This window comes from Lycium barbarum, chromosome 1, assembly GCF_019175385.1.
Source record: "Lycium barbarum isolate Lr01 chromosome 1, ASM1917538v2, whole genome shotgun sequence".
Lineage (NCBI taxonomy): Eukaryota > Viridiplantae > Streptophyta > Magnoliopsida > Solanales > Solanaceae > Lycium > Lycium barbarum.
Window position 1 is genome coordinate 37,330,495 of NC_083337.1, and position 72,089 is coordinate 37,402,583.

At 38.4% G+C, this 72,089-nt stretch overlaps 1 protein-coding gene across 1 annotated transcript; it reads right to left on the reverse strand.

Moving 5' to 3' along the window:
- Positions 1 to 16,313: 16,313 nt before the first annotated feature.
- On the reverse strand, positions 16,314 to 17,118 carry LOC132636154 (uncharacterized). Its single transcript, XM_060352896.1, has 2 exons — positions 17,005 to 17,118; positions 16,314 to 16,852 (listed from the first exon to the last, which is right to left on the reverse strand). Exons 1-2 carry the CDS (start codon positions 17,069 to 17,071, stop codon positions 16,602 to 16,604), a joined length of 318 nt encoding a protein of 105 aa, XP_060208879.1. The 5' UTR covers positions 17,072 to 17,118; the 3' UTR covers positions 16,314 to 16,601.
- Positions 17,119 to 72,089: the final 54,971 nt, after the last annotated feature.

Here is a 72,089-nt window from a genome sequence, read left to right on the forward strand (position 1 = left end):
GGATATACTCTAGAGCACTCATGCTACCTTGCCTCAAAATTAAGAATTTATCGGCTCTAGCTCGCCGAACTTCTGGAGGCATATAGTGTCAGAGGAAAGCATCAACGAACTCTTGCCATACCGGTGGAGGTGCATTGGCTCCCTGTGAAGCCATCCAAACCGTATACCATTGGATCGAGACATCTCTCAATCTATACGACGCTAACTCCACCGATTCGGTGTCCGAAGCATATATCAAACGAAGCGTCCTCAACATACCATCAATAAAATCCTGAGGGTCCTCCTCCGGCTTCGATCCGAAGAATTTCGGAGGGTTCAAATTAATGAAGTCACGGGCCCTTGCACTAACAGCCCTATCACCTTGCCCTGCACTTTGCCGCTGAGTCTGAGTATCAACCAACTGAGTAAGCAAATGTATGGCCTCTTTCACATCTTGGCCTGAAGCATCCGGTGGAGGAGCTGGAGGTGCTGGAGCTGGGGCTGAGGATCGCTCACGCTCCTCTAATATAGGTACTGAATGGGAGGACTGAGATTAAGCCGCACTCTGGGACTCACTTTCCTCTACTACCGGTGGCGGTGCTCTTTCAGCCCTTTTTTCTGCCACCGACTTGCCCTTTTGGGCTGCTATAGCCTTTCTCTTCACAGGAATTTCTGAAATACACAACACACGATTAAGGAACTAGAATTTCTTACATCATAGCTCTATCACACGATTCTTATGAAGAAAGATGGTCATTTATTCCTAAAATGTTTGCAGCTTCTCGTTTATTAGTGTGGCGCGCAACACACCCATAACCAAGACTCTACTAGACACGGCTCGTAGACACACCCTAGGACTGAACTGCTCTAATACCATTTTTGTCACGACCCATCTAGGGGGCCACGACGAGCGCCCGGTGCTAGCCCACCCGGGCACCCCTTGACTTACACTTACACTTATATCTAGGTGAGCCACATACGAGGAACTTAGTACAATCGTAACATATCGAGAATCATAACTTAGTAGCTTTGAAGAGAGAGGCATTTGGAGAATATCATAAGCTCGTAGAAGATTTATATGATTGGCCAAAGAACCATGCCTTATGAAAGAAGGGTTAGCCTTACATACCTTTCCGTTAAACTATTCTACACTTGCACGTTCTCCTTCGATGATCACGTTTCTACCTTCATTAAAGTCATACTATCATTAGAATCGATAGTTAGCATATATGACTAAAGCTAGAGAAAATCAGACAGCATCTCCTCTATTTATACAACATTCCTTCATAACGTACATCAACTCCCAAACGTCAACAATACATTCACAATACCATAACAATAGTCATTATTCATCCACATTATCCGCATTTCTCAATTTGCTTTAGATTACTCATATCCATGGCTATAACACACGACTATGTCCATTCACGTACATTGCTCATCTCATGTTCTCAACATCATTTATAATATATTTACATCACAATACATCAAGAATCATAACTCAATTCAAACTATTTCTCAAAATGGCACTATTCCACATTCATGACCTATTTTGCCATACTTAACACTCAGGGGTTGGCCTGGTGGTAATTGGCTTGAGCCTTGGGGTTTGCTCCTTTTCAAGGTCTCAAGTTCGAAACCCACTGGGTGCAAAAAATTTCTGAGGGCCATCGGATGGGGGTAAAATCCTGAATTACTCGTGGTGCACTTGCGGGAAACTCCTTGCCGAGGGCCTGTGCACCCCCGGGATTAGTCGGGGCTCAAAGAGACCCGGACACCCGGTGCTTAATAAAAAAAAAAGACCTATTTTTCCATACATTTCAACAATCCAAGTATTTCAACTCTTAAATACCTCAAACAATAGATAAATACCATAAATCTTACTTTAGATGTTGTAGGAACAAGCCTTTGTTGATAATACTCCGCTTGAGTAAAAACCCTAGTTTATCTCCAATGCGATTTCTTGACTTGAATGATCTTTGATGAGTTTTCTTACATTTGATTCACTTGGTTTATGTTGTTGATCACTAAATAACCTTGAATTCTTGTGGAATAAATGTAGAGAGATGTTTTAGAGAGAAGGGGTGAAATGTGGAAATGAAATAATAAACTTGGTCCCCTTTTTAATAACCCAAAATCTGATCTGAAATGAACAGTCGTTGAAAGTGCACAGTGGTCGTAAACCCAGTTTACGGGCTGTATTCCAGTTTACGGTCCGTATTTCGTGGGCGTATTAAAGCATAACAGAAACAGAAAGTCAGGCTGAGACATGGTGATTTACGACTCAGTTTACGGGCCGTATTTCAGTTTACGGTCCGTATTTCAAGTCGTCTTGAACCATTCAAGCATTTGACAGAAAGTTGAAGGTTTGGAAGTTTAAATACGACATGGCAGTTTACGGGCCGTATACCACTTTACGGTCCGTATTTCATTTTACGATCAACTGGCCAAAGTGCAAATCTGCAATTTTCCACATTTTCAGAACCTATAGTTAGTCATTATGGGGCTTAACCTATCTCTTATTGCAATTGTCTTTGGAATCTTGCTTAAGGCCATCAAATGTTATTTCTTACTCATGGAAATATCGGATACTTGTACTCCTCGCTAGTCCATTCACTTGTGCAGAAATGGAGGATTTTACGAGGTGTAACAGAATAGCACCCCTCTCTGGACCAAATCTACGGCCAGACATATGGTCAGTATAATTTATACGGACCGTATGTTGGTCTGTAGAAACTGGTCAGGACAGATTTGTATTATTAATAAGGGATCAAGTCTCATTTTATTTCATTTTCCTTTCACACCCCTTCTCTCTAAAACATCTCTCTACACTTCTCCCACAAGAATTCAAGAGATATTAGAGATCAACAACATCAAACTAAGTGAATCAAGTGTAAGAAACCCATTAAAGTTCATCCAAGGCAAGGAATCCAAGTGAAGGTGAAACTAGGGTTTTGGTCAAGTGAGGAGTTTCCACCCAAGGTTCATCCCTACATCCTCTAAGGTAAGATTTATGGTATTTCCATGTTGTTTAAGGTATTTGAAAGTTGAAACACTTGGATTGTAGAAGGATATAGAAAAATGGGTCATGAATATGGGAATAGTGTCATTTTGAGTAATAGCTTGAATTAGGTCATGATTCTTAATGTGTTGTGATATGGTTATGTTATAAATTATGTTAAGAACATGGGATAGGCATTGTATATGAATGAACGTAATCGTGTGTTATGACCATGGATATGGATGATTGGAAGTGAATTGAGAAATATCGATAATGTGGATGAATAAAGACTATTGTTATGATATTGTGAATGTATTATTGACGTTTGGGAGTTGATATATGATATGGAGGAAGTCGTATAAATAAAGGAGATGCTGTCCAATTTTCTCTAGTTTTAGTCATGTATGCTAGCTATCGATTTTCTAATGATAGTATGACTCTAATGAAGGTAGAAACGCGAGCATTGAAGGAGAACGTGCAAGTGATAGAATAGTTGAACGGAAAGGTATGTAAGGCTAACCCTTCTTTCATAAGGCATGGTTCTTTGGCCAAATATCTAAATCTTCTATAAGTCTATGATGTCTTCCAAATGAATCTATCTTCAAAAGCTACTAAGCTCATGATTCTCGATATGTTACGATTGTACTAAGTTCCTCATATGACGAATAATCCTATAAGGATAGATGTAATGATGACGACGATAATAGTGATAACGATAATGATGGCGACGATAATGGTGATGATGACGATGATAATAGTAATGATGCTAGAGATGCTTATGAGCTTTTATGTATATGTATGTCTATGTATGACTATTATGGAACCCCGAGCTTATATGGTCGGGTAGAATATATATTTATGTAACGCGCGCGCACCTCTGCAGTTGGGTACGGATAACCCTGAAGCCTTGATAGGGCCAGGTATGTGTAACCCTGAGCCTTGGTTGGCCAGGTATGTATGATAACCGAGCCTAGCCATGGTCGGGTACGTGAAACACTGAACCTTCGTGGTCGGGTATGCTATGTAAATGCTATGTATATGATATGGATATGTATATGATATAGATATGAGTAGAATACGAATAGGATACGAATACGAATAAGAATATGTATATGAATACGATTATGGACGAAATGTAAATGAGTACAGATACGGATATGGATGTATGTACACAAATACGCGTTAGAAATGGAAAGTCCCCATGAGAAGCAAGTAAGTGCTTATGACGATGATACAACTATCTCTCATCCTATGCTATTTCTTTGTTGTATATTATGCTTTCATAATGATATTGATCATGCTTTACATACTCAGTACATTCTTCGTATTGACGTCCTTTTGTTTGTGGACGCTGCGTCATGCCCGTAGGTGGCCAGGGAGACAGGCTTGATCCATAGCTATATTTCTCAGGGACTACATAGCGGAGCTCCATTTCATTCGGAGCTATAGCTTTTGGGTATTGATTCTTTTGTGTACATATTTATGGGCATAGCGGGATTTTGTCCCGCCTATATGATATGACGTATTCTCCTTAGAGGCTCGTAGACATGTGTATATAGTTAGATGTGTTTGGCCTTGCCGGCCTATATTTTGGATATCATTTTGTTAGCCTCGTCGGCTTATGTATATTGATATGGGCATAGTTGCAAATGATGATATAAATGTATTGATTGTCCAATGGAATTAGTATGATTGATGAATAGAAAGTATGATTTGATATGTGGCTCACCTAGATGTAAATGATAAGGTTTGTTAAGAGGTGCCCGGGTGGGCTAGCACCGGGTGCCCGTCGCGGCCCTCCGATTGGATCGTGAAAAGAGTGGTATCAGAGCAGTTCTGTCCTAGGGTGTGTCTACGAGCCATGTCCAGTAGTGTCTTGGTTATGGGTGTGTTGAGCGCCACACTTATAAACAATAGGCTGCGGGCATTTGTTTTTGGAATGAATGACCTTCTTTCTTCATAAGATCGTCCGATAGAGCTATGATATAAGAACTTCTTTTTCCTTAACGGTGTGTTATGTATTTCAGAGATGCCTGTAAAGAGAAAGGCTGCGGCAGCACAAAAGGGCAAGACAGCGGCCGAAAAGCGGGCTAAAAGAGCACCGCCAGCAGTTGGAGAGGAAAGTGAGTCCCAGAATGCGGCTCAATCTCAGTCCTCCCAGTCCGTGCATGTTTCTGAGGAGTGTGAGGGAGCCTCAGCCCCAGCTCCAGCACCTCCGACTCCTCCACCGGATGCTTCAGGCCAAGATGTAAAAGGGGCCATTCATTTGCTTACTCAATTGGTTGCTGCCCAGACTCAGCGGCAAAGTACAGGGCAAGGTGATAGGGCTGTTAGTGCAAGGGCCCGTGATTTCATTAGCTTGAACCCTCCGAAATTCTTTGGATCAAAGTCGGATGAGGACCCTTAGAATTTTATTGATGGAATGTTGAGGAAGCTTCGCTTGATACATGTTTCGGACACTGAATCGGTGGAGTTAGCGTCCTATAGATTGAGGGATGTTGCGGTTCATTGGTACACGATTTGGATGGTTTCACGGGGAGCCCATGCGCCTCCCCCGGTATGGCAAGAATTTGTAGATGCTTTTCTCCGACATTATTTTCCTCCAGAGGTTCGGCGAGCTAGAGCCGATAAGTTCTTGAATTTGAGGCAAGGAAGCATGAGTGCCTTAGAGTATAGTCTCCGCTTCAATTCTTTGGCTAGGTATGCTTTGGCCATGGTAGTAGATATGGGTGACTGAGTGCACCAATTTGTGAAAGGCCTAGGGCCAGATTTGATGGATAGGTGCTTGACTGCGTCCCTTCAGGACAATATGAATATTTCACGCATTCAGGCCCATGCTCAAAATTTAGAAGAAAGCCTACAACAACAAAGAAGTGAGCGTGAGCATGATAGGGGACATAGCAAAAGGGCCAAAGATTTGATAGATCCACTCATTCCGGGCCGTGTCAGAGCTTTTCGGGATCTCAGTTCAGAGGTGATTCGGTTCAGGCGAGGCCACCCATGCCATGATGTTCCCAGTGTGGGAAGTAACATTAGGGTCCATGCCGATTAGGTTCAGAGGTTTGCTATTCATGTGATCGACCAGACCATATTATGCGTGATTGCCCCTCAGTTCGTGGTAGAGGTAAGACCCAGGCTTCAGGGTTGGTAGCCAGATCTTCATCATCTGTACGCCCTATGGGGCTAGGTTCACATGCGCCAGTCGGCCATGGCAGAGGCAGAGGGAGAGTCCCCAGTTCTAGTGGTCCTCAACACCGTATTTATGCTTTGGCTGGACGCCAAGATCTTGAGTCTTCTCCTGATGTGGTCACAGGTATATTATCAGTATTTTCTCATGATGTATATGCTTTGATAGATATGGGATCCACATTGTCATATGTTACTCCGTATATTGCGGGTCGATTTAGAGTCGAACCGGAGTCTATCAAACCTTTTGAGGTGTCTACACCCGTTGATGAATCGGTAATAGCTAGTCGAGTATATAGAAACTGCATAGTTGTGATTTGTGACCGTCGTACTATGATTGACTTGCATGAGTTAAAAATGGTAGATTTTGATGTTATTATGGGCATGGATTGGCTGGCTTCTTGCTATGCCAATGTTGATTGTAGAATAAAAATGATTCGTTTCCAATTTCCGGGAGAACCAGTTTTAGAATGGAAAGGGAATACTGTGTCACCAAAAGGTAGGTTTATTTCCTATCTAAAGGCAAGGAAAATGATCACAAAAGGGTGCATTTATCATCTAGTGCGTGTTCAAGATGTAGAAGTCGAATCACTAACTCTTCAGTCAGTTCCCGTAGTAAATGAATTTCCGGATGTATTCCCGGAAGAGCTTCCAGGCCTTCCTCCCGAGCGGGAGATTGATTTTGCTATTGATGTGTTGCCAGACACCAAGCCTATATCTATTCTTCCTTATAGAATGGCTCCCGCAGAAATGAAAGAGTTGAAGGAGCAACTGAAAGACTTGCTTGAGAAAGACTTTATTTGGCGTAGTTCATCCCCGTGGGGAGCACCCGTATTGTTTGTCCGAAAGAAAGTTAACTCCTTGAGAATGTGCATTGACTATCGGCAATTGAATAAGGTGACGATTAAGAACAAATATCCTCTTCCGAGGATTGATGACTTATTTGACCAATTACAAGGTGTCAAATGGTTTTCAAAGATAGATTTGAGGTCCGGGTATCATCAAGTGAGAGTTAGGGAGAAAGATATCCCTAAGACAGCCTTCAGAACAAGATATGGCCATTTTGAGTTCCGAGTAATGTCATTTGGGCTAACTAATGCACCGACAGTATTTATGGATTTGATGAACAATGTGTTCAAGACCTTCCTAGATCTATTTGTGATTGTATTCATCGATGACATCTTGGTGTATTCCAGATCCGAGGCAGAACACGCGGATCATTTGCGTACTGTCCTTAGAGTTCTTTAGACTCGAGAGTTGTTTGCCAAATTTTCTAAGTGTGAGTTTTGGTTGAACTCAGTGACATTTTTGGAGCACATTGTTGCAGCCGATGGTATTCGGGTAGATAGCCAAAAGATTGAGGTCGTGAAGACTTGGCCAAGGCCTACAACTCCTACGGAGGTTCGTAGCTTTCTGGGTTTAGCAGGTTATTACAGGAGATTTGTTGAAGGTTTTTCTTCTATTTCTGCACCACTCACAAAGCTGACCCAGAAATCAGCAAAGTTTCAATGGACAGATGCTTGTGAACGTAATTTCCAAGAGCTGAAAGATAGGTTGACTTATGCCCCCGTCCTGACACTTCTAGAGGGATTGGAAGGTTATGTTATTTATTGCGATGCTTCAGGCATTGGGCTAGGCTGTCTGTTGATGCAACATGGTAAGGTGATTGCGTATGCTTCAAGGCAATTACGAAAACATGAGAAAAATTATCCAACCCATGATTTAGAATTGGCTGCAGTGATTCATGCATTAAAAATGTGGAGACATTATTTATATGGTGTCCATGTGGATATTTATACAGATCATAAGAGCCTTCAGTATATCTTTAAGCAAAAAGAGTTGAATTTGCGGCAACGATGATGGTTGGAATCGCTAAAAGATTATGATATTGATATCCTATATCACCCTGGAAAGGCAAATGTTGTGGTTGACGCTCTTAGCCGTAGATCTATGGGAAGTTTTTATGATGGACGACCAGAGAAAAGAGAAATGGCTCGTGAACTCCAGCAGTTAGCTAGCCTAGGAGTTCGAGTAGTGGACTCAGGTAGCAGGGGAACTACCATTCAGAATTCAGCAGTCTCGTTGTTAGTAGCGGAAGTGAAAGAGCGACAATACGAAGATTCCATGCTAATGCATTGCAGAGATACACTCCCTCAGAAGGAGGAGTCATCATTTGAGATTGCAGGAGACGGAGTTCTCCGATGCCGAGGCAGATTATGTGTTCCTGATGTGGCAGGTTTACGCCACCAAATATTGAGGGAAGCTCATTGTTCCCGTTATTCTGTCCACCCCGGAGCAACAAAAATGTACCATGATATTAAGTCTATATATTGGTGGAATGGGATGAAGAAAGATATAGCGGAATTCATAGCTCAATGTCCCAACTGTCAACAAGTGAAAATTGAGCACCAAAAGTCGGGCGGATTGTTGCAAGCTATAGAAATTCCGACTTGGAAGTGGGAAGTAATTAACATGGACTTCATTACAGGCTTATCCCATTCTCGATGTAGATATGATTCTATATGGGTGATTGTGGATAGACTCACGAAGTCAGCTCATTTCTTACCAGTCAGAACGACACATGTGGCGGAAGATTATGCAAAGCTTTATGTTAAAGAGATAGTACGACTCCATGGTGTCCCAACATCTATTATCTCTGATAGAGGAACTTAGTTTACAGCTAATTTTTGGAAGTCCTTCCAAGAGGGTTTGGGAACTCAAGTGAGCCTTAGCACGACATTTCACCCGCAGACTGATGGACAAGCTGAACGTACCATTCAGACTCTTGAAGATATGTTACGGGCATGTATGATAGATTTTAGAGGTAATTGGGATGATCACTTACCACTTATCGAATTTGCTTATAATAATAGTTATCATTCTAGCATTTAAATGGCATCGTATGAGGCTTTATATGGGCAAAAGTGTAGATCCCCAATTGGGTGGTTCGAGGTAGGAGAGACTAAATTGATAGGGCCAGACTTGGTCTAGCAAGCCATAGAGAAAGTCAAGCTCATTCAAGATCGGTTATTAGCAGCTCAAAGTCGTCAAAAGTACTATGCGGATAATCATCGAAGGGACTTAGAGTTCCAAGTGAAAGATTAGGTATTCTTAAAAGTGTCACCAATGAAGGGTGTAATGAGATTTGGCAAAAAGGGGAAGCTTAGTCCCCGGTACATTGGGACTTATGAGATTGTGCGCAAAGCAGACAAAGTGGCCTACGAATTAGATCTACCTTCTGATTTGGAGTCAGTTCACCCAGTTTTCCATGTCTCGATGCTTCGTAAGTGTGTTGGAGATCCTGCCAGGATCGTGCCCATAAACAATGTACAAGTGACAGAAAAGTTGACTTATGAGGAGGAACCCATTGCCATACTAGACAGGCAAGTACAGAGGCTTAGAAACAAAGAAGTGGCCTCAGTTAAGGTTTTATGGAGAAACAATAAACGAGAAGAAATGACATGGGAAGCGGAAGAAATTATGAGATCCAAGTACCCACACTTATTTCAGCCCCTAGAAGAAATCCAAGATTAGACATCAAGATCATAAGGTATGTGTGTTTTCGTTTTATGCATTTGGGTAGTGTGTGGCCAAATTCTATTGCTATTATGTTGTGGCCCTGTGAGGCATTGTTATTATGGGCTGTTGTGACAGGATGGTAGTGCCATATTACAGGGGAAACTCTGGCGAAATTTTTATAGAATCCCCGAGGACTTAACATTCGAGGATGAATGTTCTTAAGGGGGTAAGAATGTTACACCTCAGAAAATTTTCCGTTGATGCACAACGAATAGACTAAAGAAGAGCACGAGTATACGGTATTTCAATAAGTAAGGAATGACGTTTGATGACCCTAATTAAGATTTCAAAGACGCTCGAGATAGGGGAAGAAAGTTTGCCAAGAGAAGGCAAGACATACGATAGGTATCGAAAAGGAATTACGAGTAACAAGTTAACGAGGATTTAATAATGCTTTGGAGAAGAGTTATAACATCCCTTAGATTGTTAATGAGGTGATAAACAAGTGTTATGAAGGTTCCATAAGGATTGGAGATCAAACGAGTCGACGAGAATGAACTTCGAAAAACTGGGCATTATACGGCCAAACATACTGGCCGTATAAAACATACGGGCCGTATGTTCCACCGTATAATCAGCCCAGAATATCACCCCTCTCTGGACCAAATCTACGGCCAGACATACGGTCAGTATAATTTATACGGATCGTATGTTGGTCCGTAGAAACTGGTCAGGACATATTTGTATTATTAATAAGGGATCAAGTCTCATTTTATTTCATTTCCCTTTCACACCCCTTCTCTCTAAAACATATCTCTACACTTCTCCTACAAGAATTCAAGAGATATTAGAGATCAACAACATCAAACTAAGTGAATCAAGTGTAAGAAACCCATTAAAGTTCATCCAAGGCAAGGAATCCAAGTGAAGGTGAAACTAGGGTTTTGGTCAAGTGAGGAGTTTCCACCCAAGGTTCATCCCTACATCCTCTAAGGTAAGATTTATGGTATTTCCATGTTGTTTAAGGTATTTGAAAGTTGAAACACTTGGATTGTAGAAGGATATAGAAAAATGGGTCATGAATATGGGAATAGTGTCATTTTGAGTAATAGCTTGAATTAAGTCATGATTCTTAATGTGTTGTGATATGGTTATGTTATAAATTATGTTAAGAACATGGGATAGGCATTGTATATGAATGAACGTAATCGTGTGTTATGACCATGGATATGGATGATTGGAAGTGAATTGAGAAATATCGATAATGTGGATGAATAAAGACTATTGTTATGATTGTGAATGTATTATTGACGTTTGGGAGTTGATATATGATATGGAGGAAGTCGTATAAATAAAGGAGATGCTGTCCAATTTTCTCTAGTTTTAGTCATGTATGCTAGCTATCGATTTTCTAATGATAGTATGACTCTAATGAAGGTAGAAACGCGAGCATTGAAGGAGAACGTGCAAGTGATAGAATAGTTGAACGGAAAGGTATGTAAGGCTAACCCTTCTTTCATAAGGCAAGGTTCGTTGGCCAAATATCTAAATCTTCTATAAGTCTATGATGTCTTCCAAATGAATCTATCTTCAAAAGATACTAAGCTCATGATTCTCGATATGTTACGATTGTACTAAGTTCCTCATATGACGAATAATCCTATAAGGATAGATGTAATGATGACGACGATAATAGTGATAACGATAATGATGGCGACGATAATGGTGATGATGACAATGATGACAATGATGACGATGATAATAGTAATGATGCTAGAGACTCTTATGAGCTTTTATGTATATGTATGTCTATGTATGACTATTATGGAACCCCGAGCTTATATGGCCGGGTAGAATATATATTTATGTAACGCGCGCGCACCTCTGCAGTTGGGTACGGATAACCCTGAAGCCTTGGTAGGGCTAGGTATGTGTAACCCTGAGCCTTGGTTGGCCAGGTATGTATGATAACCGAGCCTAGCCATGGTTGGGTACGTGAAACACTGAACCTTCGTGGTTAGGTATGCTATGTATATGATATGGATATGTATATGATGTAGATATGAGTATGAATACGAATATGATACGAATACGAATAAGAATATGTATATGAATATGATTATGGACGAAATGTAAATGAGTACGGATACGGATATGGATGTATGTACAAAAATACGCGTTAGAAATGGAAAGTCCCCATGAGAAGCAAGTAAGTGCTTATGACGATGATACAACTATCTCTCATCCTATGCTATTGCTTTGTTGTATATTATGCTTTCATAATGATATTGATCATGCTTTACATACTCAGTACATTCTTCGTATTGACGTCCTTTTGTTTGTGGACGCTGCGTCATGCCCGCAGGTGTCCAGGGAGACAGACTTGATCCATAGCTATATTTCTCAGGGACTACATAGCGGAGCTCCATTTCATTCGGAGCTATAACTTTTGGGTATTGATTCTTTTGTGTACATATTTATGGGCATAACGGGGTCCTGTCCCGCCTATATGATATGACGTATTCTCCTTAGAGGCTCGTAGACATGTGTATATAGTTAGATGTGTTTGGCCTTGTCGGCCTATATTTTGGATATCATTTTGTTAGCCTCGTCGGCTTATGTACATTGATGTGGGCATAGTTGCAAATGATGATATAAATGTATTGATTGTCCAATGGGATTAGTACGATTGATGAATAGAAAGTATGATTTGATATGTGGCTCACCTAGATGTAAATGAAAAGGTATGTTAAGAGGTGCCCGAGTGGGCTAGCACCGGGTGCCCGTCGCGGCCCTCCGGTTAGGTCGTGACACTATCAATTGTAGTCGTTTAATAAATGACTCAGTAAGTCCATTTTGGGTATGAACATGAGCTACAGAATGTTCAACTTTTATCCGAACTGACAAACAATAATCATCAAAAGATTGAGACGTAAATTCTCCGGCATTATCGAGGCGTATAGCCTTAATGGGATAATCCGAAAACTGTGCTCTTTAGCGTATTATTTGTGCCAATAATTTCGCAAATGCCAGGTTGCGAGATGATAGGAGGCACACATGAGACCATCTTTAAGATGTGTCTATTACGGCCATAAAATATCTGAATGACCCACAGGGTGGATGAATAGGTCCACATATATCCCCATGTATACGCTCTAGAAAGGCAGGAGATTCAACGTCAACTTTCATTGGTGGTGGCTTAGCTATCAATTTACCTTGACAACAAGCAGCACATGAAAATTCACCACTTTTAAGAATCTTCAAGTTCTTAAGTGGATGCCCATTTGAATTTTCAATAATTCGTCTCATCATTATTGATTCAGGGTGACCTATTCGGTCATGCCAAAGCACAAAAGTACTTGAATCATTAAACTTCTGGTGTACGATCGAGTGTGCTTCAGTTGTACTAATTTCTGCATAATACAGTCCAGAAGACAAAGTTGGTAATTTCTCCAAAACATGTTTCTGGCCGGAGACATTCTTTGTAATGGTAAGATATTCATCATTTATTTCGTTTAATGTCTCAACGTGATACCCATTACGACGGATATCTTTGAAACTTAACAAGTTTATTGGGGATCTAGAAGAGAATAATGCATCTTCTATAACAAGTTTTGTCCCCTTAGGCAGAAATACAGTAGCTCTTCCGGAGCCTTCTATCAATTTCGAATTGCCAGAAATTGTATTAATATTTCCCCTTTTCCTACGCAAGTGAGAAAAGTATTTCTCATCTTTGAATATGGCATGCGTTGTTCCACTATCAATCACACAAATATCTTCATGTTTGGCCATTGATCCAAATAAAATTTAAGGAATTTCCATACATTCTTCAAAATGAAAGGATAGACAAAGTGAACATGAAAGTAGATATTATTATTAAACAAAACATTACACAAACTTTATTTACATAACTATGGAAACATAACTATTATAAATAATAGTGACAACATGGGTGAAAATATCTAAACTATTATAGTTCCATCACCGACCAGATGATCTATTTTTCCTTCAGGGAGTTCATAGAAATCTGCCACATCTAGATGCATGGGCTCAACATTATCTTCAGAAATAAAATTTGCTTCGGAATTCTTTTCTGCCTTTTTGAGAGAGGCTTGATATAGCTCAACTAGGTGCTTTGGCGTACGACAAGTACGTGACCAGTGCCCCTTTCCTCCATATCGGAAGCATTTATTTTCTGAAATTTTCTTTTGCACAGCTTCATGCTTTTCATCCTTCTTTTTACACTACTGGTGGTGAAGGGTATTACTTAGTGCAAGACGAGAATCATGATTAAAATTCCTTCCTCGACCACGGTCATGATCACGATTGGGGCCACGACCTCTTCCACGCCTAGAATGGCGAAAATTTGCCTCATTCACTTTAAGGAATGGGGCAGTACCAGTAGGTCGGCTTTCATGACTTTTCATTAATAATTCATTATGTTGTTCGGCCACTAGAAGATGTGAGATTAATTCAGAATATTTCTTGAACTTCATATCTCGGTATTGCTGCTGCAGGAGCATACTCGAAGCAGGAAAAGTGGAGAATGTTTTCTCCAGCATATCATGATCGGTGATATTTTCACCACATAATTTTAACTGAGAAATAATTTTAAACATGGCAGAATTATACGCCCAAATAGATTTAAAATCTTGTAGCCTCAGATGGGTCCAATCAAAATGTGCTTGTGGAAGCACAACCATCTTCAGGTGGTCATATCTATCTTTTAAATTATTCCACAACGTAAGAGGATCTTTTATAGTGAGATATTCCATTTTCAAGCTCTCATCAAGGTGATGGCGAAGGAATATCATTGCCTTGGCACGGTCTTGATTCGATGCCTGATTTTCATCTTTGATGGTGTCTGCCAGACCCATCGCATCAAGATGAATTTCGGCATCAAGAACCCAAGACAAGTAGCTTATTCCAGATATATCTAAGGCAACAAATTCACGTTTAGAAAGATTTGCCATTAATTAAGAAAAAGAAATTCATTACCTTTGGGGCTTTCAAAGTATTTGCTCGAGATGGCAGAGTCTCGTGCTGATAACGTGTTATAAAATAAAGACTATAAAATAAATACATTTGAGAAATATATAGAGAGAGATAAGATTGTGTATTACTTATGTTCTATGTTACAAAACACATGACCTCATATTTATAGAAGTAAAAATCCTAGATGGCCAAGTAATTAGAGGACACGTAGTGGCCAAGATTTTTGGTGACTAAACATCCTTGATGGAAAAGTATAGGAGGAAACCTAGTGGCTAAAATTTTTGATGACTAAGAAATAATCTTTCTCTCCAAAATAGTCTTGATATCCAAGCATTAATCTATAAACTTGGTGGCCACTTTTACATGGTGACATCTAATATATAAACTTGGTAGCCACTTTCACTTGGTGAACATCCACCAATAATATATTTACAACAAAAGGACTATAAATAAGTGATTGCTAAAAAATGGGTCCCCCAAACTTGGGGGCTTCAAGCATTTGCTTTAGTTGCTTCACATTGAAGCCGGCCCTGAGGTTCACCCATAACACTAGGATTAGTCTTTGACACATACACGACCGAACCATATTATCTAACATCCCCCATCAAGTTGGAGGTGGGGTTTTCCACCACTCCCAGCTTGGATTTAAAGAAGCGAAATTGAGACTTCGTCAGCGGCTTTGTATCTGCATGGAGAGAAGTCGGGAGATACACCTAATATTCGTCTTCACCCCCTAAATTGCAGGCATTTCACAATGCTGAATATTTTTTTGTTTGTAATTTGAGCTCCTTCTGAGTTGGTTTTCAACATCAAAATGACCAAGGACTGGGGGAATTCGTATGACGACTAGAGGATTGAATTGTCCATTTCAAGTGGTAAGAGAGTGAATGCTCTGTGTCATGTGTTTCTTCGATTTTTTCAAACAAAATTAGCTATAGTACCCTGATTTTGCTCTTTATTTTTGTGAATTTATTAAATCAACATTCCTTTTAATTTGTTATTTGAAGCTTTCATTTGAAGTTACTTTCTGCTGCGAGCCTTATGTTTGGCAGAATAGCAGTGGTTGTGTTTTTGTTTAATGTAGAACATCTTGCATTGAAACACGAGTCAAGGGTTTACCGGAAACAACTTCTCTATCCCCCACAAAGGTAGGAGTCAGGTGTACACCCCACCATCTCCAGACCCCGCTTGTGGAAAATGCTGTATATGTTGTTGTAGTATCTTGTGTTGAAACATGAAAAATATCCAAATTTCCCTTTGGGCAGTTACAATCCATTTAGCATAGTTGAGTCCAGTTAGAAATTGGACCAAACCACCCAAATTGTTTAATTGAAGGTTAAATACGCTACATCTGTTAATACAGACTAAAAGAGGAATTATGCAATAATACAGGGCTAAAAATGCTATTTTCCTTTCAAGAAATCGGGAATATTTTCTGAAACAACACTAAGCTTCAAAATGTAAATGAATCTAGTTATTACATGCAATATACTCTGTATTTCAAAGATCTTATCCATTATTTGTATCCACGCACTGTGAGCAACATATTTAACTTTTTCGTTTTGAATTGATTTATTAGAGATTACTCTTGAAAAATAACGTTGAAACAACTTTTGATTTAACACATCTTATCTCCAATCACTATTTAATTTTGATTCTGAAATAATTTGACTTAATAAATATAGGTACTTAATAAATATAGGTGTACAAGGAATCAAAGGAAACTTAACTGCATGATTGATCACAAACAATGGCAATCACAAAGCCAAATTGCTCAAATTTATTGTAAGCAACCATAATAGTTTTCCTAAGGGATATATGGTTGCTTATAATTATTTATTACACAAAGAGGAAACAAAAGTAACCATTGACGAACACAACGTTTTACCAGGGAACTTAACAAACATAGAGCAGTGAAATTTTACTCTGCAGCAACCGACTGAGCTTGACGGAGCATTGATGAGAAATAACCTTGTCCAGAAGAAGTAAACTTGTCGCAATGCTTTCCACCTTGATCAAATGCATCATTTGCGCAATCTGAACAAAGCCAACCATCTTTGCAATCACTCTGGACGTAGCATGTTTTTAAGCAAGTTATTATATCACCAACTGGAACTAAATTCTGTTCAATCGCTACAATATCCAGAGACATATCCCGAGAAGCCATAGCAACTGCATATTACGAATATAACCAATATTAGCATAGCGAGATACATGGAATATTTAATACATGAATAATATACATTTAAAACATAGACATAGGCACACATTAATATATTTATATAAATTTCAAGTCGTGTAAGATGGAAGGTAAGGTGATGAACCAGTAGTTGTAGCTAAGACAACAATCAAGTAAAATGCAAAGTTATAGAGAGGACGTTCTCCAGCCATTGTGTGATGCTACTTTGGTATGAAGATGGACAATAGAAGAATGAGTGAATGACAATGTTGCTTATTGTCGAGTGTTGTATTTATAGCTCATTTTAGCACATGAATCAGGCTCCTCTCTATTTTATTTTTTTCATTTTTAATAAAGATAATTTGAAAAGCACTATTAACTAGAAGCACACTCTTTCACATATATTCTCCTCTCACACGTCTGGGTGGATTTATCTTGGGATTAAAAAAAAAAAATACAGTCCAACACAAAATATTGCATCCACGTAGTCATTATTTTAGTTTACCCTGCACAGCTAAAAAAAAAAAATCACAATAGTATCTATACACCTGATATACAACTTTATACAATAATATACATTTTCTATAAACAATATATCAATCTTATATAAAAGTGTATAAGATGGGAGTACTATTTATACACACTTATTATTATGTCACAAAGTATCTATTAGGTTTATATATAAAAACTTATAAGCTTTCTAAAGAGGTATGTCAATTTCTAAACAACTCAATTGTTTGAACTTGATGAAAGTTTGAATCTGAATGATTCAGACCTTAGGTCACTAGGTTCATCTAATTACGTAAGAGCTAAGCACTTATTTGATTTGAATAGCCAATAGGTCTTAATCATTAAGATCTTGAACAAAATCTTGATATCATTAAGAGGTATTTTTGTATAAATAATTTTTACCATCAACTTCACCCCCACCCCAACCACCAACCCTACCCGCCCTACCACCACTAACCAGCTCTGCCATCACAACTACCACCATTACCCTCCCAACTGCCACCCCATCCACCTACCTACCTACCCCTACCCACTCTCCACCCCCCACGCCCACCCCCATCCGCTACCAATAACCACCTCTGCCATCGTCAAAACCACCACCATCACTGTCAACCACCACCATCGTCTCCAACCTCCAGCCGCCACCACTAACCACTCTGCCATGACATCACTGGCAACTATCACTGTTGACAACCATTACTGTCTGTTGCTACCACACCTACCACCTCCATCATTATAATTATATCAACAGTCATTGTCGCGGTCGCCACCACCAACGTCGTCATCATCACCGCCACAACAACTATCAGCCACTACCACCACTGTGGCTAATCCTACCACCAATCACCTCTACTATCATAACTAGCACTGCCGCTGTCTACCACCGACACCATCATCAACCACCACACATTCTTCATCCACCAACACCGCCAAGTACTAAAATCAACCAACTCCACCATCACAACCACCACTACCAACCGCCACCATCATTCCAGTCACTACAACACCAATCACCTCAACCATCACAACTATCGACACCACCACTATTACAAAGCATCTCCACTATCACTAGCGAACATAAATCTTTCATTTTTTTGTCAAATAATAATTTTATTTTATTAGATTTATATTTATTTTCTAATACTTAGTTACTTTTTATCTGAATTGTATATTTATTATGTTGAAATAAATACATTATGCACATTCAAATATTGAAAAACAAATAGTCTTAATCATTCAATGTTCAGATCTAGAGACAACATCTTAATAATTCAGATATGCATTCAGATTCAAACGTCTTAATCTTAATGAAAACAAATGAGGCGTAAGACATGGATCCTATCAACTAATTATTATGTCATAAAGTGCATATTGTCATTATCCAATTTATTAGGCATATTAATCCATAAGGAACCTCAGCCTTTAATAAATCAAAGACAAAAGACAATATACACTATTCATAATAATTATATTAATATTAAGAGTACATTTAATGCTTAGTGAATTTATTTTATATAGTTAATATAAATACACATATTCTACTTTATCATGCTCAAGTATATTCGTAATGTACTAACACAAAATAAATAAATAAATAAATAAATAAATAGAATTAGACCATTTCCATAAAACTAAATTACATTTAACCTTGTACTACAATCATATCCAAGTTAATGTAGACCCTAGTTAGCATATTCTTAATTTTGCTTTCTCTGAATACGGTGACCGGCCATTAGTTTTGGGAAGCCAAAGACAAAGTTTGGTCTTTCTCCTAAATATAACAAACTAAAAAGTCGTAAAACTTCGTCTATGCAATTAAGAGAGCCACTTCACTATCCATCTCCACGATGCACTTAATAAGACCTCTTGACTCTACAGCCAGGCCCATCCGTCTTCCCATAATTACACTCACAGCAACACATGTAGACCCATTCTTATTTAAATACACACGTAGAGCCATCCCTCTTCGACCAACTACATTTTGAATTACAAACACTACAAACTAAAATACTCTCTCTGTCCCAATATATATGATACACTTTTCTTTTTAGTTTGTTAAAAAAATAATACATTTATATATTTAGAAATAATTTAACTTAAAAACTTTTCCTTTTACCCTTAATGAAATGATTTATAGCCATACAAATATATGATATTTTGCATGACCAAATATCTATCCTAAGTGATACCCGATTTTTGCCTATAGAATAGACCAGGTTACTCTACCTGTTCCAAGCTAGCGTTTGCGGAATAATAAAGAACAGGAAAGTAAGGACACAATATTTTTACGTGGAAACCACCCAGCTCACAAAGGATGAAAAAATCACGACCTACACCTGTGCAGGATTTATTCCAAAATTCCAATACAACTGTGAGCCTTTGCAAATTCAGATTACAACCTCTGTAACCTAGACTAACTCTAATTCCTATCTCAATAATCTCCCTAGACTAATGAGCCCACTTCAAGTTGCCCCAACTTGAAACTAAATTTGACAAGTGTTTATACCTATGACAATTGCTTCTATGAAATCTAGAAAGGTACAACTCGATAAAAAATCCTAATACACGATTTTAGATTTGAAGACTGTAAATATTACATTATGAAACAGGTTCTTCACTCTTGTTCTTTGTATCAGGCCACACTTCAGGAATCAGAACCCACAATTATTGCTATGATTGTGTTCACTCAAATTCTAATTTTTTCTCTATGTGAGTGCGTGAAATTCTTCAAGAGAGTACTTGAATATATATAGCTTTTCGGTGCGTAGCAAGTCGGCTGAACACAAACCCTATGTGATAAGGCCCAATATGAGAATTAGGGTTTGAGTTGACTTAGTTTTTTTGCGTGTCATGCGACTTCAATATTCCTTTAGGAGTCTGAAGCGTATCCTGGATAATTATGGCAAGAAATCTTGTAAATAGTCCGCCAAGTCCTTATCTTATTTCAAGAGTTCTACTTGCAGCAGGACTCTGAGCTGGAACATGTTCATGGACCTAGTTCAGGAACCTGGTTCATTCAATTTATCTCACATCTATTACTGAGATGGAACATGCCCATTGACATGGTTCATTCACTTTGTCAATCATCAAAACATTTACGTACTAGTGCTGACTAATTTCCCCTTTTTGATGATGACAAACCCGTGTCCCTGATGCTTTGTGAAACCTGTTCCAAACATCTCAAAGCCTGGAAAATGAACACTACTAAGATTGAACCAGGTTAGCATAGTTGGGTCACAAACATTACACGGTACATCTCCCCCTCTTTTGGCATCATTAAAAAGTTGCTTCAGTTCAGTTAAAGATCAATTAAATCTGTGCTAATATAGAACTCATAGCGACTGGGGCTATCACATATACAGACATAATAGAAACATTAGCTTAATTTATGCTTTCTTGAATATTTTAGTCACACTAAATAGGCACAGAAATATAAGAGAAGCAAACAGTTTCCATTATCACAAAAAAGTGACACCAACTCATAGTCATTTAAACAAACATACATAACAGATTAAACAAGGGCTAAGATTCAAAACAAAAGCCATGAACTAACCAAGGAAGATGGGCTAAAGGAAACTAGAAGGAGGGCTTGGAGGTCGAAGAGGGATCTTTGGTGAGAGCTGTGACCAAGTCCTGAATAGTCTTGGTGTTTTCTGCTTTCTCCTTGTCTAGTGCAGTCTACAAACTTAGAATCTGAGCCTTAAGAAATTCTTGATCACGACCATATCTGACATGTAGCATATCCATATCATACTTATGCTTATCCTTCAGTGCTGCAATATCAGCCTCCTTGGCTACAAGTTGGTCTCTCAAGATTTCCAACTCAGCATCAACATCCCTAACTGGAACTGATTGATCAACCTGTTCCAAAGCCCCAATGACATCCTTTGTAGTCTACTATTTCTAGACTTTAATTGGCACTTGGAAATGTTCAAAGATGTTAGCCAACCAGAACCCATAGGCCAACCCATGGCCTTTATTCTCCTGTAGAGTTATCTTATAAATATGATCATGAGACTAGACAGATTTATTTGGACATCAGTGTTGAGAAGTTTCGTTAGAGTCATGTCTAATAATCTTTGCTCAACCCTTCCTTCCTTCTTGGGCACAACCATACGATGCACCACTTTAAAATACAGTTGGTATATCCTGGGCATCTCCCTCTTCTACACCCTCTTGTGCTGCCTAGATAATGGGTTGTCAGAGAATTTTCTTGTGATCTCCAAAGCAGTTGCCATCCCTTCAAGTGATGGCCACTCATTCTTCACATATTTTTCCCAACCCACAGAGGACAAATACATAATTTCACCCAAATTTGAGCATTCAAAGTAATCTTAACCCCTAGCACAGTGCTAGTGTAGTCAGTTGATCTCCATTGAAGGTAACATTAACATAAAACTCAGTAACCTTCTCCTTGCACAACTTTCTCATTTATTCCCTTGGAAGAAACCGGTTACTCCACCATTGGTGCTCAAGCCTTCCCAATAATGTGGCCATCTCAGGGCCCCCATGGCCAGGGACTACTCTCCCTCTCAACACAGTCTGTCTCTTGATCATCGAGATCCTTTACTTGGTAGGGTCTTTCAAGTCATCTAAGTCAAAATAGTTTTTAGTTTCATTGATGTTTTCATCCTCAGACTCCGAGGACTCATTCTTTCCACTCTCAGTTGGTTCATCCACCAGCTTGAACTGGGATTTGTCTTGGATGAAACATGTTTGGTAACTTATTCCTTCACAACAGTAGATTTTGTTTTTTGGGGTGGCCACAAGTTTACCCTTCATTTCCTTTCTTTCTTTGCAGATTCCACCATGGATGCCGGAGTAGGCTTAGTAGCTCTAGTTTTGGGAGTTGTACGCTTTTTGCTAGCTAGCATTGCCTTCTTCAGTTCCTCCTCACCCTTTCTCTTTGGTCCCCTGGTGTGAGGGGTTCTGGGCAGTACTGAAGAGCGTCCTTGCTCAACTACTTCATCATCAGGCCTTAGAATAGGCTCACCAGATGCCTTTTTAAGCTTGGACCTTACCTTCTTCTTCGTCAGCTCAACAATAAGCAGATCATCATCATCATTTTCTTTACCAACAGGACTCTCACCTGGATCAGGTTGAGAAACTTGTTCCATTGGAGTATCTTCATCCACTGTTGGAACAAATTCCTCAACTTGTTCCATGGGCTCATGGGCATCAACTGTTGGTAATCCTCTCTAAAAACTAACTGAGGGTTCAAAATCCTGAACTACATCTGTTTTCTTCGCATTACCCTCACCCATGCTATCCAGCACATCAGCCACTTCATCTTCCACCGATTTTACAGCTCCCACTAAATTTTCCACTAATTTAGTCCTATCACCACTACCAACAACACTTACCCTGTCCTTAGTTTCATCAGCTCAGCAGGCAAACTCATTTCAGCTGTTGAGTTTCCCATGAATTCCCTCTAACTTTGTGCTCCATAAATTTCTTCCTCAATATGTGTGGTCTCAATCACCAATTCCTCTATAGAGGTCACTACATAAGCCACCCCTGAATCACTTACTACTATAATTTTTTTGGAACAAGTATCTGAGTTACCTATTTGAGTGGGTCCTGGTAGTATTGTCACGATCCAATCGGAGGGCCATGACGGGTACCCGGAGCTAACCTACCGAGCATCACAAAACATACATAATTCGTATAATCAAGCCAGAGTGGGCCATTATGCTAACTCATAAATATCATAAACTGTATGGGACACAGCCCAAAAGATAATATACATACGTCATTAAGCTAATTCCAAGTACTTATGCCGGCAAGGCTATCCATAGTAATGATACAACAGAATATAGACCGAGGTGACCATAGGACATCTAACTATGCATATATTTCTACGAGCCACTACTGGAGTACATGACATAATGTGGCCGGAATAGGGCCCCGCCTACCCACGCAAATGCATATGCAACCATGCTGACTCACAGAACAACTCCGAAGCAAATGGAGTGCCACAACACTGCTTGCTGAACTGATATCCTAATGAGAGATCCGTCAACCTGTATCGCAAGACTTGCGGGCATGAAACGCAGTGGCCCTAGTAAAAGGACGTCCGTACGAATAATGTACCGAGTATGTAAGGCGAAAATATAACATAATAAACATATACTGTAAAGAAGAACAACAAGAATCAAACTAGCACTTCTGAGCTACCGATGTAAATCTAGCATACATATATATAACTCTTCATATTCTTGATATCTCCACTATGTCTATATACCCTACTATGGCCCTGGTTAGCTTATTATCATAACGTTATTCGAACATATGTTGCGACGTGCAACCCTATCCATGTATAATGCATGTCTCTCGATAGTCTCATATGCTTAACTACATCTATATACAATACTGTGGCTCTGACCTACTTATCATCCTGGTACTATCTGCCCAACTGATCAGTGTTAAATGCCCGATCGGCATGGTGATAAATGCCCATCCAATTAGCATGGTGATAACTGTCCATCCGATTGTCGCCCGATGGTAGAGCGCAATTGCCCGACTGATCAGTGGTAACTGCCTAACCGGTCGTAGCTCGGTGGTATTAATTGCCCAACCAGCTGTAGCATGGTGGTAAATACATATTTGCCTGAACGGCCGTAGCTCGGTGGTAGAACTACCCAACCAACTGTAGCGTGATGGTAAATACATAACTGCCCAACTGGCCTTAGACCAGTGGTAAATATAAATGCATATGTTACGGAACGTGCAACCCAATCCAGATGTGAAAGCATGTGTTGCGGAACATGCAAACCGATCCAAATATCCCCTATAGGTACCCTTTATACACTTCTAGTTCTCATTCTTTATTTATTAGCTTCTATGCTCTTTTCATGATCTGTTACACCCCGGAAAATTTCGCGCTACCAAGATTCGTAAACAGCTTGGTACGAGCTCAGAGAAGAGTAAAGTCATACTAGGATTAGGGATGAAGATTATATGATCTGAGTATAAGAATATATATATATATATATATATATATATATATATATAATCATGCATATATATATATATATATGCTATGCATGACATTTGGAGACCATATGGGGTGAATCGGTTCATATGTTACTTGACAAAAAAGCCCTCGTTACTGTAAGCTAAGTGGGCCCCACACGCTGGGATTTTATAAAGGACATATGAAAAATTATATGAGTAGTACATGAGAAGTTGAGCAAGTCTTAAGAAGGACCCTTAAGCCAAATATGGGCGTAAGCCCTCCAAAGGGATGATTTAAGGAAATGTTTTCGGACGATCTCACTTGAAGAGGCCAAAAGGCCATTATAAGTTTGGAATTTGAAAACATACCAAAAATGAAAGTTGTAGATAATTGAAATATCTTTCCAACTATAGGTCGTGGGCTCTCATATAATATCGGGATCAAACGTTATGCGCGTTTTAACATAGGCTATCAGGGCAGGAAATTAACCCTGCGCGAACGTGCCAGACGGTGGCACGAACGTGCCAGACGGTGGCGCGAACGTGCAGGCCAAGACCCCGTGACTCAGTGCGAACGCACCACGTGACAACGCTATCATGCTGAGCAAATTTTAAGTCGGTCCAGGTAGAACCTGGACCGTTATATAAAGGGGCTACCCTCTTATTTTTCAGCAAAAGCACCCCAAACTCCCTCTAATCTTCCAAAAATTTCCCCAACATTCCAACACCAACTTTTTAGCCTAAATCAGGTATAATTCCCAAATTCCGGTCCAGATGGCGTATAGTTGTGATTACAAAATTGTATAGCGGCGCTTTGTGGCTTAAGCTCAAGGTGGAGAAGTAAAGATATAGCGATATTATCGAGATGAAGGTGTGAATCTCTTGTTATTAACGTTAATCTTGATTTATTTTCGGAAATGGAGCTGTTAAATAGTTATAAAATAATTCTGTGGTGGTAATATGGGACAAACACCATATGAGATATTTATGAAGTATTTTGGTATTGGAAATATTATGGTTATTGTTGGTATTGTTGTTGTTGTTGTTGGTTTCTGAGTTGGAATTCCGGGCTAGGCATATAAACAGAGGAGATGCTGCTAAAATTTCGGTAGATTATAAAAAGATTTATTTGAAGCCTTAGGATAAATACATAACAACAGGCCTAATCATAGTATGAATGGTCTTATATGTAGATTTGTGGGATCGGACGGATAAGCATTGGTAGTTGGAGGCTGAACAGGTATGTTAAGGCTCGTCCCTTTCTTTTAAAGGCATGATTCCTAGGTTATGATTCCATAAATGCTTCCATAGCCTCCTTCTTTTCAAGCTAGAGCTTCGTGATTCAAAGATATGACTCCTTTTCTAAAAATCCATAAATGTTTTCCAAAATGCCCGTATTTTTTGCAACCTAGAGATTTTTGATTTTGTAAGCCCTTATGACAACGATGATGAACATGTTTTTATCATGCTAATGATGATGTCAAAGATGAGAATATTTTCTGTGATGATTATGATGATGATGATTTTATGGTTAAAAGTCTCAAGTTATGAGTTCATTGATGGTGTGAGACTATTGAGCTATTTTTCTTGACTTTCTCAATCTTATTCGTTGTTATTGGTCTCACCTTATAATAATTGTTCCTTCAAGGTGAGATAGAGCGATGATGATTATTCCATAATATAATTGGAGGTTATCGACCTTACGTCACTCCGATAGAGTTATAGCTTCCTTTGGGCTCTCATGCATGCTACTTATATTATATATGTATGTGATATATGTATATGTATATAGGGGATATGGGAAAAAGGCGAGGCTTTATAGATGCATAATCACATGATCAGTTGGTATATTATGATATAGTCCCGGACGCGGGATGCCTGGACGCGAGATATATGGTTAAATGGATCGGGCCGTTCGTTCCTATATATATATATATTGATCGGGCTGCACATTCCGCAGCACTATCATGACATATATGCAAGAGAAATTTTTTATGAGAAGTTAAGCATGTATGGTATCCGTCTTAAGAGGCAATCGAAAGTACATGTTACTCCCTTATCTCATGTCATGCTCCATATTTTTCCTTATGTTATTTTTCATGTTCGGTATCTCTTACTATGTTATTACTCATGCCTTACATACTCGGTACATTACTCGTACTGACGTCCCTTCTTGTGGACGCTGCGTTCATGCCCGCAGGATCAGGTAGCTAGCCAGACGATCCACATCAGTAGGACCTCCCCTCAACGGCAGTCAATGCGCTCCACTGGTCCGGAGCTGCAACTCTTTTGGTATGCCATCTTGTTATATACTTATATGGGTATGGCAGGGCCTTCTCCTGTCTCATCTACAGTCTGTATTCTATAGAGGTCTGTAGACAGTGATATGTAGTCGTGATGTTATGCAGTTTCATCGGCACTTATTTTGTTGTACAGTATATATATATATATATATATATATATATATATATATATATATATATATATATATATATATATATATATATATAAGTCAAATCGACCTGCGCTGTTACTCTCGGTATTTATGCTTATGTGTATGTGTTGGCCATGAGTTCTCGATATGGTGTCTCTTGTGTTGATTGTTCGGGAGACAGTATAACTCAATTATAGATTGTGTATGGGCCCAGGATAGTCAGTGAGAAGTAAATGCAAGCATAGGAGTGCTTAGCTAGTAGTGGTCGGGCACTCGTTACGGCTCATCGGTTTGGGTCGTGACAAAAGTGGTATCAGAGCAGTTCGTCCTAGGGATTGTGTACAGACCGTGTCCGGTAGAGTCCGGTTTATGGGTGTGAAGCCGGCCACAGTTATAAATAGGAGGCTGCGGGGCATTTAGGAACCATTGACCTTTCCTTCTGTCTTAGATCGTGCGATAGAGCCAGAGTATAGGAAAGATCGCTTCTGACCCCTTTTTCCTGTAGGTAAGTGCAGACTGACCAAAATGAAGAGATCAGCCTCGGAAAGTGGGGGTGCTAAGAAGGCCCCCAGAGTAGATCCAGGACCCTAGGCTCCAGGATTGAATAGGAGGAGCCTTAGTTATTCCATTGAGACTGGTCCCTCGGAGGACCCAACGATGATTCCTCCAGAGTTATGACACGGATCCGTCTGAGTATTCGTCTGGGACACCAGAGGAGGAGATTCCCGAGGCCGTACCAGCTTCTCCTATGGCAGAGCACTACGTCAGACCAGCTACCCCGGTGAGTGTTACGGATTACTCTAGCCCTCTATCCTGGCCGTCGGTATACCAGGATTTGCCCGATTATCCATATCCCTCAGACTCAGATGAGAGAGATGATGAAGGCCAGACGAGCAGATGGTGGGTAGACAATGATGAAGAGCACACTTCACTTTCTAGATCACCAGATCAGACAGGGGACCAATCGACTACAGGTATATGAGACTTTATTGGACCTTCCTATGTATGTGCATTTGCTGTATATTATTACTTAATAGCGGCGAGCGGAAATCCTAAAGGGACCGATAACCAAGTATTTATAAGTAACGGCGATCAAGGTATTTTTGCTACCAACGTGGATCTTGAAATTTGGGATGAAAAGCGGTCATAAATACAGATGAAAGGTGAATATTGAGGATTAAAAAAGGGTAAAATGGTATTTGTGGAGTCGGAAGAATAAGCGATCTTTTCTAATTCGGAGGGAGATGCCTTACGAGAATGTTTTGGAATCTGTCAAAAACCTCTACTCACTTTAGGTTATGTGATAAAGGTCGTATGGTGAGGTGGATGCGATCAGACCAACATTAATGCACCGGATCTCATCAGAGTTTCAAGGTTAAGCGTACTGGGTGAGAGAAATATTAGGATGGGTGGCCCCCTGGGAAGTGTACTAAGAGTCCCACTAATGCGGACATAAGAGACAGGTGAGAAGCTGGAGTAGCTTAAAGGAAGTTAGAGTATGTGGAGTGTTTAAAAACCCTAGAAGGTCGCAAAGAATGAAGCGGATTAGACTGACAAGGAGAAGGAAGGCGCATTACAGCTCTAGAATTGGGATAAGTTCGAATAGCATTTGGAAATACTTTGTAAGCGGGGCGTTAGTAAATACATATATATGTAAGTGTATGACATTCCATATGTGGCTGCGCCAACCGATATGTGTGTTCCAGCAACCGATGTTGCTATATATTGAAGGCATTAATCGAATAGGGTAACAAAGTTCAAGTGACAAAAAATGGTACAAATGTTACAAGGTAAGTTGATGTTATTTTTACTACAGGTTAGAACTGAAAAGTCATAATGCAATAACATCAAGGAAAGGAAGAAAGTGAGTATGTAGAAAATAAAGAGATTGGAATGTCTTGAAAAAGAGAGAGAGAGAGAGAGAGAGAGAGAGAGAGAGAGAGAGAGAGAGAGAGAGAGAGAGAGAGAAGTAAGGAGATCAAAATGTAGTAAGTGAGTGAAGCTTTCAAGAGGGATGACGGGCAACTCAAGGAACTATTGGATAAAATTCGAAGGTAGGCATGCGAAAGGGGTAAAGTGTGGTAGTATGGAGCAAAAGAGGAATGTGTGGGGTTAGAGAACAGACTTCGATAAGTGGGACTAAAAGATAATGACCACAACTAGGAATGTGAAGTAAGAGAAAGAATGATCAGGCCTTACAATGATGCTAAGAGATTTCCAGCTCCTGAGAGGTATATAAAGGGATAAACGTGTAGTCATATTGACATGGTTGCCTCAGACATGGAGGAGCTTTCCTAAAAGATGACTTAAGAATAGAATGGATTGCACGTGTAAAGGAATATTTTACGAACTTCAGTGTCAATACAGTAAATAAAAAGGAGGAGAAGGGCGCTCTAGGAGGAAGTAAGGTTAAGGATGGAAGTAGGGAAAGTATACTAATGGGCGGATCGAAGGAAGAGGAGAGAATGTAGGAGTAAAGTAACTAGAACCCTCTAACCATGAGAGTATGAAGGATACTCTAGCAATTTGGCTATAGGAAACCAATTAATCATCGGGATAAGAACAAGGATGAGGGGTTGACACAATTGATTAGAAAATTAATGACATGGAACAAGAATTCCAGTAAAGACCGAATGATTCGATCATAGAGTTAATAGAATGAAATGTAAGGAGCGTACATAGAATACAACCTGGCTGTAGCATCAAAAAGACGTATAAAGGCTTGATGAACGAGGATGGAGAGAGTGTGAACTGTAAGAATTCCGTGCTAAGAGTAAGAAGTAGTAGGACACTAGGAAAACTTTGATGCAGAACTGCAACACAACCGTGTGATTAAGAAGAATTATGAGTAAACGAACTAAAGGGGTGAAAGGATTGATAGTGGATAGAAAGGTATGAAATATTGAAAAAATAGTATGGTATAGACATAAATGGAAGGAGAACTCAGGGTAAGAAGAATTTTCGAGATGTTATAAGCAAAGAAAGAGTAAGGCATAATCGAACACTTCATAAAGGACGTAGTGAGTCCCGACGTCCCCATTAACTTGTTGGTCCAGGAAATCATTAGTCATAAAATACAGAGGTATGGAAGGACGAAAAAGAAGGTATCGGAATGGGATCTGACCCTTATAAGTATTCTGGTTGAATACAAGATGGTAACTAGTAAAAAGGACTATAAGTCAGACCATACGATGAAGGAACTCCGGCCTTAAGAAGACCGTGAAGGCCAGCAGATAAGTATTAAAGACGATGGATACTCGAAGGCTATTGGTGTATAAGGACATCTTTAAAGGGAGGGGGGGGGGGGGGGGTAGAGCATATTAGACTTGAAAGGAATTATGACGTTCTCAAGCTCTAGAAGAAGAAATTTATTAGCTCGAGGCCAACAAGAAGCAGAAACGAATTGAAAATAAGTATGCCATGAGGCAGGTATAGGGAGGAAGTATGGAAAACAACTCAAGAGAGCGCTTCACGCCAACATGAGTTATGCCATTTTTAGACCATGGTTTGAATCCCTCGTATCGAGAGAAATTCTGCCGTACCTAAGTATGTAGCGACATGCCCTAAAGGGTAATAAAGAGAGCAAGAAAGGTCTACAAGCTAAGCCCACAGAGGATAATGGAGAGAATGACGAACCCAAAGGATACGTGGGATGATGACAAAAGGGAATTTTGGCACCGGAAGGGATAACAATTGTAGCAAAAGGAACAACGATTGGTAGTTTGGAAATTTTTGAAGAAAGGAAGAACGCTGCTCTTATGAATGGAAAGAGAGCCGTACCACCAGATATTAGAAAACGTCTAACGGATCACTAATTATACTGAATATGGGAGCATATGGAATTATATGAACCATCAATGTAAACTTATGTCTAACTACAATGGCAAGAAGGCCACACCGGAAAGTCAACAAGGAATAACGACTGACGAAGTGATCGCTGGTACAAAAAAATCGAAGATGAATATACCTACGTTTCCGAGAGAGTCGTAATGGAGCAAGAATTGCTGTAGTCCTATGATTCTAAGATTGTATCACGAGATGTAGGGGAAGAAAGTTAAAGAAAAAGTTGTGGCAAGAGCTCAAAGGTGTTGTGAGCTATGAAATTAGTTCAAATTCGGATTATGAGCTGCCATAAGTGTAGCTGTACTGCGACGGATAGTAAATGGTGAAGAACCATTATGTATATACATATTTTGAATATTGGTATAACTGGTCTTGGAAAGGAACTGGGAGAATAGCTTAAGGAACATAACCATTATGCTCACGAGTGACAAAGTAATATTGGATAAGCATTTGGAGTGTAAGGGTAAGAGAGATAGTGACAAGGATGTAAAGGATTACAGAGCCTGACTAATTAACTACAAAGAATCGGTATAGTGTATATCCAAGATCAACAAATATAAAAAGAGTATCCCGAGATGGCACCGAAGGAGCAAATGCAAAGAGGACGCCATATATGAGAAAGGTGATTGCCTAATAACAGGGAAACAAAGAGCGAGAAAAAGAGAATACTTACAAGATGATGAATAGTTATGGCATGGCAAGTCAAGACTACAGTAATGGAGACAGAACGAGAGTGAAATACTAGTTAATTTCTGATCATGTACATGAGGACAAAGAAGTGAAAGAAGTTGACTGAAGGCAATAAAAGAGTTAAAGAGGAATGAGAAGAGACTGACCCAAGTTATAGTTTAAGCACATGGTAATCAGACTCTAAGAGGAGAATAACCGCTCTGGGAAATCAAAGATGATGTCTTGGGTTTACAAACTACGACATTCGAGGACGAATTTTTCTAAGGGGGGAAGGATGTTACACTCTAGAAAATTTCGCGCTACCAAGATTCGTAGACGGCTTGGTACGAGCTCAGAGAAGAGTAAAGTCATACTAGAATTAGGGATGACGATTATATGATCTTACTATAAGAGTATATATATATATATATGCATGACATTTGGAGACCATACGGGGTGAATCGGTTCATATGTTACTTGACGAAAAAGCCCTCGTTACTGTAAGCTAAGTGGGCCCCACATGCCGGGATTTTATAAAGGACATATGAAAAATTATATGAGTAGTACATGAGAAGTTGAGAAAGTCTTAAGAAGGACCCTTAAGCCAATTATGGGCATAAGCCCTCCAAAGGGATGATTTAAGGAAATGTTTTCGGACGATCTGAATTGAAGAGGCCAAAGCGCTATTATAAGTTTAGAATTCGGAAAAATACTAAAGATGAAAGTTGTAGATAATTGAAATAGATTTCCAACCATAGGTCGTGGGCTCTCATACAATATCGGGATCAAACGTTATACACATTTTAAGATAGGCTGTCAGGGGAGGAAATTAACCCTGCGCGAATGCGCCAGAAGGTGACGCGAATGCGCAGGGCAAGACCCTGTGACTCAGCGTGAATTCACCACTTGGCAGCGCGATCGCGCTGAGCAAATTTTAAGTCGGTCCAGGCAGAACTTGGACCGTTATATAAAGGGGGCTACCCCCTCATTTTTCAGCAAAAGCACCCCAAACTCTCTCTAATCTTCCAGAAATTTCCCCAACATTCCAACACCAACTTTTTAGCCTAAATCAGGTATAATTCCCAAATTCCGATCCAGATGGCGTATAGTTACGATTACATAATCGTATAGCGACGCGTTGTGGCTTAAGCTCAAGGTGGAGAAGTAAAGATATAGCGATATTATCGAGAGAAAGGTGTGAATCTCTTGTTATTAACGTTAATCTTGATTTATTTACGGAAATGGAGCTGTTAAATAGTTATAAAATAATTCTGTTGTGGTAATATGGGACAAACACCATATGGGATGTTTATGAAGTATTTTGGTATTGGAAATATTACAGTTATTGTTGGTATTGTTGTTGTTGTTGTTGGTTGCTGAGTTGGAATTCCGGGCTAGGCATATAAACAGAGGAGATGCTGCCGAAATTTTAGTAGATTATAAAAAGATTTATTTGAAGGCTTAGGATAAATACATAACAACGGGCCTAATCATAGTATGAATGGTCTTATATGTAGATTTGCGGGATCGGACGGATAAGCGTAGGTAGTTGGAGGCTGAATAGGTATGTTAAGATTCGTCCCTTTCTTTCAAAGGCATGATTCCTAGGTTATGATTCCATAAATTCTTCCATATCCTCCTTGTTTTCAAGCTAGAGGTTCCTGATTCAAAGGCATGACTCCTTTTTCTAATAATCCATAAATGTTTTCCAAAATGCCCGTATTTTTTCCAAACTAGAGATTTGTGATTTTGTAAGCCCTTATGACAATGATGATGGGCATGTTTTTATCATGATAATGATGATGTCAAAGATGAGAATATTTTCTGTGATCATTATGATGATGATGATTTTATGGTTAAAAGTCTCAAGTTATGAGTTCAATGATGATGTGAGAATATTGAGCTATTTTTCTTGACTTTCTCAATCTTATTTGTTGTTGTTGGTCTCACCTTATAATAATTGTTTATTCAAGGTGAGATAGAGCGATGATGATTATTCCATAATATAATCGGAGGTTACCGACCTTACGTCACTTTGATAGAGTTATAGCTTCCTTTGGGCTCTCATGCATGCTACTTATATTATATATGTATATGATATATGTATATGCATATAGGGGATATGGGAAAAAGGCGAGGCGCTATAGACGCATAACCACCTGATCAGTTGGTATATTATGATATCGTCCCGGATGCGGGATGCCAGAATACGGGAAATATGGTTAAATGGATCGGGCCGTTCGTTCCTTGGCACTATTAGATATATATATATATATTGATCGGGCTGCACGTTCCGCAGCACTATCATGACATATATGCATGAGAAATTTTTTATGAAAAGTTAAGCATGCATGGTATCCGCCTTAAGAGGCAATCAGAAGAACAGGTTACTCCCTTATCTCATGTCATGCTCCATATGTTTCCTTATGTTATTTTCCATGTTCGGTATCTCTTACTATATTATTATTCATGCCTCACATACTTGGTACATTACTCGTACTGACGTCCCTTCTTGTGGACGCTGCATTCATGCCCGCAGGATTAGGTAGCCAGCCAGACGATCCACATCAGTAGGACCTCCCCTCAGCTATAGTCAATGCGCTCCATTCCGAAGCTGCAGCTCTTTTGGTATGCCATCTTGTTATGTACATATATGGGTATGGCAGGGCCTTGTCCTGTCTCATCTACAGTCTGTATTCTATTGAGGTCTGTAGACAGTGATATGTAGCCGTGATGTTATGCAGCCTCGTCGACACTTATTTTGCTGTACAGTATATATATATATATATAACGGTCAAATCGACCTGCGCTGTTACTCTCGGTATTTATGCTTATGTGTATGTGTTGGCCGTGAGTTCTCGATATGGTGTCTCTTATGTTGATTGTTCAAGAGACAGTATAGGTCAGTTAAAGATTGTGTATGGGCCCAAGATAGTTAGTGGGAAGTAAATTCAAGCATAGCAGTGCTTAGCCAGTAGTGGTCGACACTCATTACGACTCATTGGTTTGGGTCGTGACATGATCATTAGTTATCCGTTGACGCCTAGATGATTACATAAGACTTATAAGCACATTTCTAGGCCATTAGGACTTCTTCCTAATTAACTAAACCTTACACAAATTTTGAGATACTTCATAAGCCTCTCTTCTAGCATTAAATACCTAGTTAGGGATCTCATAACTAGCATTCTATTCATGTCTTACAAAACATTCCTTGAGAACACATTTCTAAATTCATCAGAGTGACGTAAGGTTGTTAAACCTCCGATTATCATTACAGAACTATTATCATGGACATATCTCACCTTGACGGAACAATAATCATAAGATGAGATCAACATCAATAATAAGATGAATAACCATAATATGAGATCGATAACCAATAATCATGAGATAAGGATCAACAATATCATAAGGACATCAAGAACATATGCTTCTAATAGTTCTAAGAGAGGAATTATTATGTACATACTTTGTGTAAGCTCGAAGCAATGGAATCATGCCTTAGGAAAGAAAGGGACAGCCTTAACATACCTTGCTGCTTAATTAGCCACTCAAAGTCTACCTTCCGAGCCTGCAAATCCACATCCAAGATGATTCATACAACAATCAGGCCATAGGAACACTTTCACACTCAAACTTAGCTAGTTAATAAGTCAACGGAATTCAGACAACATTTTCCCTATATTATATACTCCAACCAATTCCAAAATAGCTCCCAAACTTCAATAACAACATCAAAAATAACATAATCAAGATACTACATGACAAACATAGACAAATCTGTCCAAGACTTCCTTCGAAAATCAGCCCGTAAGCCAACAACATCAACATATGAAACTACGACCTTTATACTATGTATTCCTTCACTGTAAACTATTAAAATCCTCCAAAAACAACTCAATGTCAAAGTAAAGATGAAGAACATACCTTATACTTGAAGAACTTCAACTCACCACAACGTCAAGTAGAAGCAAGAACAATCACTTTTCATGAACTAGTTTAGTGTAATCTTGTTGAATTCTCGATCTAAGGGGCTATAAATGTTTAGGGGATATTTATGGAGGTTTCTAGAGCTCAAGGGAATGTAAATGATGAAAAAAAGGGGAATAATGGGGGGTATTTATACCCTTTGAAAGTCAGTTCCACCGACTTACCAAGTGGGCCCGCGGAGAAGCCATCTGGCAACCTATATTGAAACGCCCATAACTTTCTACTCCGATATCGTATCGATGAACGGTTTGTTCAATTGGAAAGTAGACTCAATGAACTTCAATTTACATAGGTTATACATTCCATAACTCCTCATATTCTAGGAGATACACCTCTCTCAAATTGGACCAAAATTCCTGTCCAAAATTCTGCTAAGTTTTCCAAAATTTCGACAAACTTAATTTCCTCGATTTCGCTTGATCCCGAAACCTTTAGGCACTTGCTTAGAACTTTTTAAAATTATTACTTAACCTTATAAGTATTCCATGACCTCTCCGGCTTATGTTAGTTTACTTACAATGCTAACAACGCGAAAGTTTTTGAGGTGTAACAAATATAGTCCTTCTAGCTCGAACAATTTGCATACCAAACTTTTAATTTCTTCTTCCTGAAATTAAAAAATACCACCGAGCGTATCTATAACATCATAATGGGTAGACAAAGACAATAGGGATGGATCGAATTGTGAGTCATTAGAGTGGATGAGTTGATCTGTGCGCCCAACTTTGGCTTTGATTCTCCTTGAATTTTGATTTTAGGGCCTAGCCGTGGTTACGAATTCAGTGGTTGTAGCTGTGGTAGTAGGATTGGTGATGGGTGGATTGGAAATTGTGGGAGTGGGTTGAGGTGATGTGACAGTTGTAGGGATGACGGTGGTAGGGTTGAGAGTGGCTGAAGAAGTGGTTTGGGGTTCTTGTAGAGAAGTGGAGGTTAATGCTTGATGTTCCATTTTATGTGTAGAATGTGGGTGTTAAGATTTTGAAATAGAGAATATTAACTAGGTTAAACGAGATTTCAAGAGGTAGAAGATGAATGAAAAAATGGTTAGTGTGTTTTAAGTAGATGAGAGAGGGATGTAGATAGGTTGCTTATTTGAAGGAGTTTTAGTCCATGTATAAGTCTCGGGAAGTGATGGACTTTGATGGTTGCATGTTTTCAAAAAAAAGGTCATCATTGTGGAGGACTCTTTAAGGATAATCACGGCTACACACATCCTTCCCTTTTTAATTTCAGACTTAATGACCGGATAGAGGATGTAATTATTTCATGGTCTGCATATTTATTTAAAATACATGGATGGTGTACATACCTTTATTTGATGGACTATCAGCAATCTTAACATCCAGGTCCGTTATTGTGACATTCAATATCCATTAGATTTTATGAGACATATATCTATCATGGTACAGGACATACAAGTGAATGTGCAAGACTGAGTAGAATATTGTTCAATTGATGCATTACTTTGTTTGGAACAAATATTCTAGCCAATCACATAAGGATACTTATGCAACCTTAATCATTTCTAATTGTAACCTATTCTTCACAGTGATTTCTTTCTAAGCCTTATTGATTTAGCTCATCCTGAATAGCCATACCCTATCTTCATCCTACAGGGCTTTATTAGGTGAATTAGGTTTATTAGGTGTTTCAGCACATGTTCCTCATGTCAACATGCCTTTGTTTCTTATCCAGATTTCTCCTTTCTTGCCTTCCTCAAATGCCATATTCCCTTCTTCTAATGTTGAGAGTGAACATAGTTTTTACTTATCTTCTGTCAAGTGTCTGGAGTAAGCACTATCCATGTACCAGTTTTGCTTGCTCCCTTCTGTCACTCTTACATGGAAAACAATTAGAGGTTAGTTTTACGAACCCAGACTAGCTTGGATCATTTTCCTTGAACAATGGGATGAATCAATTCCTTCTTTGTCCATTTTGAAAATCCACTGAGGAACCTGTTCTCTGTACCTGTTCCAACTCTGTTAACAGGTTTGGCATTTTGGTTTGCAATTTTCAGGTTTCTCTCCTTATGCCTTAGGTTCATTAGGCACCTAATTTTATAATGACCGATCTTACCATAGAGAATGCATAATTCCTCTTCCACATGTTCTTTTTTTGAAATTCTATCAAATCCTAAGCTAGTGGTTATACTATGTGTTTGACTAGTGAGAGTTGTGAGAAAATGAGAAGATTAGGTCTAACGATTTTCTCTTTCAAGATCAAATTCTGCTTTAGTGAGTTTTGAGCTAATTTCTCTGTACCTTTCCCTTTCAAAGTACAACTCACTTTTCACTCTTTTCAGCTCAGTTTCAGCCTTGAGTTGTTTATTAATTGTTTCAGATTTTCCAGCCTCAATAGTTAGCTTTAGAACTTTAGAGTGGAGTGCCAAGATAGATAAACCAAATTGAGTGACCTATTCTTTCAGAGAGTAGTTTTCCTTTTCAGCCTGTCTTTACTTGCTTCAAACTCTATGAACTTATTTTTCAAGCTAGCAATGGCATTAAGTGACTCAATTCTTTTTGCACTCATGTCTTGATATTCATCAAATAGGGTGATCTTCAAGGACATGAGTCTTTCTTGGAGAATAGGTCTAACTTATCTTTTAGGTCAAAAGCATTTACCTTGGTATCCTCCTCATATTCTGAGCCCGAATCCTTAATAGCCGTGAGAGCCGAGTGATCAGTTTCTTCAGAGTCATCATCAAAACCCCATGTTGCCACTATAGCTTATGTGGTTTCTTTGTTCTTCTTGTCATTGATCTGTTCCTTTTTTTTTCTTGCTCTTTCCCTTTTCCATTCAACTTCGCATAGTGGGCAGTCCTTGATCATATGATCTGTTTTTCACACTTGAAGCATCCTCCATCCCGTGGTTTGTTAATACTTCTTCCCTTCAGAAGTATTGTAGTTGCCATATTGTTTTTCCTTTTTAAGGAACTTCTTGAAGTTTCTATTGATCAGGGCCATTTCATCTTCATCCTCATTTTTTGTGGCCTTGAGTGCCAGAGACTTTCCACCATTGGTCTCCTCATTTGTGGAATTCTCCAGTCCATTTCATAGGTCTTTAGATTTCCCACTAGTTCATTTGGAGACATAACTTCTATGCTTGGCTTCTCTTATGGTAGTGACCTTCATTTTGAAAGACTTAGGTAAAGTGCTGAAAATTTTGTCCACTGAATCCTTAGTGGTGATGGTCTTTCCGAGTGATGTCAACTCATTCACAATGGAAGTGTATCTAGTGAACATTTCAGTAATCGTTTCTCCATGCTTCATTTTGAAAATTTCAAAATTAGTAGCAAGCACGACCTTCTTGAATTTAATTACTTGACTTGTTCCTTCATGAGCATTCTTCAAGGCATCCCAGATTTGTTTAGCCATCCTACAACAAGAGATTATGTTGTACTCATCCAGTCTAAGACCACAGATATGAGCATTTTTGGCTTTAGCATTCTTCGCAAGTATTTTTTAATCATTCTCATCATACTCGTTCTTCTCCTTCTTCATATATGTTCCATCAACACCCTTCTTAGTGGGGTATTTTGGTCCCTTGATAACCCTGCCCCATAGCTCATAATTTTCTGCTTGCAAGTGATCTTCCATGCGAGCTTTCCACCAGCCATTGTACTTTCCATTGAACAGTGATGGCCTTCGAGGTGAGTGTCCTTCACAATGTCCGATTGGCGATACAACATTAATTGTGATATTCTCTTAAGGTGTTAGCCTCTTAAAGAGAATCTGCTCTAATACCAATTGATATTTAGCACGACCAAATATCTATTCTAAGTGAAACCCAATTTTCATCTATAGGATAGACTAGGTTACTCCACATGTTCCAAGCTAGCATTTGTGGAATAATAAAGAACATGAAAGTAGGAACAATACTTTTATGTGGAAACCACCCAACTCACAAAGGGTAAAAAACCACGATTTACACCTCTGCAGGATTTATCCGAAATTTCCAATACAACTGTCAGCCTTTGAAAATTCATATTACAAACTCTGTAACCTATGAACTAACTCTAACTCCTATCTCAATAATCTCCCTAGACTAATGAGCCCACTTCAAGTTGCCCTCAACTTGAAGCTGAATTTGACAAGTGTTTATACCTATGGCAATTGCTTCTATGAAAGCTAGAAAGGTACTACTGCATAAACAATCCTAATACACGATTCTAGACTTGAAGATCGTAAAACATTGTTGACACCTAATTTTTGGCCTCCCATAATTTACTTTAATTACTCAGAGTCCTTGGAAAATAAATAAAATAAGCTATGCGCCTTAAAGGATTTAAATAATTTTTATAAAATTACTCAGAACAATATTTTGCTCCTTCAAATTGGTGAAAGGTCTCTCATGACATCACAATTTTTTGTAGAAATTAATTGGTATTTCTATGACATTTATGAGATACTTATTTGATTTAATCAAAGAAAAAAGGGCAATAATCATTATTTAATTGTTAAATTGTCAAAAGTCAAAAGCAAATACTTTATTCCCTTTAATCCATGGAGTTTGAGTAATTTAAATAATTAGCCATTTCACTCTTTAATCTTTAATTTTGATTAATTGTGGGATTTGTCAAATTTATTTATAATTTTCTATAATGTTCTAATTAGTTAATTAAGTGGTCCTTATTGAAAATTGATGTTTAAATTATTTAATTTATTTTTTTATGGCCACAATTAATTTGACCAATTCATGGTTCAAGGAAATTGGATCAATTTTGTAAAATTAGCCTCTTAATGGCTTTGATTGAAATAACCAAATTCATTGGTTTAAATTAATCAAGGTCATTAATGCAATTTAATTTTTTAAACATGATAATTAGGCCAAATATGGCCATAATTGAAATAACCAGCTAAATTAAAATCAATTAAGGCCAAATTTGGCCTCAATTGAAGTAATTAGTTGGATCGGAATCCATTAGGGCCATGTTCGCAATTTTAGGCCTACTAACACAATCTGGCCAATTTTTATACTATTTTTGTAAAATAATTATGTCCTAATTTTATCTATAATTAAAATATCATCAATTTTAGTCTTTATTTAATTATCTTTTTATATATGTACCAGGTATACATACATATATATATATATATATATATATGTGTGTGTGTGTGTGTGTGTGTGTGTGTGTGTGTGTGTGTGTGTGTGTATACAAAAGGAAAAGGACCCCTTTTGATTTCTTTAAATCTGGACCGAGTCCAGCCCAAACCAGGCTGAGACCCGGCCCAAATCAGTAATAATAGATAAAGGGGTATAACCCTCCCCCCCTTTATTTCATTTCCTTTTTTCCGAACAAACCCTATACCCACCCCGCTTCTCTCTCTTCCTATTCTACGCAACCCTAGCGCCGCCTCGAGTTTTCCACCTTCTCTCTGTGCCAAAAAAGGCAAATTTACAGAGTATAGCAGACGAATGCAGGTATTGCATGTCCATTGTGGTGAAAACATTTAATGTTTCACTCGAATTCGCGATTTTTTATCCAAACACGGTAATAAGTCCTATTTTTATTTTATTTTTCTTTATTGTTCTGAGATTTGCTTGCTTTATTGTCGTACCTTGCTTAATTTCCATTGGTTGGGGTTGAAAGGCCAAGATCAAACCAAATGAGGTTCAGATCTGGCCGTTCATATGTTGGAGAAGTCTTTTGAGACATAGATCTGATTTGAAAGTTCATTTTTAGGGGAATATGTTTGTCCCACATCGTTTGTTTCAAGCTTTAGATGATTTTTGGGGTTCTATAAATAGAACCCCAACCCCCTTTACAAAAAAAATGTTACACCTTACATTTTCAGAGCATAAGCATGCCACGTACTTCACCGTATTAATGGAGTATCGGAGACGTCTCATAAAGTTTTGGAAGGTACAAGTCTTGGGAAGTATGTAACAATGAAGTAAAGGATGAATTACGATCTCGTAAGTCGTAACCGAGAAGGAAAACCTTGAAAATAAAGGACATGACCATTATCAAATATGATTAATGATAAATATCATGTGTGGAGAGTTTCGGAAGATTACGGGACCAAGAAAATCCAAGAAAATAAGTTTGTCGAAAATTTGGAAAAAAGTTGGCAGAATTTTGGACAGAATTTTAGGTCAATTTTGGAAGGGTATATCTCTGGGTATATCTAGAGTTTTAAGGTGTTTCAAAAGCCTAAAATGAATTTCATCAAGTCAAGTTTCCAATGCAACAAACCGTTCGTCAATAAGACATCGGAGTAGGGAGTTCTGGGCATTTTAAAACGGACAGTCAGAGGAACTCGAACCTGGGCGGAAAATCCGGAAAGTTTACTTAAAAAGGCCCAACAATTTCGGCCCACTGGAGCCTAAACCGACCCACACACCTATAAATACTTCTCTAACTCATCCGTTTTCACCATTTTCTCATCCCCACACTTCCAAAGAGTTCTTGAGAATTCTTAAGGGTTCCATAACCTTCCATAATCTTCCATAATCTTTCATAACCTTCCATAATCTTCCATAATCTTTCATAACCTTCCATAATCTTCCATAACCTTCACCAACCCTCTAGAACATTCTCCCAACTTCCACCCATATAATGTTGGCCTAAATCAAGTGGAAACAACCAAATCTTCCATCAAGAAGGTTTGAAACTACAAGAGTAGCAAGCCTATGGTATTGTATCATGATTGAGGGTGAAGTTGAACTGATTCAGCCTGGTTCTTGGATTGTATGCACCGATTAAGGTATGTATAACACCCTTTTGGTCATGTGTTAACTTTATTTAATGTTGATAAAGTTGTTTGAGGCCAAATACAGCAAGACTACATCGAAATAAGTTAAGTTAAGCCACTGTTTTGTAGGGGCTGTTTTGAATGTTTAAATATGACTTCTAATGGTTGTAAATGGTGGATTATAACCTGAATGTATTGTCACTACGGTTATTGGGATTATTCATTTGTTAGTTGGAAAAATGGAGAAGAACATATGTGAAATCTACGAATAGAAAGTAAAGGATGAGGCGTAGGAGTATGGATTGCTTTGGATTACATTTAAGGATATTTTGAACTAAAATATGATATGATAAATATATGCATATTGTTATGAAGGGTGTGGACTGAATTATAAAAGGAGAGTTGGGTTTGAATGATATTTGATTATTTGTTAAACGAGCTTGCCGCTCGATATGATTCTTAAAGTAATGAAAGAAGGTTATATTGGATTATATTGTAGTTGTTGCTATTGTTGATTGTTGTTATTGTTGTTGGGCTGTTTGATGGCCTTTAGTGGTCTTTGGGATGTAATATAAATAGGGGCGATGCTGTCCGAATTTCGACAGATTTTAAAAGGAATTAATTTGAAGACTTAAGATAAGCATATGACGATAAGCCTAACAGTAGTATGGATTCTCTTGAATGTAGATTTATGAGCTTGGGAGGATAAGCGTTAAATAGTTAAGGTTAAGGCGACCGAAAAGGTATGTTAAAGCTAAACCCTTTCTTTCTAAAGTCATGATTCCTTTCTTATGAACCTATACATGTTTTCCATAATGCCCTTGTTCCCAAAAGGTAGAGATTCATGATTCTTAAAGTCTTATGATGTTAAAGAAGAATATGTTTTCATGATGATGATGATCCCATTTCTAGAAGTTTCAAAGTTTATGACTTTAATGTTATTAAACTCCAAAGCTTATGGATTTGATGCTAAAACGAGAGTATTGAGCTACTTTCATGAATTCCTTGACGTTCTTCATTGTTGTTGATCTCACCTTATAATCATTTTTCCTTCAAGGTGAGACATAGCGATGATGAATGTTCCATAATATAATCGGAGGTTACCGACTTTACGTCACTCCGATAAAGTGGTAACTTTTATTTGGGCTCTCATGCATGATACTTACATTATATATATATATATATATATATATATATATATATATATATATATATATGGATCGGGCTGCACGTTCCGTAGCACTATTATGACATATGCATATAAGGAATGTTTTTTTTAAAGAAAGCTAAGCATGCATGGTATTCGCCTTATGAGGCAATCAGATGTACAAGTTATCTTTATCTCATGTTTTGTTATATATTTCTTATTATGTTGTTATTCATTCCTTACATACTCAGTACATTATTCGTACTGACGTCCTTTCTTGTGGACGGTGTGTTCATGGCCGCAGGTAGACAGGTAAACGGATCTGACCCGTAGGTACTTTATCAGCAGATTCTCAGGAGCACTCCACTTATTTCGGAGTTGCAGTCTATTTAATATTGGTCTTTATGGTCACATGTATTCTATGTAGAGGCTCGTAGACATGTGTGTACAGTTAGACGTTTCATAACCCTACCAGTTCATATTGTGTATAATATTTTAGTAGCCTTGTCGGCTGGTGATGCTGGGTATAATTGTTGAAGATTATATAGATATGTGTCGTTAGATTGTGATGTATGTCCTTACAGATTATGACGTCTATGAGCTATCTTTATGGTCCACCCAGAAGTGTTTATAAGATGTATGTTTAGAGGTACTCGGCATGTTAGCTCTGGGTGCCCATCATGGTCCTCTGGTTGGGTCGTGACAAACAGTTTGAGAAGAGGTCTTTTTTTAGGAGAAAAAGGTCAGAGTCTTTGAAGCTTAGATGTTTTAAAAAGTTTCAGAGGTTAGAAAATTGGATAAATTTAAAAAAAGGCTGAAAACTTTGAATTTGAAGCCTCTATTCGTAAATTTTTTAAGACTTCACCAGTTTGAGGTCTTTCTGAGTTTAAAGTTTTTATTTTTTCTTTTGTTTTGAGTCTTTGTGGTTGAGTGTGGTCTTGGAAGCACAAAAGGGATTTCAAATTCATTTTTGACCAAGGTTGCACCATTAAAAGGTAACATTCTGTCCTACCTATTTATTTTGGTACTGCTCAGTAGTTAGTTTCCTATGATAGTGGTTTGTTGATATTAGTTGATTGCTGTGTTGCCTTTTTGGTTCAATTAAATGAATGTATTGCTTGGATGATGTTAAGGTTCATTAGTTTGTTTAGATGTGAAGATTACTTCCGTTGTTTAAAAGCATGTTTGACATTAATAAGTAGTTGCTGATGTGACTGAGTGTATGAGTTCAAGTAGTGTATTGTTGTTTCTATAGATATGGTGGGAACAGACTTCATGCATTCTATTATATATTGAGGTTTCCTATTTTGACTGTTCAATACTTAAATATTGTAGGAATGTGATTATATGAGTTATGATAGTAATCTAGAGAACTTTTAAACTAACATTGATCCTATTCGAATGAATATTAAAGTACTGTGATGTCTATTTGAAGCATTTGAGGTAGTTGCTTTTTCTTTCTTGAATAAGACTATGACTTTGATTTCCTAAATCTATTCTTTCATGGGTCTGTATATGTGTTTAATGTCAACTAAGTGACATGAGTCATGATTGGGATAAAACATAGAAAAGGTCATGATCAGGTTGTAATAAATCTTAAGGAACCTAGGCATGTTTATAGGGGTCTTTGGTGAGTGTTTAAGGCATTTAGAGTAGGGGTCTGTTTGCATATGTGTGGGTCTGAAACTTCCCAAGTTTGCTTGAATGTGCTGGAAATAGTCAAATAATTCTGAATAGTTGTATGTCATTCTCTAAAGGTAATTTTGAAGCAGCAATATCTTAGAATATGATAGAGAAGTCTAAAGAATGAAGTTTTGGGATTCAAGCTCACTCATGAGATACCAGGTTCTTAAATGGTCCATTAGGAGTTAATAAAGGTCCATAAAGTTGTAGAGGTCATTTAAAATGAAGTAGAATATCTATGTGTCACTAGCAAGGTTATGTGCCATGTTTGTTTTATTTGAATAGAGTTTAGCCTTGACAATCATATTATCAGACTTTCTTCTTTTATAAATATCTGGTTCATGCTTGAAATTTCAAAGGGAGTCTAAAAGGATTAAAAAGATGATTTGAGTCCTCGTGTGACATTAACTGTTTCAAAATGATTGATCAATGGGAAAAGGAGTTGTTTTGAATCTGGAGGTTGATGATTCAGTCTGAACTTAAGCTTTTAAGTGATTTAAATGTCCAACTTTCTCAATGTTAGTGTCTAAAGGGATTCAACATGGGTTTACATTGTTAGGATCCTAAAACTGAGTTGATTAGAAGCTGTTAACTTATGTGACCAATTAGGGGTCTAGATGAAGTTTAGTTTAAAGGGCAGTGTCAAATTACTCTTGGCCATAAGTTTTTGGTGATTGACATTAGGTATGGGAATAAGGTAAAAGGGGCTGAGATTGCTTTGGGGGAGTAAAAGGTAAGCTTAGGTATGAACTGGAGGTAATGACCAGTGGGGCCTAGGATCCCTTTTTACTGGAAGTAAGGTTTAGGAAAGGGATGGGGAGGTGATGAGCGCACCCTATCCTGTTCTTCTTTCAGGACCCTGAAGCTTCCTTGTCTTCCTAAACCTTGTTCTCGTTACTGTGGAGGGTTCATTGAGACCTGAGGATTGGTCAAGGGTGGTTTGTCATGCCTTTGGGGGAGTTCTTGAGATCTCATGTTGCTTAAAACTAAGTTAAAACAAAGGGTAAAAGTCTGTCACATTTTTGTCATGATTGGGGGGGGGGGGGGGTGTTGAAGCTGCCATTTGCTAAGTATTAAAAGAGGTAAGTTTTTCACTAGGGTCTGATGCCATTTTTTTAATAAGAAGTTCAACCATCTTGTTTTTTTATTTGCTCCATGATGAATGTGTTTAAAGCTTGTATGATGCATTTAGGTGAAGGCTTGTTTGTGTGATGCATTAACTTTGGTTTGAATTTAGGAAAAAGACATTTAGCTAATCTAAGGATGGGTAAGAACCTTTTGTCCTTTAAACCTAAATTGTGGCACCTAGACTTCAGTGGGCATTGTAGTATAAGTTAGATTAAAAGGACAAAATTATGATCTGTCTAGTAAGGCTTGATTCCATACCATTAGTGTGTTTAAAAATCTTATCATATATAGAATCAGGGGGATGGAACAATTGAGTACTGTGTCTGTGTTCTAAAAATGAATAGTTTTATAATGGGATTGGTTTGATGTTGATTATTGGGGATATGGTGAGTATTCTTAAAGGCAGTGTGGACCATTTGCCTTAGGATGGTCTTTTCAAGACACCTCAAAGAGGGGGCCGAGAAAAGTTAAGTCCAGCTTGATTAATAGTATCTACCCCACAAATGAGGGGTATCATGACCAGCCTATAGACCATGGGGGACACTCTTGTCTTGAAGGTATATTGGCTTGCTTAAATCTTATCATCTTAACAAAGGGTTGAAGATAAAAGGGGGTTAAGAAAATTGGTTTGTGTAAAGGTCTAAAGGAACTTAGGAAGTTAAGAATAATGGAATTGGTCTTTACAAGAAGATGATCTTTGTTTTTTTTAAAGCAATGAACTAGTTTAAGGTTGTTGATAATAAATGCCTCTATTAGGAGTTTAAAGAGTCTGAATATGTGAAGATTGGTTTGGAACTTTATGCCATTTCTTCTAGGATTGGTTGACACACATAGCTGATCCTTTCCCCTGTCTATCTTAAGTGGTAACTTGCATGAAGCCTTGTTGTAATGTGTTCCTACTACTGTTGTATATAAAAAAAGATTCTTTATGTGGTCTTTCTTGAGGATATGAAGTTGTACAGTTTCAGCCTCACTTGATGTTGTTTGGTCTAGGTCTCTTAGTACTCCAATCCTGTTTTGTATGATTATAAGTCATAAAAGAGGACTGTGCTCCTGTGATTACATTAAGTAGTTCTAATTTCCTGCTATAAGGACTGTTGATATATGAAGTTGATAAGTCACTTATTTGATGTGTACAAGAGTTGAAGTTAGATTTTAATTAGTTTTGGTTTTTGTCCTTGAACACTGATTTTAAGGGACAGGATTCAATTGAGTAGATGGAATGATCTTGAGGTCTAAAAGTTGAACACATAAGAGGGTGGATATACACAGAATATATATATAATTTTAATAAAAAGGAAAGGGGATATACACATGGTATACACTTGGTAAACACATACCATGTGTATATCATAGGTATACTGGGTGTATATATATATATATATATATATATATAGATAGATAGATATATCAGATGATAGGCCAATCATAGGCAGTATGCATATGCAAATAAAAGAGTATAATTTGTTTATGCCACTTATTTGACTAAGCACTTTGAAAGTGTTATACATATTTTATGTGTCTCATTATATTACAATACCTGCCTCAGTATTTGTCATGATTTTGAATTCATTTTAATGTTACTTGTATTTAAAATACTTCCCATAAGATGATACTTGTGCACAACTTTGAGTCTCTGTTGTATACTATGGCAACACTGGTTTTTTGAGAGTTTGAGGAGATTTTCGGGACAGTTCTAGCCACCCCCGATATCCAGCCATGCCTAGGGTTGATGAAACCCCTTGGAACTTGTGCGGTGTTGGGAATAAGGGTGGTGACAACCTTTTCCCATTGGTATGGTGTGATTTGGAGTTTCTGGCGAGGCAATAGTGTATGATCAAGTCTTTAGTTGTGTACTTGCAATCAAATGGGGTATATATATATATATATATAGTTATGTTAGGCCCATCAAATGTAGACTAATTCGATTCCTTTTCCTTTTTTCCCTTCTCCTACGGTACGACCACTTAGGCCAGAGTCCAACTAGCTAAAGGCCCAATAGGAATATTCTTTCAAAAAACTGTTAAGTCCAAGAAACGGAAGCTAATATTATTGAAGGCCTAGCCATGGGTAAGAATGGCATGAAGGTCCAACCGTGGGTAAAAATGGTCTCTTAAGGGGTTTGGTACACCCCTAACACATCTCTCTTTCTCCTTAAATTTCAGTTTGACAGTTTCCCTTTTGGTTGAAATGTTGTATTTGTATGATTGTAAAAAAGTCACATTATTATTGGAATCCTTTATATTTGGACTAGGCATCCTAGGCGAACGGTGCATATGCCATTTAGTTCGACCTTAGGCCCAAACGATTTTCAAAACCCGAATTAACATAACTATTTTCCAAAAGAGAATAAAACGACTAGAACAGTAAGGGAATAAAGAGGATTAGTTTCATCTTTACCAAAAAATAGATGTTGCTATCATTTTTCCTCAAATCAGGCTTTATCTTTTCAAAACTTAGAAAAACGTTTTTTTCCCAGTTATGGGTTCAGTTTTCACAAATTTTATTTTCAGTCTAGGAAGAAAAATGGGTTTCAAAACTGTGTGTAAATGATATGCTTTACAAAAAATAAGTTCTTTCCTTTTAAGCCAAAATTCAGACGAAAAAAATAGTTTCTAGGCATACGTATAAGTAATCCACTTGTACCAAAACATACACGTTCTTTTCTGAAAATAACTCTGGCAAATAATAGAGTTTTTTTGGGGCTAAGGCCCAACCCAAAAAGATCATATTTTAGGCCCCACTTAACCAATTTTTTCAGAAAAAGATAAGTGCAAACATGTTTTGGGCTTAGCCCAGTAACTGAAGAAAATGAGAGATTTTGGGCTAAAACCCAATAGACCTTGATCGTTTTGGTAGAAGAAAGAGCATAAACTCGGGCCTAAGCCCATCACAAAATGTTATTCCTGTTGACACCCAATTTTGTCCCGTCTTCCCCAAAATATTTACATTATGCTTATAGTTTTACTATAATTATCAGCCTCTTATTAATACCGGCGTTTTCGTTCGCTAGCTGTTATTATTTTTGTTACTGCTACCATTATTATTATTATTATTATTATTATTATTATTATTATTATTATTATTATTATTATCATTGTTATTTTATTATTACCGGTGTTATGATAATCCACATTTTTATCATTTCAGCATTTTTACCATCTTATGCGCACGCATTGCATTTATTGTCGCGCAATCAAATAATAACGCTTATTTACTATTGACTTTCAAATATTATTGCACGTCTATTACGACGTCATAGTCATGTGTTATTTTATTATCTGAGCACTAATAATCATATTTTAGCACACGTTACCATATCATTAGTTGCAGGTCGTTTATTCAAATTTAGAAAGCCCCATATTTTAATCCACAAACCTTTTTGGACCAGTCCATTAATGACCAGCCCTTATTTTTAATCAGCAACCCGGCTAGCCCATTTTTAAAATTAATTCGCCCAGCCCAATACCCTATTCATCTACCCAACCAACCCATTTTAATACCCATCCCAACTTTTAATACCTAGCCCAACGTTTTAATACCTAGCCCATACCCGCAACCCGCCCCGACCCGATTCGCTTAAACAGAATCGAAACCACTAGGATTTCTATCCCCTTCATCCGCCTCCCTCGCCGCTTCTCTCTCTCCTCCTCCTCCCTCTCTCTCTCGCTCCTCCCTTTTTCTTCCTCTCCACTTTCGGTTAAAATCCACCTTCTCTTTAACCATGGATAGTTTGACCTTCCCTTTTCCGTGTAAAAGTCATTTGTCGTGAACCCCAACAGACTCATCTCTCTTCCCTTTCACTCCCTTTCTCGTCGTCGACCAAAATAGCCAAATTACAGAGCCCTTTCATGATAACAGGCCATGCGTGGCCATTTGAGGGAAAAATATTAATGCTCTGTACTCCCTTGTCAGTGTTTTCAACCATTGACGAGTTGAGATTTTTGTTGGTTTCCTTTCTCCTCTGCTTCGATCTGAAAACATTTTAATGGTTTTCGTCGATTTGTGAGGTAAATTTTGTTTCTTATCGGCTGCTTTTTCATCTTTTCGAGGACGGATTTTAATTGTTTTTGTCTCTTCATCTGTGGTTTCTGGTCAAGGGCAGAAAATCCCCCTAACGTTGATTTGAAAACCCGCCTAATCTTTTTTAAAAAAAACCTAGATGTGTCCTATAAATAATGGCTTGTTGAATTCATTAAAAAAAAAGGGTGGTTTTAGCCGCCATAAGTTCCCTAAAAATATAACAAGTTTTGAAACCCCGAAAATCTCTAAAAAATATAAGTCTTTTAGTCGCCTAGAATTCCCTAAAATATTAGTTTCTGTTAGCAGTTGCAATATTGTTCAGTGGCAAGTCACAAAATATTAAATCTTGTTCTGTTTTTTTTTTTTTGCTTTGGGTGTTCATTTGAATTCGGGCATACGCAAGTCCGAATTTCAAAGTGTTTCGAGATAAATCGGAAGCTCGAGCCCCACTTCGCTGCACCCGAATAAGGTAATATACCTTCCAGTTATGATTTAGTTCCTGTTTGTGGTTGTTTTAGTTGTATTATGCATGTTTAAGCTTAGATTGATCCTGGTTCTAGTTCTGTAGTTGTTCAGTTTTACGTTATGTGTCAATTTGGGTTAATCGTGTGTTTGTTAGGTCTACATTGCTTATTTATCCTTCATTTGATTAGTTCTGTATATTAGTTTGTAGTTTGCTAATTATGTGTATGTGCTTACCTTCAGTTTGTTCCGTAGTGGTTCATTTTATGTCCTTTTTTTGGTTAACCATATGTTATTTAGGTTATAGCAGCTTAAGTATAGTTTGTGTGCTCAATAATGATTGGTCACAGATTAGTTCAGGTTTACTATTATTCCATATATTAGTTTAGCAGAAGTCCTGTTGATACAACTATGTATGCTCATTGAGATATTTTAGTAGTTTAATATAAAATGGAATGTTGTTTCAGTTTGATGTCTCTTTCATATTAGCTGAGCATAAGCATATTTACCTTTTGTACTTCTTTAGTTGCGGGTTTCAGTTTGCCTTGAGCTTTGTTTGTCATTTGTGTCATGGTAACTTAACATAAAATATGGTATTTGCTTTTTCCTTATTTGACTAAAATATGTTGTTAGGTCAGCTGATAATTAAGAAATGAGTTTAATATGTCGGACTAAGTCATAAACCTATATTCTAAATCTCCTCTATCTATACTAGAAATGCCAGCCTTTTGTACTGTTTTAATCCCCGTAGATGTGTGATATCTCTGAGAAATTGTGCCTTCTGTTTAAAATGGCTAAAGGGTCATCATACTTGTAACTGTTCATTGTGTTTATTTTGGTATGTCTTTTGGTTTGAAATACGCGAGATGCCCATGAATGTTTCTTCCTCTTTTCTTTGCTTTTGAATCTGATCATGTTGCACCTCTCCCTTCTCCTGGAATGTGTTCTTTTGTTTCCAAACAATCTGGTATCTGCCCTGTTAAAAATGAATCCAGCATGCGAATTTGATTGTTTGTCTGCTGAAGGTTATTCTTTTCTTTTTTGTGAGTGCCTGTTTCAAATATTACTGCATAAAGTCCTTGTCTCAGTAGTGTTAAATGTTGCCTAGGTCTCTTTGTTTATCTTTCGCTTAAAACCCGAACATTTTGCTGTTAAACCTGCAAACTACCTTAATGTTATGTGTGAGTCAACTGCTACTGCTGTGCTGCCTATCTGCTTGACTATTATGTTCGTTTGGAACCATGTTCACGCTAGTAAGGACTACCCTGCTGATGTATGATCTGTTATGGTGATTTTACTTTCTTTTGAGTCGATCTGTTATGCATATTTCAGTTTAATCAGTTAATCTTATCGAAATGTCTGAATAAGTGATTAAAGAGTAATGTTGAATTTGGTACATACGATGGTTTGATTTGGGGTATATGGTAAGGTGTTTTGTTAAAATGACTCAGGATTAGGAATTGTTTTGTCTGATGAAAGTTGCTATATCCTAACGAATTAGAAGTTTAGGAGTTTGTGTATGGATAAGTGTTGAGTTAGAGTATCTCTATCTCTAAAGACTCCTAATTTTCTTTAAGTGATCTGTTTGTCTAGTATATACTGATATTTATATGGGATCTGTGGTGGTTTGGTGAACAAGTAATGTGGCCAGTATACCTCTTTACATTTAATAGGTGTTTGTATATTGCAAGTATACTCTGTGAGTATGTATAAATATATATAGGATTAGTACATCTTAGTTGATACATTTAGGGGAGATTAGTGGGTCATTGTGGATTAAGCTTAAACCCTCCCCAGTGTTAGCCATGCCTGGGATTCGTGAAATCCCTTGGAACTTGCGCAACATTAGGAAGACGGGGGCAAAAGCTTTCCAATATTAACCCTCTAAGTATCCGTATGAATGTGTGTGCGCGAAATATACTCAAATATACATACTCCACTGGTCCATTTTATTTACATTTTACGTGTTTAACATTATTTATTGATCGTATACTAATCCTTTCCCTTTTATTTTATGCATGACCTTCGCACACGAGTCCGAGAGACTCGTCTTCCGTATTCGGTGTTGGGCCAAGGCCCAACGAAATGCTATCCCTCTCTGTCCAGTACTGTCCACAGCAAAAAATAACAAAGCAGAAATTCTGGGCCAAAGCCCAATAGGCAGGAACAACCCACAACAGCAGCATATAAAATTTTCTGGGCCAAAGCCCATACAGCAGCAGTCCGAAAATGGGCTAAACCCATTTAATTACATGTGTCCCTCCACTCTATTTTGTGCCTTTAATCTGTATTATGCAACTAACCTTTACTTTGTTTTTGTTTTCTTAACTTAGATGAATTCTAGAAAATTAGTGGGTTAATTTAGTATAATAGGTAGTTAATTAAAAGGGGAAACTAGTAGTTAACTCTGTAGGCTTCATTTTTATTTATGTGATCTATAATATCCATCCTAAATTATTTACATTATCTTTAACATTTATCTTAAAATTATTTATAATGTTTACTATTACTAGAATCATTAATTTCCAATAATGAGAACATGTGCCTTGAACTAGAGAATTACTTTCCATTTCTTATCGCCTTAAAGATTTAACGTACCATGGACATGAAATATATGAATTTAGGTATTGTAAGTTGATTTAATTACACACCATCTTAATTAAGCATAGTTAACAAAAGATAATAAAAGGGATAAAGAAAACTCATTAGCTATTTTTGTATTTCATTTATACTTCTAAAACGCAAAATCAATTAATACTTCATCGTTTAGTTTGCTTCAAATATTTATTAAAATATTGCACAAACCCACATTTTATTATACTTATATGCAAATTATCATATTTTTCCAATTTTATTATTATACTTTCATTTAAGACATTAGCAACGTTTATAAGCTTTATTTTAAAATAGCATTTTAAAATCTCCTTTATACGAATTATTAGTCTTATTTTAAAATGGCATTATTATATTTTCATTTGAAGTCTTCTTTTATAAGTCTTGTTTTAAATAACATTTTTTATTTAAAGCCTTTGCATATCTTTAAGTCTTATTTTAAACAACGTTATTATATTTTCCTTTAAAACTTTAGTAACATTATAAGCCCTTTTCTTAAAATTTAAGCACCTTATTTAGCATTAATTAATTAACCTAAGTTTGGCCGGTAAACCGTAGTTAACGGATCCTAGAGGATGCCTAACCCCTTCCCTTTAGGATAATTAGAACCCTTACCTAGAATTGAAAGTTAAGCAGACCATTAGCGAATTGAGGTTTAGTTAACTTTACGTTAGTTAAATAATTAGGTGCCCTAATTCACCTTAAAATCAATTAGGTGGCGACTCCTTGAAATAAAATAAACAGGCATCTCCAATATGTTGTACTCCAACTTTGACCCGGTTTAAATGGGATATAACAATTCCTATATTATAAACAAATTGGCTTTTAAAGATAAATCCCAGAAAAATAATAAATTTTGATTATATAAATCAAACTCTTGTAAATTAAACTCGCATAAACCGTTTATAAATAAGTAAAGTTTTAGATAAGGATGTTCTAAAAAACGTATGAAACGGATCAACCTGGACCGTGTGTAAGTCAAGCATGAACAAATTTATTTATCCAAACTTTTTTAAAAGACTTTTTACCTTTACAAAAACTAACATTATCCTTATATATAAAAGGAACTAATTATATCTGAATATTATAAATCTGAACCTAAATACCCTGTATGTAAATATATTCAATTCTTTTCAAAAAATGATATGCAAAAACTGACAGACTTTTTTTTCGAGAAATAAACACCAAATAAACAGTTCATGCAAATACTTACACATTGGAATTTGAAGGTCAACTTATAGTACGGATCCTTAATATTGGGGTGCCTAACACCTTCCCCAGGGGATCACCAGAACCCTTACCTGGAGCTCTGGATTACGAAGGTTTTTCACTGTATTTGACTAAACCCTTCACCACCAATTTTCCTAATTTCCTAAAAATTAGGTGGCGACTCGTTTCCAAAACAAGTCCAAAAGAGCACCCACGACTTCGTAGTAGCTTTTATGCACCCGCGTAAAAGTGAACCGTAGCAAACATTACACAATGAAACAAGTTGTTAAATCTTGTTCTTCATATCAGGCCACACTTCAGGAATCAGAACCCACAAATATTGCTATGATTGTGTTCGCTCAAATTCTGATTTTCTCTCTATGTGAGTGCGTGAAATTCTTCAATAGAGGACTTGGATATATATAACTTTTGGTGCGCAGCAAGTCGGCTGAGCATAAACCCTATGTGATAAGGCTCGATATGAGAATTAGGATTTGGGTGACATAGGGTTCTTGCGTGTCACGCGACTTCAATATCCCTATAGGAGTCTGAAGCGTATCCTGGATAATTATGGCAAAAAATCCTGTAACTTGTCTGCCATGTCCTTATCTCTTATTTCAAGAGTTCTACGCAAGACTCTAAGCTGGAACATGTTCATGGACCTGGTTCAGGCGCCTGATTCATTCACTTTATCTCGCATCTATTACTGAGATAGAACATGTTCCTTGACCTGGTTCATTCACTTTTTCAATCATCAAAACACTCACGTGCTAGGTCCAACAATATCTATGGCTTGTTTTCAACCATAAGGTTCAATAGTCTTCCTTTCTTTCTTAAACTTCATGCCTAGTCAAACTATATCACATAAATTGGGATGGAGGGAGTACTAGTTTTAGTGACATATTTTAGGGACAGATGAGTTCTGCAGCTAATTAGCGAAGAAAATATAATTTTATTGCTAAATTAAGAGAGATATAAAAAAGGTCAATAAACATATTGATAGAAAATGTTTGTAAATTCAGCGCTAATAGTTAATGATTGTTTAGGTACCTAAATTCCGTCGCCAAGTTTTTTTTTATCTTTGTAAATATATTAAAGGCTGAACCTATTAGGAGACACCTAAAGTTGACACGATTTTTCACTTAGATACCTCAACTAAGCTTTGTACCTATTGAGCACTTACAATATCTAATATTTGTTCCAATTAGACACTTTGTGCTGAATTAGCCAAACTTACAAGGTGTAGAATACACGCGCTGCTGATATGGCAAATGATAAATAAAATGAGAACATATGTCTTTTTGAGTAAAAAAAATGGAAAATTATTTTAAAATCTATTTAAAATAAAAATAAAAATTAATTCTCAAAAAAGAAAAATAAAAAGAAAAAGCTTAATCTACACTCAATCAGAAAAATACACATTATAAAAGAAAAGAAAAGAAAAGGAGACATTGAAAATTTTCTGGAAATAATAGGTGTTCTTGGTGTTCTTCACCATCTTCATGTGTTTTCTTGTTCTAGTCATGATTTTAATCCAAATTTCAAGAGAAACTCCTCCAAATTTGTTATAACTTCAGCTAAAGATTCCCCACGAAGACCCGAAGATAACCCCGACTTTAATTTTTCAAATTTTTCATCAAATCAATTTACTCATTTTAAACCTTCAAACTTTCAAAAAAACCCATTACTGATGTTTCTCTCTATTACACAGATTATTATAGTCTATAAGTGATCTTTTGTTGGAAAATTTGCCTAATATGCTAGATCACATTTACTTTAAAGGGGCAGGTTACTAGTGACTTGGTATTCTAAGGAATTCATAAAAATACCAATGTTAGACATGAACATGAGGCTTAGTTCAACAACTAGATATCCGGGGCACTTACAGATTCTAAAAATGGCCAAAAGTTTATGATTTGGCTATGGTCTTAGCTACACTAAGAGTTTGTTTGGTATGGGGAAAAATATTTTCAATTTTTCCATATTTGGTTGTTGAAAATGTTTTGGAAAATATTTTCCTTAGAAAAACAAGTTCCTTAAAAATGAGGAAAATGACTCTCCAACTGGAAGTAGGGAAAACAAGTTCCATAAGTGACATTCCAAGTTATTGTATCATCTCCACCCACCCAACGCCTCCAACCCCCACCAATTAACCATCCCACCCCCTGTCACGACCCAACCCGTCGTGATAGGACCCACACTAACCCCCCTGGTGGGCGAACCATCCCCTTAACCAAATTCTCATTCGTTTAGCCAATTATAAGTCAATAACAAGAGCATAATCATAAATTGTCTAGTCATTCCATAAATAAATAAAAGTGCGGAATTCTAACTACTACAACCCCAAAGATTCGAAAGTCATCGAACAAGGACTGTAAAACATAAAGTTGTCTACGAATAAATAACTGTCTATAACTGTCTTTCATTATTTATTCTTACTTACTTTCTAGACATTATGATATTATGGCATGGATAAGAGCTCACCCTCTGATCTGAACGGGAAATGGCCTTAGCTAAATATGAGGTATGGACGAAGTCTCTGGTACACAATCTGCACTCAAATAAAAAGTGCAGGAAGGTAGTATCAGTACAAACTATGTACTAATAGATATCATATGCCGACTAAGATTAGTATCATGCATACGTTCATAAAATCAACAGAATAGACAGATAGGAACAACAACACAACAACCAAAATATCAACAACAATCATCAACCCATCACAAGAATAAGATACCAATTCAACACCCAATATGAAACATGATTAGTAAATATTATCCATGTCAAGGAATACAAGGCACCAAACCACAAGTCATAACAGTACTCAGATAAATCAAATCCACAATAGCATAAATGTATAAGTCATCTCAATCAACAGAAGAGTAATATATCAACCCCTTCCTTCCCATATCAGAACAAGTACACCTTAGGATTCAATTCATAGAGTAATGGCGACAAGTCCACATAATCAGGAAAGATACTGATAAGAAATAATATGTTTTGATGACATGACAAACCCTAAGGAACCAGATACAATTAGGTTCACCTGTCTGAACTTGGTTAACCTTATGATATCTCATATGTTGTTATTCTAACATGTTCCTTGAAGGATCAGAAAACTACAGGATTTGCTCATGTAAGAAAGACCAGATATGTTGATTGAGAAGGACCAGATGGGATTAGGTCTCCAGCCTGCTCAGCCAATGGCGCAACTGTAAAGCCACTGACTATATAGCCAGTACTTACAACATTTTTGAAGAATAGATGAGGGACCAGGTTTCTCCAGATAAAGGTCCTGGTCAGTGAAGCATTGAAAGTCAAAATCTACAACTGTAAAGTGTGCTGCTGAAAAGTATAATGTAGCTGTATAGCAGCACCTCAGCAAGGCCGATTGGTTAACGGTCCAGATTTCATGACTGGTCACCTCTACTATCTCTCTCCCCTTGTATATAAAGACATCATCTTCCAAGAGAAGACTCATTCTTACACAATCCAAAAATTGCTCTATCCAAAGTGCAAGTCTCCACCTTTCAAGGTGTTCCTTAAGAATAGAGCCTCAGCAACCTGAAGAACCAGATCCAGAACTAAAGATGCTTTAGGTCCTTATGTTGTTGAGTCTTTGTTTTTTATACTTAAACTGTAAACTTACTCTTCCATAAAAAGAAATTGATTGTAGGATTTTTGAAGTCTCAAAGGGTGCTTGTTGGAAGTGTGTTTCCTCAAGCCTTTGAGTGGTACACTAGGCTAGATTTAGCTTAGTTGTATTAGTGTATGGATGGCTAGTGTTAGTCAGTGTGGTGAATTCTCAAAGGGTGTCTTTGAGTGGTACGCTAGGCTAGAGTTAGTCTAGGCGTATTAGTTGAATTCTCAAAGGTTGCTTTTTGGAAAAGTGTCTTCACAAGAACTTTGAGTGGTGCGCTAGGGTAGAGTTAGTCTGCGTGTATTAGTGTGCTTAGCTAGGCGTAGTCAAGTGTGAGGGTTACATAAGCGTTATTGTAAGGGTGAGAGGTTAGGGGAGTTAACTTCTAGCTTGCAATAGAGTTGTAACCTAAGTTTGCTCGGTTAGTGGAGTTGAAATCCTACTGGGGTAGGTCATGGTTTTTAATCCCTTGAGCAAGGAGTTTTCCATGTAAAAATCTTGTGTTGATTCTCGTACTGCACTGCATAAGAAAACTGGTACACAACCATGTCCCTCGATATATTGTGTTTGGTGGACGCACAACTTGCATCACATACCAACCTAAGTAAGAACCAACCATACGTCATGTATGAAGACTTAATCATGCTTTCTCCTGTCAATTATACTACGTATACAATAAACTAATCAAAGTTTAACTCAAGTAAACCATAACCTACCTCAGATGCAGAACTGGAGCAATGCAAGTTACTCCGCTAGAGCTTTCCTTTATTGCAACGGCTCGGAATGCTCAGATTCTAGGAATATAACGCTAAGTAAGCAACAAACCATCTATTCAAAATAAGCATCAACATTGGGGAAAAAGACCCCAAATACTCCTAACCTCTTCGAATGGGTGAAACCAGAATTTAAGGGTGAATTTATCCTACCCTCAATCTCTACAATCATAGTCTTCCAATTCATGGGTTTTCTAATCGCTTATACCCCTTTTCAAATCATATTTTAGGCAAGTTTCCCATATGGGATGGAACCCTAAGTCTCAATACAGAATTTTCACCATAATTAATCAATTTTCCATCCTAGAAAGTGATAATCTATACTTTTAGACAATGTAAACGGTAGCAAAACAACAATTCACAATTTATTTAAACATTCATTGATTCTAGGGATCTGGGGCTTCCACCCACCATTAATGAACCTTAGAACTAACTATGGAAACTTAAAGAAGAAAACGAATGAACAACATAAAGGTTAGGACTTACCCTCAATGAAGAACCAACCCAAGCCTTAGGAAAATCTCCTCTTACTTTCTTGGGAACTGCTTTTGGAGTTATGTGACAAAAGACTCAAAATTTGCAATATAAAGAGTGGGTTTCTGCCTCCCATCAACCGCTGCAGTGGTCACTAGGTTCGCTGCAGTGATCTTGCTGGAGCGGTAATATCCACCGCTACGGCGGACATTATTAATTTGGCATACTTGCCATAGCGGTAAAAAAAGCGCTGTAGCGGTCCTGCTATGGTGGTCCACCACCCGCTATAGCGGACTCGCTGTAGTGGTCCTATCCGTTGCAACGGTCGCACTAGGACTAGTAACCTCTAGTCTTTCACCAAGTTTTTCCCCAAAATCTCAACATCAATCCGAGGCCCTACGTACACAAATCAGACATGCACACATAGGTAAAAACACGCTACGGACTCACCCGCGACCCCAGAATTCCCAACGGTGGTCTAATTTACTAAGTCATCCCCCAACGGATTAAAACAAGTTTTCAACCAAATGCACAAAAACTAATCAAATGCCTTCGCTTAGGATTCTAATTCTTTAAGTCTTTACTAGACTCGCTCCTAGCCTCAGAAATGAACCGGTAAGGGTAAAATGGTCAGAACACACATAACGACTCGCTAGGTCGTTACATCAGATACCAATTAAACAATCGTTCTTCCTCAAACGAACAAGGAAAGGAAATAAGGGGAAAGGTACCCGACTAGGTGAAAAGGTGGGGATACTTATTTCGCATATCAGACTCGATCTCCCAAGTAGCCTCGTCAACAGGGCCATTCTTCCACTGAACCTTCACTGGCGCTATCTCCTTAGACCTCAACTTATGAACCGCTATATCTAAAATAGCAATAGGCTCTTCCTCATAAGACAAGTTCTCATCCAACAAGGCTGAATCCCAACGGATAATGTAAGAACCATCACCTGATATCTCTTCAACATAGAGACATAAAACACCGGGTGAACATCGTACAAACTTGGAGGCAAAGCCAACTCATAGGCTAGACCTGCTCTCCAACTATGAACTCAAGATGTTACACCTTGGAAAATTCCCCGTTAACGTAGAGTGAATAGGCTAGCGAAGAGCACGACGTATACGATGTTTTGATCAGTAAGAAATACCATTTGATGATTTTAAATAAGATTTCAGAGACATTTGAGATAGGAGATGAAAGTTGTTAAGGAAAGCAAGATATATGTTGCGTACCGGACAAAATTTATGAATATCGAATTAATGATGGCTTAGTAATGTTTTGGAGAAGAGTATAATATCCTTTAGATTTTTAACGAGGTGTTAAACAAGTATCAAGAAGGCTTCATAAGGAATTGGGGTCAAACGAAGTGACGAGAACCAAAAATCAGAGAAGAGGTAGATTATACGACCGATTATACGGGCCGTACAATATTATACGGTCCGTATAACCTATCGTATAATGGTCACAGAATGAAGTTGTTGAGGGGGTGATTTCACGGTCACTTATACGGGTCGTAAAAATTTATACGGACCGTATAATGTGCCGTCAAATTGACACAGAATGAGATGGTTACTGGGAAAGTTTCACGGTCACTTATACCGACCTTATAAATTTATACGGACCGTATAAGTGTTCGTATAATGATGTCGGGACAACTTTTTCATTTATAAAAGAATACCCCAAGTTCATTTAATTCATTTTATTTTCTCTCTCCACGACTCACTAGCTCTCTAGAACTTTCCAAACTCCTCATATACAAGAATCCAAGTGAAATTAATGATCAACTTCATCAAATCAAGGGAAACAAGTGCAAGAAACTCACTAGGGTTCACCTAAGGCAAGAAAATTTTATGGGAAGTGAACTAGGGTTTTGGTGAAAGAGAAATATTTCAACTCAAGGCTTATTCCTACACTATCTAAGGTGAGTTTTATGGTATTTTCATGTTTGTTAAGGTATCGAAAAGTTGAAACACTTAGATTGTAGAAGAAGGTAGAAAATGGGTCATGAATGTGTGAATAGTGTCATTGTTGAGTAGTAGTTTGGGGTGAATTATGAATATTGGTATGTTGTGATTGTAAGGATGTTGTGAACGACATTTAGAACATGGAATAAGTATTATGTGTGAGAAAATTCAATAATGAATTATGACCATGATTATGGAGATATTGGAGTGAAATTGTGAAATGTGGGTAATATAGATGAATGATGATTGTTGCTTGTGATATTGTGAATGTTGTTATGGATGTTTGGGAGTTGATATACGATATGGGTAAAAGTTGTATAAACAAAGGAAATGCTGCCCAATTTTCTTTAGCTTTAGTAAGCATGTTTAAGTAATCGATTAGCTAATGTTAATGTGAATTCTCTTGAAGGTAGAAACGTGGGCATTGAAGGAGAACAAGCAAGCGATAGATTAGTTAAGCGAAAAAGGTATGTGAGGCTAGTCCTTTCTTTCTATGGCATGAATCCGATGGCATGATTTTTCCTTCTTCTCCATGAATCCTCTATATCCCGGAAAGCTAAGAGTCTATGTTCATGAATAGCTACATGAGATAAGAGATATATTACGAGCCCAATAATGATGATGATGAGCTTAAGTCTAAAGATTCTAGAGTTCATGATACGATGTTCTTATATAGTTCATGATGTCGTTTATTGTATACACTCACCTTATATATACTACTTCCTTCAAGGTGAGGTAGAATACTTATAAATGCTCCATAATGGAATCGGGGGTTCACGACCTTATGTCACCCGGACATAGCCATAGTTGCCTTCAAGTTCTAATGTATGTTTTTAATGATAAATGTATAATGATGCTAAGTTAGGATATGTCTATGAGATGATCAATAATGTAAGTTTATAATATGCCTGTGCCATGTATGAAAATGTTGAGTTATGATGGGTATATGACGATATGATTCCACCGTGCCTAAATGGCCGGACATGTCACCGCTAAGGCGGGATGCTTATGATTTCACCGTGCCTAAATGGCCGAACATGTCACCGCTAAGGCGGGCTACTTATGATTCCACCGTGCCTAAATTGCCAAACATGTCACCGCTAAGGCGGGCTGTTTATGATTCCACCGCGCCTAGAAGGCCGGACATGATCACCACTAGTGGGCAGCATATGATGGTTACCCGGACGCGGGTTAATGATGAGGATTATGATGCGATGATATATGAGCTATGATGACACATGTACTATGATTATATAAATATACGATATATGTATGAAATGTATTCACCTATGAAACTCATGCAGGTTATATCTTCCTCCTATGGCTTATGATTCTTCTAGTATGTTCACTTCATTCTTGCCTTACATACTCAGTACAATGTTCGTACTGACGTCCGTTTTCTTTGGACGCTGTGTTCATGCCCACAGGTAGACAGGGAGGTGAGCTTGCTCCAGACTCGTAGGAGCTATTAGCTGACTCGAGAGCACTCCATTGTTCCGGAGGTTCCTTTGATCATTCTTTTGTGTATATATGTATATTTTGGGCACGACGGGGTCCTGTCCCGTCCTTATGTCTAGCACTCTAGGAGAGGCTCGTAGATACGCAGGTGTGGGTAGTATGGTCTCACAATGTTTCTAATGTATATGTTTATATTATTTTGATAGCCGAAGAGCTTATGTATATATATATATATATATATGGGCTAATCACTTTATATATATATGTAAAGTGATTATGTTTCCAAATGAGAAAATAACTTTCTTATGATATGAATATGCTAAGTAAGGGAATGAGTGGTGCTCGGTGGTTAGCCCCTGGTACCTGTCACGGCCCCTAGTCGGGTTGTGACACAAGATCTCGGACCTTTCGATCCGTATGTTCCTTTGAAATCAAGACGTAAACTACGTGACTCTATTAGATATGATGGAAATAGGGACCCCATGCAAACGAACAATTTCACAAATATATATCTGGGCCAACTTCTGATCATGTGGTGATCTGAACCGGTATGAAATAAGCAGGCTTAGTCAACCTATCAACAATGAGCAAAATCAAATCGAACTTACCCAAGGTCTTCGAAAGCCAACGACAAAATCTATGGCTATCCTCTCCTACTTCCACTCAGGAATGGGCATCCTCTAAAGCATACCCTCGGGTCTCTGGTGCTCATACTTGACCTGCTGACAATTTAGGCACTACGAAACAAACTCAACAATATCATGCTTCATCCTAGCCCACCAATAATGTTGCCTCAAATCACGCTACTTCCTGGTTGCACCAGGATGAATAGAATATCTAAAACTGTGGGACTCCTCCAGAATCGTTCGAATCAAGTCATCAACACGAACACGTCCCTTGATCCTCAAGACCCCCTCACTATCAATCATGGCCTCCTTGGCCTCACCACTCAAAATCTTATCACGAATCTTTCACAATTTTGCATCCTCGAACTGCTTTGCTTTAATCTGGTCCAGAAGCGATGATCTCGCCTCAACACAAGCCAACAACCTACCCGAATTGAACATATCAAGCCTCACAAAACTGTTAGCCAGAGTTTGAACCTCCATGGCTAACAGACTCTCTGAAGCGATCAAGCAAGCCAAACTACCCATACTATCTGACTTTCTGGTCAAGGCATTCGCTACCACGTTTGCCTTACCAGGATGATATAAAATGGTAGTGTCGTAATCCTTAAGAAACTCCATCCATCTCCGCTGCCTGGAATTAAGATCCTGCTGAGCAAACACATGCTGAAGGCTGCGATGATCGGTGAATACTCATAATGGACACCATAGAGGTAGTGCCTTTAGAGCTTCAAAGCAAATACCACCGCTGATAATTCCAAATCGTGCGTAGGATAGTTCTTTTCGTGAATCTTCAGCTCTGGAAGCATAAGAAATAACTTTCTTTTCCAGCATTAGCACAGCACCTAAACCAGAACGAGAAACGTCACAATAAATAACAAAGTCCTTGCCCTCCACGGGCAATGCCAGAATCGGAGCTGTAGTCAACAAAGTCTTGAGGTTTTGAAAGCTTTCCTCACACTCGTCGGACCACTGAAAATGTACTTCTTTCTGAGTCAAACGGGTCAAATGCGAAGCTATAGAAGCAAACCCCTCCACGAACCGACGGTAGTAACTAGCCACCCCACGAAACTGCGAATCTTTTTCATTGATGTAGGCCTAGCCCAATATTTCATTGCCTTAATCTTCTTAGGATAGACCAGAATCCCCTCCTTCGAAACCACATGACCTAAGAAAGATACAGACTTAAGCCAAAACTCACACTTGGAGAACTTAACATACAAGTCCCTATCTTTCAGCAACCCAAGAACAATCCTCGAGTAGTTCTCGTGATCCTTCCTACTTAGCGAGTAAACCAGAATGTCATCAATGAACACAATCACAAAGGAATCTAAGTATGGCTTAAAAATGCCATTCATCAAATCCATAAAAGCTGCTGGGGCATTAGTAAGCCCAAATGAAATAACAAGAAACTCATAATGCCCATATCGAGTCCTGAAGGTTGTCTTAGGAATATCTTCGGCTCGAATCATCAACTGATTGTAGCTCGACCTCAAGTCAATCTTAGAAAACACAGAAGCCCCCTGAAGCTGGTTAAATAGATCATCAATACGAGGAATGGGGTACTTATTCTGGATGGTGACTTTATTCAACTGCCAGTAATCAATACACATCCGCATAGTCCCATCCTTCTTCTTTACAAAAATCATAGGAGCGCCCTAAGGGGAGACGTTTGGTCTGATAAATTCCTTGCTCAAAAGATCCTGAAGCTGTTTCTTCAACTCCCTCAACTCTACTGGTGCCGTCCGATATAGCGGAATAGAAATAGGGCGAGTCCCTGGCTCTAAGTCCATACAAAAATCAATATCATGGTCGGGTGGCATACATGGCAAGTCCGCGAAAAACACCTCCATAAACTAACGCACCACAGGAACTGACTCAAGAGATGGAACGTCAGCACTAGTATCACGAATACGCTAAATAAGCCAAGCCCTCTCTATCAACTGCCTTTTCAGTGCGAAGGAAAGAAATGATCTTATTTGGGGGGGGGGGGGGGTACTAGGGTTACCCTTCCACTTAAGTCTAGACATACCTGGCATAGCTAAAGTGACTGTCTTGGCATGACAGTCCAGAATCGCATGGTAAGGAGCTAGCCAACTCATACCCAGAAAAACATCAAAATCTACCATATTAAAAATCCCAAAATAAACCCATGTACCATACCCCATAAAAGTGACAGTACAACACCAGTATACTCTATCTATAACCACAGAGTGTCCAACCGGAGTAGATATATGAATAGGGGCATCAAGAAAATCACAGACCATATCAAGACCCATAGAGAAGTATGTAGACACATAAGCGATTGTAGAAGCCGGATCAAACAACACACAAGCCATCCGGTGACAGACTTAGATGTTACCTGTAATGACTGCATCAGAACCCTCAGCCTCTGATCAGCCAGGAAAGGCATAGCAATGAACCCGTCCGCAACTAGCCTGCGAACCTCCACGATCACCCTGTCCTGTTTGAGCTCTGCCCCTACCGGGCTGATGTCCACCTCTGCCTGATTGGGATCCGCCTCTGCTGGGTTGGGTACCACCTCTACCAGTTGTGTAGCTACCACGCCCAGTCCGAGCACGGTCCCTACCATACGACCCTCCTCCTCTAGCTGTTTAAATTTGATCCCTCGGAGGATAATACTGAGCACCCTGACCACCCTATCTAAGTCTGGGATAATATCTCTTGAAATGTCCCTAATCACCACACTCAAAGCATCCACGGTCTAGCATCGGACGCTGAATAGAAATCGAATAAGAAGAATAACCACATGGTCTGAAAATCTAGCCTATGAACCCTCTCGCTGACTCGAAGAGTACTGACTGGCCCCTGGTAGGCCTCCAACAAAAACCTGCATAGCTGACTGAATAGGACGTCCCGAATAAACCTGGGAACTCTGTCCTCGAGAGAATAAACCACTAAAACTACCACTCTTGCGGGCCTTCTTATCTGCATATTTATTATAACCATTCTGCCTAATGCCTTCGATAGTCCTAACATGATCCACCACCTCCTGGAAGGAAGAACCTGAAGCCACAAGCTGAAGAGCTGACAACTGAAGAGCAGTGTTCAACCCTTTCACAAATCCCCTAACTCTCTTCTCCTTAGTATGTAATAGCTAGATAGCATAATGAGACAAAGAATGGAACCGGGCCTTATAAGTAGCAACTGATGAATAACCCTACTCAATGTGACTGAACTCATCACGTCTCTTGTCCCTCAAAGTACGCGTAATGTACTTCTCTAATAATACTGAATAGAGCTGAGTCCAAGTCAATGAAGGCAACCCAACTGGTATATACTCCACATAAGCCCTCCACCACAACTTGGCATCATCAAAGAGCTAGAAGGTCAAGAACTCAACACCATTCTTATCAACCTCCCCCAACTTATGGAGCCTCTCGTGACAGTTGATAATTAACTCATAAGTATGCTCAGTCTCAATGCCATAGAAAACTGGAGGCTTTACCTTATTAAACCTCCAAAATAAATCATGCTCATCATCGATCATCACCGGCCTTACCACTGGTCTAGGAAATACCATAAGTCCTAGAGCCTCATCTAAACGTAGAGCCACAACTGCAGCATGCTGTGTCCCAAGAGCACGAGCTCTGTCTTGATTTAGATCACCTAATCTCACACCCTGGCCAGCTGGAACGGCTGGTAACACACCTGCCTTAGTCAAACCATTCTACAGGTTCAATAATTGACCCATAACATCTGTCAACACTGGAGCAGCCGCAACGTCTTGTTAAGCTAGTGCTGCTGCAAAATCTGCTGCCTTATCTGGAACTACGTGAGGCGAGGAGGATCTAGCACGATCCTCACAAGCTGCAGGAGCCTTGCCCCTGGCTAGTGTTGTTCCCGGGCCTTTACCTCGACCACCGACTCTAACCTGACCTCTTCCACGTGCTGCTGCCCCAACGGCCTGCTCAGGTCCCTTATCTACTGCTACCCTAGTATGAGTCCTCACCATCTTTGAGAGAATATAATGAAAAGCCAGATACTAATTTGAATCATCTAGATACCAATTGGAATCAAATAGCACGAAAGAATAGACAGATAGGCACAACATAAGAACAACTAAAATATCAACAACAGTTATCAACCCATCACAAGAATAAGATAAGTCCAATGCAATGCAATGCAACCGATGATAGTATCTCAACCGTACACACATGCTAAAGGCAATTTTGCACAATAGTCATGACCTTTAGGGGACCCATGGTGTCCATGTATCACTCGCTCCGGAACTGACCTCGGATCACGAGCCCATAACTAGGCCACATCCTCACCCCATGTCAAATGTGCCTTAAACTAGGCCACATCCTCACCCCTTGTCAAATGTGCCATTTATATATATATATATATATATAGACACACACACACACACCTGATCACAAGATGAATCTCAATGTATTTCCAGTCCAACACCCAATATGCAACATGATCAGTAAATATTATCCATGTCAAGGAATACAAGGCACCATACCACAAGTCATAATAGGACATAGATAAATCAAATCCACAATAGCATAAATGTATAAGTAATCTCAATCAACAGAAGAGTATATATCAACCCCTTCCTTCCCATATCACATCAAGTACACCTCAGGATTTAATTCATAGAGTAATGGCGACAAGCCTACATAATCAAGAATCATACCAACCTAAGTAATAACCAGCCAGATGTCATGTCCGAAGACATAATCATGCATTCTCCCATCAATTATACTATATATACAATTAACTAGTCAAAGTCTAACTCAAGTAAATCATAACCTAAATCAGATGCAGAACTGGAACAATGCAAGCTACTCCGCTAGAGCTTTACTTTTTCCCAACGCTCAAAGTCTAGCAATATAATGCTAAGTAAGCAACAAGCCATCCTAGTCATAATAAGCATCAACATTGGGGAAGAAGACCCTAAATACTTCTAACCTCTTTGAATAGGTGAAACTAGAATTTAAGGGTGAATTTATCCTACCCTCAATCTCCACAATCATAGTCTTCCAATTCATGTGTTTTCTAATCGCTTAAACCCCTTTTCAAATCAGATTTTAGGCAAGTTTCCTATTTGGGATGGAACCCTAAGTCTCAATACACAATTTTTACCATAATTAATCAATTTCCCATCCTAGAAAGTGATAATCTATACTTCTAGACCATGTAAACGGTAGTAAAACAAACAATTCCCAATTTATTTAAACGTTCATTGATTCTAGGGTTCTAGGACTTCCACCCACCATTAATGGACCTTAGAACTAACTATGGAAACTTAAAGAAGAAAAGGAATGAACAACACAAAGGTTAGGTCTTACCCTCAAAGAAGAACCAACCCAAGCCTTAGGAAAATTGCCTCTTATTTTCTTGGGAACTGCTTTTGGTGTTATGTCACAAAAGACTCAAAATTTGCAATATAAAAAGTGTGTTTCTGCCTCTCGTCGATAGCTGCAGCGGTCACTATGTTCGCTGCAGCGGTCTCACTGTAGCGATAATATCCACCGCTACGGTGGACCTTATTAATTTTCCAGACTCGCCATAGCAGTAAAAAACGCTCTATAGCGGTCCAGCTATGGCGGTCCACAACCCGCTGTGGCGGAATCGCTATAGTGGTCCCATCCGCTGCAGCGGTTGTACTAGGACCAGTAACCTCTGGTTTTTTGCCAAGTTTTTACCCAAAATCCCAACATCAATCCGAGGCCTTACGTATACAAACAAACATGCACACATAGGTAAAAATACGCTATGGATTCACCCGTGGCCCCGAAATTCCCAATGATGGTCTAATTTACTAAGTCAACCCCCCAACGGATTAAAACAAGTTTTCAACCAAATACGCAAAATACTATCAAATGACTTCGCTTAGGATTCTAATTCTTTAACTCTTCGTTAGACTAGCTGTTACACCTCGAAAAAGTTTCCGTGAGCATACAATGAATAGACCAACGAAGAGTATGAGTGTACGATGTTCTACTAAGAAGGGAATGACTACCCATGAGTTTTGAAAAAGCGAAGGTTCCAGATTTGCATTTCGGCCCGGTGGTCGTAAAACAGAATACGGCCCGTAAAGTGCCATCGTCTTCCAACTATCAAAACTTCAACTTTCTGTCAAATGTTGAAATGGTAAAGTACGACTCAGAATATGGACCGTAAATTGAAATACGGCCCGTAAACTGTGACCGTAAACCACCATGACCTACAGCAAACCTTTCTGTTTCTGATATGCTTAAATACGGTCATGAAGGACGGACCGTAAACTAGAATACGGCCCGTAAACTGGGTTTACGACCACTGTACACCCCAACTACTGTTCACAAAAACCAGATTTTTAAGTTAAGTATAACGGACCCCAAGCTCATTTTATTTCATTTCTCATCTTCACAATTCAAGAACTCTCTAGAATACTCCAAAACACTTCATCCCCAAGAATTCAAGAGAATCAAAGGAAAATCAAGATCAACAACACCAAATCCAGGAAATCAAGTGTGTGAAACCTATCAAAGTTCATCTACACCAAGAACTATCAAAGGAAGTGAAATAGGGTTTTTTGGCATAAAAGAGTGTTGTTGCTCTAGGCTTGTTCCAACACTACCCAAGGTAAGTTTGATGACCTTCTCATGATGATTGAAGCATTAATACATTGAAACACTTGGATTATAGAAGAGTGTAGTAAATGGGCCATAAAATGTGAATAGTGCCATAGTTGAATGATAGTTGGATTGCATTATGAACGTTGATGAGTTGGGAGTAAAAATATGTTATAAATGACGTGTAGACCATGAAATAGGTGTGATGTATGAGAAAATGTGATGATGAGCTAAAACCCATAAATGTGGAGAAATTAGAGAAAAATGGTGGAATGTGGTAAATGTAGATAAATGATGATTTTTGAATACAATATTGTGGGCGTTTGGGAGTTAATATAGAATATGGGAAAAGTAGTATAACCAAAGGAAGTGCCGCCCAATTTTCCCTAGAAATAGTGACCTGGTCTTATAGACGATTAACTAATGTTAATGCGATTCCTTTCGAAGGTTGAAAACACGAGCATTGAAGGAGGATGAGCAAGCGATAGCTTAGTTAAACGACAAAGGTATGTGAGGCTAGTCCCTTCTTTATAATGGCATGAATCTCACAGCATAATTTTTCCTCCTCTTCATGGGTTCCTATATTCCGGAAAGCTAAAAGCCTACATCTATGAATGGTAACATAAGATAAGAAATATGATATGATGATCCTAAAATGGCATGATGATATTTATTGCTCACACTCACCTTATATGTTAGTTCCTTCAAGGTGAGGTACGGTGTCAATACTTGCTCCATAATGAAATCGGGGGATCACGACCTTACGTCACCCCGATAAAGTAAAGTTGTTCATAAGCCTTATGCATGTATTATGATAAGTACGTTACGATGAGCATATTATGACGAGCATGTATGATGATGATATAACACTGCGTCTAGTTGACCGGGCAGTCACCGCTAAGGCGGGCAGCTATACGATATAGCATGGCCAAATGGCATGGGCAGACACCACTAGTGGGCGGCATGAGATGATACCTCGGACACGGGAGGCCTGGACGCAGGCTAATGTTATGATTATCACACCGATCCGATATGGACGGGAAGCTTATACATTATTACACCGTACCTATATGGGCGGGCAGCTTGTATACATATATTTCCGCACGCATATCCTGATGAAGACTATGAGTAAGCCAGCATACATTCTTTCTTTTACACTTGTTAGCCAGATACAGTCATTCCATATTGATGCTTCTTGTATGTCGTTGCCTTATTTCCTTGTTTATGCCTCTCATACTCAGTACAATATTCGTACTGACGTCTGTTTTCTTTGGACGTTGTCATCATGCCCACAGGTAGACAGGGAGGAGAGCTCGTCCCAGACCAGCAGTAGCTGTCAGCCGATTGAAAGCACTCCTTTGTTCGGAGGTGCTTATGACGATTCTTTTGTGTATATTCATGTATATGTATTTCTGGGCATGACGGGGTCTTGTCCCGTCCTTATGTTTAGTACTCCAGTAGAGGCTCGTAGATGCGCAGTGTGGGTTAGATGGTCTCACAAAATGCAATTATATGTACATATTATTTTGATGGTCGAGAGGCATATGTATATAGAAGTATTTATGTTTCCATATAAAATATGATTTTCCTACAATATGAGTATAAAGCTGATAAAAGAGCATTAAATGAGTAAGACGAGTAGTAGAACGAGCGGTGCTCGGTGGCTAGCCTTGGGTACCCATCGCGGCCCCTAGCTGGGTCGTGACACTAGCTCCTAGTCTCGGAAATGTACCGGCAAAAATGGTCAAAACACACAAAACGACCTAGCGGGTCATTACACCCCCGCCATCCCTCAACCCCCACTCCTCTTTCCCATTCCGCCTCCATAGTATTTTGCTAAATTACATATAAATACTTTTGGGATAATATTTTTTTGCTTACTTACCGAACACAAGAAAATAAATAAGAAACCCACTTGTTTTCCAAGAAATCATTTTCCATGAAAAATATTTTCCTTCTACCAAACACAACCTAAGCATTCATATGAAATTGCCACTATATTGGGTGCCTTCTTAATATTGCAGTTTCAAAACCTAAAGAGAAAAAAATAATAAAAAATCATTTTCTGGGCTCTTCACGCACCTATATTGGGTGAAATCCACTTTATGTGTCAATTGGAACACAACTTAGTTGAGGTGTCTAAGTGAAAATCGTGCCAACTTTAGGTGTCTCTCAATGGGTTCAACCATATTTAAAAGAATGACATAATATACAAACATTACCTCTAAACTTGGCCTCAGCTGACAAGTATGCCCTCCAATTTTAGCCGTGGACAATTAGGCACCTTAACTTGTACAAAGTTAAATACGTAAACACAAATGATGACATGAAACTG

Excerpts from the sequence above, each read along its gene's own strand:
- LOC132636154 (XM_060352896.1), bottom strand. The coding sequence starts at position 17,071 with ATGGCTGGAGAACGTCCTCTCTATAACTTTGCATTTTACTTGATTGTT. Across the intron at positions 16,853-17,004 it reads TGTCTTAGCTACAACTACTG|TTGCTATGGCTTCTCGGGAT; the intron begins GTTCATCACCTT and ends CGTAATATGCAG.